The sequence below is a fragment of the Camellia sinensis genome, chromosome 4 (assembly GCF_055761805.1).
Source record: "Camellia sinensis isolate YWXY chromosome 4, ASM5576180v1, whole genome shotgun sequence".
NCBI classification, from domain to species: Eukaryota; Viridiplantae; Streptophyta; class Magnoliopsida; order Ericales; family Theaceae; genus Camellia; species Camellia sinensis.
The window spans coordinates 24,095,278-24,167,366 of record NC_138964.1 but is presented as its reverse complement, the minus strand read 5'-3'; the positions used below and the strand labels follow the sequence as shown (position 1 = coordinate 24,167,366).

The following is a 72,089-nucleotide window of genomic DNA, read 5'->3' as shown; positions in this document are numbered from 1 at the left end:
ATGATGGAAAGAATTTGAGGTACAAGGCATGTCTTGTTGTGAAAGGCTTTGGGCAAAAGAAAGGTATTGATTTCGATGAGATTTTCTCGCCAATCGTGAAGATGTCTTCTATTCGGGTTGTACTTGGCATGGCTACAAGTATAAACCTTGAAATTGAACAACTTGATGTGAAGACTGCATTTCTTCATGGTGATCTTGAAGAAGAAATTTACATGGAGCAACCGGAAGGTTTTGTGAAGAAAGGGAAAGAGAAATTTGTTTGCAAATTGAAGAAAAGTTTGTATGGTCTCAAGCAAGCCCTGCGACAATGGTACAACAAATTTGACTCTTTCATGATGAATAATGGTTTTTCTAAAACCACTTCGAAACATTGTGTGTTTGTGAAACAATTTTCGGATGACAAGTTTATTATTCTTTTGCTTTATGTTGATGACATGTTAATGGTGGGTTAAGATTATACTATGATTAACATGTTGAAATTGGAGTTAAGCAAGTCTTTTGCTATGAAAGATTTGGGACTGGCAAAATAAATACTTGTATGAAAATTGTTCGTGATCGCAAGAATGGGCTAATTTGGTTGTCTCAAGAAAGCTACATTGAAAAAGTTCTTGAGAGGTTCAATACGGACAAAGTAAAGTCAGTTGGTTGTCCACTTGAGCATCACTTCAAGCTTAGTTTGAATCAACGTTCTACAAGTGAGAAAGATAAGGAAGAGATGTAGAAAATTCCTTATGCTTTAGCAGTTAGTTCTTTGATATACGTCATGGTTTGTACAACGCTAAATATTGCTCACTCGGTTGGTGTGGTGAGTCGTTTTCTCTCTAATTCGGGTAAAGAACATTGGGCAGCGGTAAAATGGATTCTAAGTTATCTTCGAGGGACTTTGAAGGTGTGTTTGTGTTTTGGGGATGGTAAGCCGATGCTTGATGGGTTCACGAATTCTGACATGGCCGGTGATATTGATTCTAGGAAATCTATTTCGGGGTATGTGATGACATTTGCAGGGGGAGCTGTGGCATGGCAATCTAAATTACAAAAATGTGTTGCTCTCTCAACTACTGAAGCTGAATTTATTTCCATTACAGAAGCTTGCGAAGAAGAGTTATGTTGAAGAAATTTTTGCAAAAATTAGGTTTGAATCAAGAGAGGTATGTGCTTTATTGTGATAGTCAAAGTGCTATTCAGTTGAGTAAAAATTCTACTTTTCATTCAAGATCGAAACACATTGATGTGAGATACCATTGGATTTGTGATGTGTTAGATTCGAAATTGTTGCAACTCGAAAAGGTTCACACGAATGATAATATTTTGGATATGTTGACTAAGACTTTGTCGAGGGACAAGCATTTGAAGTGTCGAATTTTGGCGGGTATGGCTGATGTCTCCACCTAAGTCGATAGGGGAAGAATTGTTGGGCATATATCTCCTTATTGGAGTATGGGACCCAATTGATTTATTAAAATATTTAGTTTGATTTGGTGTTAGTTATAATATATTATTGAAAATATATTATACCTAACTTTTGGAGGCTCAATAAATATTTTATAATAAGTTTGGTAATAATTAGGGTTTGATAAAAAAAGCCCATAAGTTCACAATATATTTGATATTGGTTTGTTCTTTCCGTAATAAGAAGACAGTGGCTGTTACAACATTGAAAATCTCTTCGGTGACCGTGTGGGGTGATTTCATCTATTTGGTGCTACAGTCTATTTGGTGTTGGGTTGATTTCATGCTTTGTGCTTTGATTCTGGTTGAAGCTTGGAAGTTTATTTTGGATTTAGCGGCAGTGTGTAGATTGATTTGGGTCTATTATTTTGGGTCTTTTATAATCTTGGTTTGACGACTTTGTGTTCATCTATTTGGTGAGGTCTTTCCTCTTGATTATTTGTGATTATTTGGAATTCACCTAAGGGTGATTTTGTGAGACCATTCGTGTCTCGTTTGTAATTGTTTGGAAACTCTTTGGTTGATAGTGGAATCGGATTTGGATCCTGTGGACGTACCTCACATTGAGGAAACCACGCAAGAATTCTTGTGTCGTTGTTGGTATAATTTTTCCGCATTAATTTTCATTCCCATTGATTGATTTACTCATGGGAAATCATCTATTTTCCCCAACAAATAGGTGGTGCTGCAATGATAGCGGTGGGTTGGGAGTGACAGCGATGCTGAGATGATGGCGGTGGTTGGACGGTCGACATTGGGTATGAAGCGGAATGTGATGAAATTAGGGTTAGAGGGTTAGAGATGATGGTATAAATGGAATTTTAGTTTTGGACAAAATTGGAATTAAAAAATGAAAGGGAGGGTGGTCCAAAGAAATAAGGTAAGTGTTAATAGCAACCTTCTTTTGAAAAGAACTAATATTTTGGTGCAATAAAAAATGGAATAAAGGACTAATATTTTGGGATAGAGGAAGTAACTATTATAGTTGACTTTTTAACTTTTCATGAAAAGACATACAAAAAAGTAGGAAGACGAGTTAACTTTTTTTTTTAAAAAAAAATTCTCTATACTTTTCTATTACTCTCTTCAAAAGATAGATCGCTTCTATTATTGACCTACCAGGTATAAAACGAAATTGATTCTTTGACATCTCTGTTATATCTTGAAATTAACGTTCCGTCACTCTCTCCCACACTTTCATTATATGATACATTAGCTTGATCCATCTATACTTATTGCAGTTTTGGACATCTCCTTTATTCTTATAGATTGACACTAAAATACTCTTCCTCCACTATGGTATTTTTCTAGTCAACAAAATATTGCTAAACAACCTAGTCAACCAAGCAACCCCCTTCTTACCCAAATATTTTCAAGCTTCAATAGGAATATCATCGGGTCTTAACGCCTTATTCAATTTCATTTTGTTAAGTGCAATCTCCACTTCAAAGTTCCTAATCCTACGAAAGAACCTGTAGTCCTAATTTTTCTTATTACTACATACTTTGTAACGCCCTCAAAATAAACCCATAAATCATACAATCTTGAAATGCTTAGACATAAGAGAATAAAGCATAATTTCATTCATCAGAGCATTCATTACAAAAGTATTACATGTTGACATCAAAAGTAAATGCCCTACGGGCTTACAACTTTCCAAGTCGACACTTGGTTACAAAAAAGAGAGTACTAACTCAAAACACAAAATAAGCTCTTGGCTTGATTTACATGTAATATACAAAAATAAATAAGAGCCTTCAACTCCCACAACCATCCAAGCTAAGACCTCGGAGGCAGCATAATACCTGAACCTGAAAAGTGATGTCCCATATAGGGTGAGCCAACGCCCAGTAGAGATATGCTAAACATAATATGAGCAATAACTAAAACATTAGCATTCGATAAATGTTTAACTCATATATACCAACTTATAACACATTTCAATTTTATGACAAATATGTCCATGTTTCATTCCATTTTCCATTACTTATCCAGTTCTCAATTTATGAATAAGGCTCAGAACCTAACCAATAATTTAATGAGACTATAACTCATATCAAAACACTTCTATAATTCACAATAGATACACATACTTGCTGTATCAATATTACATCAAAAAACTTCCATACTTCATAAATGATACGCAGATTCGCTGTATCAATAACACATTAAAACACTTTCACACTTCATAAATGATACACAGATTTGCTGTATCAATGGAGTTCATCCTCTATCTCCTCCCAAAAAATCTGGTTCAGAAGTCCATCCCCTATCTTCCCCTAAACCGTGGAGTGCATCCCCTATCTCCTCCCACACAACATAATGTATATAAACACATATCATATACACAAGCAGTCAATACATAAATTTGATGTATTATTCCAACCGTCATATTCGATGACATAATCAATTGATTAGTTTTAATTCGCCTAATCATCATGCATTGTCTACAACAATCAAGACTATCCTCCACCGATAGCCCAAAGCAATTTATTTCTAAACAGATAATAAATGCATCAACAGATAATTTGACAACAATTTCATAAGTGAGCGATTAATAAATCCAACTCCACCATTTCCTCTTATAATGAGCCAATTTCATTATTTCCAACTCAATTCCATATTTCCATAACATTCCCAAATTAATTATATAAATTAATTCATACAACAATTTAGGGCTTTCTCACACTTTTTCTCTACAATGACCCAAAGGTCCCATATATCATCAACAACATCAATACCATCATTTTAAGGCCCAAGATGCACATTTATGAGTTAAAATAACCAAACCCCTCTTTATTCATTTTGAAACCCTAACACCCAAAATTACCCAACTTCAACATTACATCAAAATGACCAATAGTTTATGTCAAAGACCATAAAAATAAGTAGTTATCCCTACCTCAAATTCGGAGCTCAAAGGAGAAGATGAAGAAATTTGAAAGTGCTCCAAAGCCCAATATTTTCGGATCAAAATGTAGCCCTCAACAAGCTCCACACTTTTTACAAAGGCCCAAAGATAGAAGATCACTCATACTAGATCAAATCCTAGAGAGAAGTTGGAGTTTTAGAGTGAGGTGCTCTCCAATGAAGGTTTTGAAAAAGTAGGAGAGAGAAAGAAAGTCAAAAAATGATCCAAAATGTCACTTTTCGGACTGATATAAAAGTCGCTCCGCTCGAGCGTGGAACTCCCTACTCGAGCGTCAGACACAGACTCACGCTCGAGCGTGAAAAGCGCCGCTCGAGCGTCAATTGCACACTACTAGAAGTTTTGTAAACCATGGTCCCTGCTCGAGCGTCAGACTCCCCGCTTGAGCGGAAGAACAAAATCGAAAGGGCCTGCTCGAGCGTCAAAACTCCCGCTCGAGTGTACAATGACCTGTAGAGAAAATACTGGGAGAAGAATATTCATGCTCGAGCGTAAAAATGCCTGCTCGAGCGTCAAAAGCCCCGCTCGAGCGTGAACGCCAAAATCTGGGCATCAACTTTTGGTTTCTAAACGCAACCAACCTGTTCCAAACCTACCCAACACAACCCAAGACTCAAATGCAAAGAGTAAAGGATGAAAATGAGAATAAGACAACAACATAACCACGAAACCAAGTCCGGAATACAATAAACAAAGGAAGGGAAAACCGATATCGCTATAACCTCCCCCCATAAGGAATTTCCCCGAAATTAGATACAAGTTTTCAAAAACAAGTTTTCCTAATTCTCAATAACATTACCAACCAACATTCCATAACCTGACCTATCACTGGTCATCTCATCTCTATCCCAGAGGCAAATTACAACATAATCTCCAACATGCATTATCAACATGCATCTCAAAACATATTCAATGCCAATATTATATTTGTATTTCTAAAACAGAATTAACAGATGCAATGTTAAAATAAACTTCTATAAACCGAAACATTTACAATGTTTTACAACTTAAGACATATTCAATGCTCTTAAAGTTCATCGACATTACCAAATTACCGATACATGATTACACATTAACAAACAAGTCCGGATATTTCTCACGGACCTCCAACTCACGTTCCCAAGTGGCTTCTTCCACTCCGTGATGCTTCCAAAAAACTTTCACCAAGGGAATGGTCTTGCTTCGATTCATAGAATCGTTCCAATTCAAACAACCAAGCCTTCATCCATAGGCATTCATGCAGTTTAGCATTTAAGCACATAGCCTCATGGCAAGCATGAGAAACATGGCAATCACACTCATGCAAGTATGCTAAAGCATAAAACTCAGAGAGTACTCCAAGCGAAAACAAAAACTAGTTAGAAAGGTGCATGATCCTAACTATGTTAAGTGTCTAATGCAACACATGCAAGAATGCAATTAATAGGCTCGGCTACCTAATATGGCATATGATCGATTTGAACAACATGCACTTAAACACGTATTCAAAGAAGTATTGAAAAGACAATACAGTTTGAATGATGCGCCGAGCCTTAGTGCATGCAAGACAAATGAATGGATGCAAACATGTGAGCATATGGTATGCTAATTGACAAATGCCCCTAATCTAACCATCGAAAGAGATTAAATAAAAAAGAGAAAGATGTGGGGTTGGCAGACATACACATACGCACACACACTTATTACAACATTGTGCCCTCGCGAAGGAGGGTCCGAATGAATAAGTGCTAACCAACTAGCTACGTTAATTAAGCTAAGCTATTACAAACCAAAACTAATTAACTACTCTAGTTAACTAATTATTACAAACCGAATTAAACAAATTAATTACAATACAACTTAATTAATTAAATAATTACAACACTTGCGTGAATGAATTAGCTACAACTAACTAATAAAGCAATTAAACGGCATCGAGGGATGAGGGATGCATGCATGCTCGAATTCTTCTCCTAAAAATGCCACCGCCTTACCTTTGCAGCCTCTGTTTGCACTCTTGAACACCAACAGTGCTGCTAACTTCCAGAACACCTCTGCTCTAACTCAGGAACACACTTGTGCAAAATTTCATTTCTGGCCAATCGGTTACCAATGGTGGTTGTCGGCTACCATTGGTGGCCGGTCGGCTGATACAGGTGGCCGGTCGGCCACCCCTTTCCTGAACTTCTTTTTTTGCTGCAACAAAGAGCAAATAGAGACAAAGCAGTGTATTCTCAAGGAGTGTGTGTACTGTTGCTCTCCTTATCATCACACAAGTTCAAAGGAGAGTAACTCTTGGCCCTCAAACCATCAACCAAGCTTTTTCATGCATGATGGCCAAAGAACCAAGTTTGTACAAGCTTAATGAGTGCAAAACAAGACTCAACAAAACCATAACCCTATCATGTATGATCAAGGGTGATGGTGACCAAGAAAAGTGGCGTGTTTCATCACTTTGAGTATGAAATGCCCCATTTTCCTCATGTTCGAATTAACGTCCGATTCGAACACATGCAATACAATACAAAAGATGCTTTATCTCGCCTATTTTACTAGTTCATTTTTATTTACTTATTTTAGCTTACCAATCCATTATTTAATTGATTAGTCCAAAATGTGAATGTCCTCTAATTGAAAGTAGGCTTAAACCACAAGTGTCTTGAGCATGAAAGAGACCTCATGCCATTGGTAATGAACTCTCGAAGGAATTAAACCATTAAGCATGAATGTCTCCATTTCACACTCAAGCCAACAAGGGATTCAAAGCCACTTTCAAAATAAATGAAACAGTGAAGAATAGAGGGAGATTGCAAAGATTTCAGTGCTAAAATGGAGTGCAAAATGACACTAAAACGTGCAAACAACTCATGTAATTCATGCTAAAAAGCCTAAACATTAAGTTAGTGAAATTTCTTTACACTATAACCACACAATACAAGCCTCAAAGGACCAGTCAAAATAGTAGCAAAAACATGCTGAGATTAAGGTACACAATGCTAGAAAAACATGTTCACATGTTAAGCTATCTAGGTATGCAAACAAGACGCAAGGAGGAGAGGTTACCCCCTCCAATTTTGGACTTCAAAATAAGAATTTTGCCATTGAAATAACTCTAAATTTTAGTGGTTTAAAGGCCCAAAAAGTTTGATTTGAATATGCTAAAAGATGGTGCAAAAGTCTACGCAATTAAGCAACAAGAAGGGTGGATCACCCCTCAGCACTAAATAGTCTCAAACCATCATGTTAAGCTTCAAAAAATAGAGTTTTTTGTAGTTGAAAAATAGCTCAAAAACAATACAAAAGGATGGAAAAATAAGTAGTCAAAGCAAGTGAACTACCTCTTGAAGCTCAAGCACAAAACTGTCCCAAATTCCAACTCAAACCCCCTTCAAGAGCTTAAACTAGACTCCAAAGAACCTCAACTCAAAGGTGAGAGTGTTTGGTTAAGGCTTGATATGCAAAGGTGTAGAGAAACAAGACTTTAAGGCACAAAACAAGAAGAGAGAGAGAGAGAGAGAGAGAGAGAGAGAGAGAGAATTCTAGAGAGAGTGAGAGAGCGAGAGAGAGAGAGAGAGAAATTTGATCCAAATTTTTTAACCCCTCCAAATGGGGGAGAGCACCCCCTATATATAGAAAACCAAGGTTGAAGCTTGAAATCATCCTATCATACACGTGTATGGAGATGAACTTCAGTGAACAACAGCTGGCAAACAAATATCTGAAAAATGAGAGAAATGGCCGTCGGCCACCACTGGTGGCCGACCGACCACCAACATAGTCGACTGGCCACCACTGATGGTCGACAGGCACAAGTCATGGCCGATAGGCTATGGGGCTAGCAGATAGGCCACCCTCTTCTCCAGACTTGAAACAACAAGCTCTTGGTCCACAACCAAGCACAAAGTAGATAAGGTTCGAAGGCTCAAAGACAAGGCGCCCGACCAAGATCTTCGGGCACTCAAAACGAAAATGAGCATACAAAATCATTGAGTGATCAAACAACGACGTTCAAATCTTGAGGACGGTAAAAAATGGGGTGTCTACATAGAGGCAAGAACAAAATGTGCGAGCATACATAAACAGGAGGCATGTTGCCAAAAACCTCGCCAGAGAAGGTCGCACGATGTCGAAAAATCGATGAATCAAGCCGAGTATACCTAGCTCCCCGTCGTGAGCCAAAGATTGAGCTTCGTGCAAAGTGAGCCACACATTCGTCCCAAAGCCTGGGCATGGCCAAAACGGGGCTGAGGGATGATCTCCTCGTCGCGTCGGGATTTCAACAATGCTTGAAACTCTTCAAGAGTCGGACACATTTCCTGTGCTCCAAAGCAAAATACATGTGTAATTGGGTCCCAACATCGGGCCGCAGCATTGAGGAACGGAAAACAAAGTGGAATATAGCTTAATGAAAAGAGTGTATTTATGTCGAAACCTCAGAAATTCTTCTTTTCCGTGCAGTCTAAAGTGGTTATCTAATCTGTGAGTTTCTCGGCAAGGAATATCTCCATTTTCAAAGAAAACAGCAGCAAAAATAAGGTTCTAGTGAAGAAATTGTAAAGGAAGACCTTTTGTAGAAGATAGGGCTGTGAATGGAAGCTAGCTGTCAATCAGCTGGTGGATCACCACAGTGGCTAGCTGTCCACTTTTATTGGTCGGCCGTACACCTTTTGTGGCCAGTAGTCCACTTTGTGGCCTAGCTGTTTGGTATTTTGGTTTTGTTCTGGTCTTTGTGTTTTGGGGTTTTGTTTTGAATCTTTTGTTTATAGCAAGTGTGCCTAGCTGTGTTTAAGTAGTTTTTATTTTGTTTCCCATTTATCGAGTTATATTTTGTATTTTGGTCGTTGGTCGGCTCATTATCCGATTAAGAACATCGTTCCAATACAAGCATTCCCGGTTTCAAATCCAACTCCATTTTCATTCTACGCTAATGTGGTGCTCATGATGCAAAAACAATAACTCTTTTTTATAAAACTGTGATGTTTTTACCCTGATCATGGTTTTTACAAAAGAGAGTACAAGTTTTCAAAAGCAAAAGTAAAAGCCTATCTGAAGCTATACATGTGCTAAGCTACCAAAATAAAAGAAACTTAGCAAAAAGTACAAAAATCTACGCCAGTCGTATCAGGCTTGAGAGGATCTCTTCGTCTTCTTCCTCGGAGGAGACTTAGGGATGTTGTCCCCATCAGGACCGCTATCAGAATCGGACTTGAACCAAGGCCAGTATCATCATCTCCGCTCTCTAACTCAGAAACAGCCTTGACGTCGCCTCCGCTTCCTAACCCAGAGTCAGCATCATGGTTCCCGCTCTTAAACTCAGAGCGTCGGCTCATTGCCTCCTTGGAATCGCTGGTCTCAGTATCATCCCCACTCAAAATTGGCTCTGAGTTGCTTCAACTTCGCGCACCTCAGCTTCAGCCTCAGCCTCAGCCTCAACCTCAGCCTCGACGTTCCTCTTGGCCCCGTGCTGGGGCCTATCTACCTCTTCTCCCTACCGCTGAAGGAGGTGCCGCCAGTGCTGCCGCTGTTGCTGGTGCCCTTGGTACAGGGGGAACCTAAAAAACAAATATTAGAATATCAGACACAGGACATATGTTGTAGGATGCAGTATGCAGTATGAGTATGGTACAGAAAACAAGTGCAGTGTGTCAGTACAGTGTGTCAATGCATTGTGAAGCAGTATCAGAATGTATGTTAGTGTGCAGTGCATCACTGTGAGTATCGCACAAAATGAGTATCATGTATTAGTGGGAATATGGCATATCAGTACAGTGTGGGAAGCAATGCAATGCATGAAAGGAAGGGAAATATACCTGGATGCCGTGCAGAGTGAGCAACATCTCCCTCCACTGCACCATGTGAACTAGGGAAGCAACCAGCTGAAGAAGGCCCTCTGTATACTCTGTGGGCGCCTACAAATGAAGTTGCATAATCAGTATCTGAAAATGGCGAATGCAGGATGCAAGTTGTCAAGTAATGGTCCATACTTAAGGTGCTACCAGGGCTCTGACATACCCGTGCCTTGCCTTCAGTGGCTCGATCGGGAGCTAATAGGCTGTCCCGCGTGGCCGCCCGCAAGGAATTGTAGTAGGAATTGCTAGCCAACCGGTAGCCTGCGCAGCATGAGGGGCCTCTCCAATACCAGCATCGATCTCCTAAACAGCCTCTCCAACCAAGGGAGCATCTGTTGCGTCACCAGTGCAAACTCCAGTTAGGGGTGGCATAAGATGAGTTCAAATGAAGGTCGTGTAGTCTCTGTTCCCTCGGAAGTAGTTGGCATCCAGCCCCACTATATACTGAATAATGGCCTCAGTTGAGAGGCTATCAGTTGTCCGCACGGATGCTGGGGGAGGCATAGGAACAATTGGGGCGGGCAAGCCTATTATCTGGTGTACAAACCACTCTCCCAAGAATCAGGCTCGGCAGAATGGGCCCTCCAGCAAAATTCGATATCGGGATGTGGCCCAGGCTTTGGCATACTGGTCCATAACTCCGGCTGGCATTGTCGCCCATGGTTGCCACGTGATTTGTAAATAGGAAATTTACAAGTTATTAGTTACTGTCAATTATCGGAATGTAGATCAGAACAGTAGCAATGGGAATAAAGTAGAAATGACTGTGAGTTTCACGGGCAACCACTGTGTCAAAGTAGTGACGATAGAAGGCAAAGGTCATGTCCTCGTGGCTCCAGCGGCGGCATCTGCCATCATACCGCCACAAGTAGGGCACGACTAAATCAATCTCATCCATCAGCTCTAGAGAAAGGGTCACGAAATAGGCGTAAACCCACAGCTACAAAAAAAGATCAGCGGTGTGCATCAATAGTGTGTGAACAGATATTAAACAGAAAATGCAAAGCAGAAGGTAAAATGTGTGAACAGGTATCAAACAGAAAGTGCAAGGTAGAAAGTACGATACATGAACAAATATAAGGCAGAAAGTGCAAAGCAGAAAGCATAATAAGTAAACAGAATCGAAAATGTAGTGCATACCTCCCAGGCTCTCCAATAGCCTCCGACCCTATCTCCCTTCATGTAAGAACTGGAGCTCATGTAGCTGTAGGGTGTGGCAAGGTTAGCTTCACCCTAGTCGTAAAACTGGACTCGGGACAGGGTCACAAGGGCGCTCAACAAGTACAAACCCACGGTGTTCTAACTGTTCACGAACAAGGTGGTACCGAGAAGGTACATCAAGAAGCCCCAGGTCTACTGCTCTATCTCCTCCTGTGTCTTAGGCTGACTTCTGCGGAAGCACTCGAGGAACCAATTATATTGCACCATAGCTGGCCTGTATAGAGGCAAGCTCGCTCCGAGCAGGTAGATCCAGGCTGCCTCCCACTGGCCCATGTCCATGTCAAAACGGATCGGATCACCCCCTACTCCTAAGCTTGTGATCATCGAAAAGTCATAGGGGGTCATTGTCATCTCCCTAGTGAAAGATAAGTGGAAGGAGTTGGTTGTATCCCACTACCTCTCCACTAATGCTCTGGGTAGGGCTCGGCTAGCCATGTGGCGCATGAGCCCGGCGCAGAGTAAGCCAAAGCATGCTTCATCGACAAGGTTCTGAACCCGAGAGGGAGGTCGTGATACCAGTCCCTGGCCGTCACTATCCCGTAAACCCTACTGGAGCGAAAGTCTTCCTGTGACAAAGAAAGAGTGAGTCAGATAAAAGGCAGCGAATAAAAGAAGAGTCAGATGAAAGGTAGTAAAGCATGAAAATAAAGTTTGTACGTTAGTACCACTGTGGGAAAGGTGGGAGTCCGGCTCCCTCAGCAAAATATCCTCCGGCACGTCATCAACAAAATCATCAAAGCGCATCATGCCTCCAAGCGCCATCGTATGCATGCAAGGGTGGTAAGTGGCCTAATCAAAGGGTCTCACCCTCAATGGTAGTAACCCAGGCTCGGGCCTTGGAGTGAAGACCTCTGCCTCTGCCTCGAGGTCAGCGGTAATGTCCTTCGCTGCCTTGCCAGCCTTATCAATTATAGGGTCCTCAACCTCGACAGCAGGTAGAAGAATAGGTACCTCAGAAGGAGCACCGTCAGGAGGAATGTCATCCGCCATTTGGAAAGTGGGGTGAAAACTGGTGAAAAAATGAAACAAATGAAGAAAAAGAGGGAAAACTTGGAAAAAGTCAACCTTAGGAGAGAGAAAATGGAAGAAAAAGTCAAAACCCAGGAAAGTTCACAAAACCCAAGAAAAACTTGAGGGGAACAAGCCCAAAGTGTTAAAAACCCAAAAAAAATCAACAAAAACAAAATTTGATCAGTTCAAAGTGAAGACGGCCAAAGAGGGTTTACGAATAAAGTTTGCGTGGGACGTTGAAAAACGTGTATAAAGTGCAAATCTAGAGAGAGGAAACACCTAGAGAGGGAGGGGGAGAGTTTTAGTACTTGGGTGTGTAAGGAAATGAAGTTTGGTGATGTGTTTAAATAGGCCCGAGCCAAAATCCCATTTTTGTCCCCGAGTTTGCATTAGTGGTCGGCTGTACACTATTTGTGGCCAGTCATACACTATTAGTGGTCGACCAATCCCTTTTGTGGCCCAGTGCTGGTTTTGTTCCACTTTTTCCTTAACAGTGTATGGGAGGTCCAATGTTGGGTCTGGAAACAAGGATTGAGGTATTTGAAGTGGATTTGATTTTTGAGGAGCTCGAAATTGTGTTTCGATTGTGCCGTTCCAATGCCCGCTATACTCCAGGGCGCAAACGTGCCCTAATTGGAAAGATGAAGAAGTTGTATCCTTTTGAGCATTTTGCAAAGCCTCCGAGGGCTAAGTCGAAGGTTGTTGTCGAACGCTGTTTTTGTCCGTTTTGTCGATTTACATATCTGAAATCTTCTTTTGCATAGAACGTGCACTCTTGGACACCTCTTATGTTGCACGTGCACATTGCACCATTCGTAACTCATATGCTTATCCCGTTTGCATGGAGCATAGAACATGCTTTTGATTTTTGCATAGAACATGCTTTCGATTCTTTCGCATAGAACATGCTTTCAATTAGCTTGCGTGGAGCGCGGATTACCTCTTATGTCGGTTGTCTATTATGTTGCATGGAACATGTGTTGCTATCATACTGGTTTCAATTACGTCGCCTTGTGTTGTATTCAAATGCGGCACTGCTTTGTTTGTTCTTTGTTCTTTGTGCATCTATCGCACTCACTCACTTTGTGCATCTATCGTACTTGTTCAATTTGTGCGTCTATCGAACTCGTTTACTTTGTGTATCTATCGCACTCGTTCACTTGGTGCATCTATCGCACTCGCTCACTTTGTGCATCTATCGCACCCTTTCGTCACTTCATGCATCTATCGCACAATCAATCTACTTCGTACATATATCGCACAATCAATCTGCAGTGTGCATCTATCACATACTCTTACTGCGTTGTGCATCTATCGCACAATCTCATGCTTTTTGCATCTATAGTATCATCTCGGGGTGTGCGGAGGCACGACCCTGAGCAATTTTTCTCTTCTTCTCACGATTTCAGCGTGGTTAGAGTGTGTTTTTATTTCTTTCCACGTGAAACGTGGTTGGACATCGTTGCGATTATCTTGTTATTGCTTATTGCATCATCTTCCATGATCATGGAGTTTCAAAAAATCGGCTTTACGAAGCGTGTGAGTCCAGCTTTCAAAGTATATTCTTTGTGCATATCATTTGCATCTTGCCCGTAAACTACGCTGGTTTGATTCCTTGCAAAGGGATACGTAGGCAGCTTTCAAGCTCAACCACTTTAATTTATGTCTTGATTGTTTGACCAAGTCTTATGGCCTTGTCAAAATGGGTCGTCTCTGGGCTTTGACATTCACTCACGTCATTTCATGACTTCAAGCTCTGTCAAAGAGAGGTAACTGTAGACACCATATTTTTGACCCCCCTTAAGACTTGGTCACCACTGATTTGATCACCCAAGGATGAATTTACATGCTTGTCCAAATGCTCAATTTCCTCAACAGGAAACCTTAATTTTGAGCCTCAGAAACCTTGTGCCTTATTTTTTGACCAAAATAGTAGTTTTCAAGCCTGACCATCCAGGGACCTATAGATCCACAAGTGGCCTGCCGGCCACAAATGGTGTATGACCGCCCCCTTTTAGTGGTTTGTCGGCCACTTGCGTCAAAACTAGATCTTTTTGCCAGTTGTGCTAGCTGTCTCCACAGATACATGCACTGCACTAGCTGTGTCTGTATGGATATTTCCGAGATAGTCTCATATATTTCTATATATAGATGACTCCCTCTCATAATTTAGGGTTAGAAAATTTGTTGAGTAAAGTTTTGCAAAATATTTGTCTCTCTACATTTCCCTCTCTCTCTTGTAACTTATATACCTTCTACCTAGACTCTCTAAACCAAACTTTGAGGGTCCTTTGCTGAGGTTATTGAACTTGCATTTTAGCTCTTGAGGGTATGGAATTGGTGGTTTATAATTCAAAAAGGTCACTACTCTTTAAGAGGTATAATTCCTATCTTCTTTCCTCTATTTGTTCACTATCTTTTCTTACTATTTTGAGGCCATTTTTCACAGCGTTTATGGGCTAAAACTTGTGGTTTAAGGCCATTAAGGGTAAAGGGGTTGACCACCCTTCTTTGAACCTTGCTTCCTAGGCCTTTACCCTTGTGTTTCCCATCTTTTCATAAACTCTTTTTGAGTTTTTTATCATTTAATTTTAGAGGTTTTCAGAGGCTAAAAATCTGGTTTTAAAGTCCAAAAAATGGAGGGCTAGCCTCTCCTCCTTGTGCTTGTTTACTAGCTTGAATTCCTCAATATTATAGCTAACTCTCTCAAGCTTTTCCATGTGAATTTCAATCCTGTTGTTTACTGTTTTAGGTTGTTTATTTCATTTGTGCTTTGTATAGCATGCTTGTAGTGTAATGGCCCTCATAGGTTCGGTGTTTTAGTCCTTAGACACCAACCCATTTGAGTTGATAGAATTTATTTCATGCTTTCCTTACTTGTGTTCACCTTTAATCACCCTTGCACTCTCCCTCTTTTCTCGGCCTTTTCACTTTGTTTTGAGAGTTGCTTCAAAGTGAGTGTTGTTTAAGCTTGAGATAGAGATCATTGTGCTTAATGGTTTAATCTCTTTGGAGGTTCATTACCAACAGCATGATCTTACGCTCATGCCTAAACCAACCCTTGGTTTAACACTTCCCTTCTTTAGTGGACTTAATGCTCATTTTGGACTCAATCGGTTAATGAATGGAAAGGCAATGAAATAGAGTAATAAAATTGGGGTCAAAATGAAGCAAGAGAATAAAAGCAACTTGGGTTCAATTGGACGTTAATTGAACCCGTTCAGTCTTGAAGCATTTCATACTAACTAGTGATGGAAATGATTTGAGATTCAAAGTCAACCACTTTCGTTGATCAATTCCATGATAGGGAGAGGATCTTGTTTGTCTTTAGTTTCATTTATTGAGATTGTATCCCTTGATTCTTAGGCCATCATGCAATGAATTTGCATCGATTGATGGTTTGCGAATCAAGCCTACCCCTCATTTGACCTGTTTGATGAGAAAGAGAGGCAGGGTGGATAAACATCCCCTGAGAATGCTCTGTTTGTGCTCTGTTTCATGTCTGTTGCAGTAGAGCAGTACTAAACATTAGTGGCCGGCAAGCCACCTTTAGTGTATGATCGTCTATCACTTCTGGCTTGCCGGCCACCTTTTTTAGCTAGGCAGTACCACTTTCTTCACAGAGTAGAGCAGAGGCTGAGGTGCAAAATAGTGCAGAGGCATTCTCGGAGGAGGAAATCACGTACATGCATAAGCCATTCCCTCATTTCTTGGGGCCCGTTAATTTGTGGACTTGTAATTAATTAGTTAGAATAGCTAGTTAACTTGGTGTTGTAATTAATCAGTTAGATTGCTTAATTAATTTTGTGTTATAATAATTTAATTAGCTAGAATAGTTAGTTAAATAGAGGTAGTTAGCTAGCTTAGCTAATTCATTCATTCGGACCCTCTTGTGCGAGGGCAAGATTGTAATAATGTGTATGTCTTCCAACCCCACATCTTTCTCCCTTTTATTTAATTGCTTATGATGGATAGAATAGTCCATCATGTTTTGTTTAGCATTTTCCATGCTTTGCATCCATGTGTCTTACATGCATAAAGGCTCGGTTCATCATTCTAACACGCATCGTCGTTTATTACTTCTTATTTGAATACGTGCTTAAACTGCATGTTATCAAGTTGATTCATATGTCATAATTAGTAGCCGAGCTGATTTAAATTGCATGTCGCATGTGTTGCATTAGTCATTTACATAGTTAGAGCATGTATTTTTCTAAAACTTTTCTTTTGGCTTGCCTTGGAGTACTAGGTGAGCGTTTTATTGCTTTAGCATATTGCATGCGTGTGATTGTTGCCATATCGAGCATAATATCATGAGGCTAAGTGCTTAGTTGATATACCTGTTTTGATTGCCTGTGGATGAAAGCTAATTGCTTAAATTGGGATAATTTGAGTAATGTACACGCGACCCCACTTTTTCAAGTGGCACATGTTCAAAATAATTTTCAAAACAAACATGAAATCGAAGTGTTCCAATTTTTACAAATTAGTCTATACTTGTGTGCGTCACATAGGAATGTTAGCCTAATAATTAGAACAAGAGTATATAATGTAAATAAGAATTACATCATGATTAGTAAAGACCGATCTTTGATCGGGCGAGTGGGGTGCTCAATTTATGACCTTCCCCTCTCGTACCTAAGTTCCCGAGCTGAGACACTTTGGTGATGACGAACACGTAGCCGTTGGCACGAGTCATGAGTTTCTTAAATTTTTCAAAAATATTTAGGTGGCAATTCTGTAATCTGGCAAAACAGTCCATTTTTAACATTTTAAAATCGATTTTCCAAAAGATTTGTCGGATTTAGACACATTTGTGTTTATCTATTTCACATTGCACTTGTGAAATCAAATTCAGAACCACGTGAGTTCGAGCTGTAGGGCTATCGTATCTGAAAGGAGCACGAAAAGCCAACTACACACAAGATCTTCATCATCAATCATAGAAGAAGCAAGATGATGCTGATTTGAGATGTCTTTGATCTGATTAAGATACTTACTCACAGTCAAGCCTTTTTTCGTAACTGATTGCAGTTTGTTCTTCAATTGATGAATGTAAGAGCGAGATAATGAAGTAAATCGCTTCTCTAAAGCAATCCAAACTTCGAAACAATGATATTGCAGAACTGAAGCAAACACAAGAGATGACAGTGTTATAATAATGTAATTAAGTAGATGCGCATCCATTGTTTTCCATTTCATAAAATCTGGATTTGATACAGCTTTTCCAAATGAATCAAGGACTTCAGAGACTGGACATGGCACAAGTCCAAGAACAAAATCAAGAAGTTCTAAGAACATTTTGGAGTTGATTCTTCCAGATCAAATAGTTTGTAGAATCTAATTTCACAGTAACTAAAGAGTTCAAATTCAAGAGAATAAGACTGAGATTCGATGGACTGATTGAGAAACCGAGGAAACAGATGGATCTGCCATTGTTGAAGCTTTTGTGCTCGTGAGAGCTTATGGCTCTGATACCATAACAAGAAAATGAATTTTATTTTCCTTGAATATTACAACACAATTACTAGTCTTTATACAAGCTGTTAGAGTTTGTTATAACAAACTCTAACTAAGTCTAACTAACCAATCCCTACATCTCTCTCACTCTCTTCTAACTGATTACATATGCCACATACTTGTTTACACTTATATTGAGTTGGTTGCAGCTCTGGCTGCAGCTGTAGCTGTTGTAGCTGTGTCCCATAAGCAAACTTCTTCAGCCGAGACTTAAGTTGCTGTGATGCTTCAAACTTCAATTCATCACTTGAGTTAATACTCTTATCAAGGACACATACACTAATACAACCTAGACGTACCTTGCCCAATGCCCACCAACAACACGGCGATCCTCACGTACCCGCTTTCAACAATGCAACTCTCACGTGCGTAGCGTGACGGGTTCCAACTAGTAGATGGAAAATCCTCTAGTGCTTTTATTTATATAAATATATAGCATTTTACCTTAATCTTTTTAAAAAATCATTCTAAGTTATCGAATAGTGTTTACCGTTCACATTAAAATAAAATAAAAAAGTCAAAAGTCAGACATCAAAACAAAAATGTCTCATTTCTTCATCATTTTCATCTAAACCCCTAACTAAAGCTATAATTATACACATAATATTAATAATAAAGTTAAATACTCACATTATTATGCATATAATTAATACCCATTTAGTAATTCATATATTTTAGTTAAGTATACATATTATACATATTATTATAAAAATTAAATTACTATAATTAATTTAGTATTTGACTTATATTTAAGTTTAATTGAGCTAATATTTAATCACATTTGAAATTAGGTGAAAATTTAACAAAGAAGAAGTATTAATAAATGAGAGAGAGAGTAGATATGAGTAAAAAGAAACAAAATAATAGTTTAACCTTATTGTGGAGAAGTGGTTTGGAAATACTCTTCTGATCTTGGGGGACGCTCGTGATCCGCTGATAGTCACCTAAAAAGGAATAAACACCCCGGTCGGGGGAGCCGGAATTAGCACTTCGACGGACAAGTCAGTCTCAACACTCAAGATTACTTATATTCTAAATTAAGCACAACAATTCTCACCTGCCACTCTCTGATGGATGATCCCATATTTATAGCATTTTCTTTGGGCCTTTGGGCTGGGCCCTTCCTTGTTCTGTCATATGTACCTCTACTCAGCGTCAGTTTTATTGGCTGGGATACTGGTTATTTTATTCACTTCCTTAACTGGCTGGGGTATATGCCGAATACATGTTACGTTTCGAACCGAACACGCTCATCCGTCCCTATGGATCTAATAAAATCTGGCTCCCACAATTGCCCCCCAAACACCCTGCTATCATCAGTTAGTCGGCGTGTTTGGCTTTTAGCCTAAGAAGTCAAAAATTCGGTGGTTAACCCTCTTCCCAATGCGTGTTAGAATGAGCATACGCTTCTTAGTCATCGTAACGTTGTCCCGCCCCTTCGTACACTGCTTCCATTTAATATGATTTGAAATTGCCTCTTCGAGTGTATGTCCTGAATGTTCAAAAGATATCTTGCTCACCCTCCAGTGCAACTCTATCTCTTCGCGGCTTCTACAACTCGTTTCTCGATTTATCTCCTGTAAGTCTTCTTCTCCTTCATTTTTTATCCCGCTTCCTTATTGGCTTTTAATTTTCCGTAATCCTTGGGTTTGGCTTAAAAAGAATGGCAAAACATCTGAAAAAGCTTCTTTCGGCGGATCGAATCTCTGACTTTCGACACCATTTCTCCATCCCTGATGGCGTCCATCTGTCACTTTTAGCAAATAACATCACTGATATGCAGAGGGAAAATGAGAGCACAATCGTCTTTCCTCTCTTATCAATTGCTGAGGGCGGAGTCCGCTTTCCTCTTCACCCACTTTTGAGGGCCGTTCTTAGATACTGGGGTCTGATCCCCTCCCAGCCCAACGTCAATTTCTTTCGTATCATAATGGGGATCGTAGAACTAAATCATCGTCTTAGGACCAATTTAGGTATTCCTGCCATTCGGCACTGTTACGCCATTGCCAAATCTACTGGCCGGCTAGGGCGCTACTTTCTTAGAGCTAAGGATACTGATCATCAATTAGTGACTATGCTCGCCAGCTCTGGAAAGCGTGTCGACGACGTGATGGTCGTTGTCTGCGGCAACTGGGAGTTCGACGAAGGCGAAGATCGTCAAGACCCAGTGCCGAGGAAAAAAGGTGAACCAGCTGGCCGATTAGATCACTTTGGTCTTCATATTTGCATGTATATGTATTCGGCACTATGTTCATCTTATCGTTTTGTTTGTGTAGGTAACGATTTGAAGAAAGTGTTGGTTTTTGACGACGACGTCGTGCTTGCAGAAATCAAAACCGCACTACAGTTCGTCGGTAGTCCAAACCTTCGAAAACAAGAGAGGGAAGCCCACATTCTCCTGCGGTACGAGCCGACTTACACAACGTTCTCGGCGGCAGACAACATTCCGATCGCGCAAGGCGACAATCAACTTGCTGCCCTCATCTTCCCCAGCTTCAAAAATTTGAGGTAGATCGGTTTAGAGTCATCTGATTCTGAACACGTGGAAGAACAAGTGGCAGAACTAATTGCCGAGGATTCAGACAGGTCAGCCGCGGAAGTTGACGAAGCGATTAATTCGGCCTTTGAAGAAGTCGAATTGAACTATTCTGACCCTCCGTCTATATCAAACCGAGGGGACGCCTACGAAGATATTTTTTCGAACTTGGGAGACCTTCCCGGCGATTACTCTGAAGATATGGCTGGGGAAAATCTTACGCAGATGGCACGGAAGAGGAACGCCGAACGCATGGCTGCCCGAAAAAAGGCCGAGGCCATCCGTTCTGGATTTGTCCCGACTAAATCTGTTTAACCTACTGTTGTAGAGGAATCGGCCCAGGTTGTCGTCGTCGAGACAGAAAAGGATGTCGAGCGCCCGATTACAGAAAAGCTGCTGATTTTGAAGGATCGAGGCGGAAAAAAAAGCGTCGAGGATAAGAGCGGCTCTGAAGACGGCCCTGTTGATAAGCGACCACGCTTAGAGGAGTCGACTTTGGTTGCTCCTTTCATCATTGAACCAAAGATAAAAAACATGTCGATCTCCTCCGAAGCATCGACTTTGAAAGATCCAGCTGTGGCATTAAGCTTGGCTGTCGCGGTCTCCTTACCGGCTGACATGATGACCTTTTATGCTGAGCCGGACTTGGCAACAGTAGCATTAGCTGCTCAGTCGACCTTTTTGGTAAGTGTTTATCCTTGGAATGTGATGATCTTTTGGTTTGCATTTGATGTTTCTTGGAATGTGACGATCCTTTGTTTTGCAGAAAATTGGAATGATCGTCGAATTAGGCCGACGCCAGCGTGACGCTGTTGAAAGGATTGGCCGTTTGCAATCAGAAGTTGATGGCCAAAGGAGCAGGGCGGGGTTTGAGGCAATCAGGGCCGCAATCGAAATTGCACGAGCGAAGGCTGAGAAGGAAAGGGCCAAGACTGCTGATCAACTCAGGTTTGACGCCGAGGAGAGGGAAAACGCAAGCGAGGAATCGCCTGTGAAACTGGAGGACGAGTTGGAAGGGTTGAAGCAAGCCAAGGAAAAAGCTGAATCTGAGGCTTTCGCGGCGTTCGAGGCTGGGAAGGCCATGCCAATTCCATACAAGCAAGTGGACGTTGAGCCGCTTGAGTCTAATCCTAAGACTTGATTTGGGTGACATTCTAGTTTTGTTAGGCTTTACTTAATTGCAATGTATGCTTTTTGTTAGTTGACTTCCGTCTTTTTTGGATTTTCATATGTAAAATGTCCGCTGCTAGCGCCCAATTTATGAATGAAAATTTTATATACTCTCAAATTATTTCTCGTATTGTTTGCTGTATGAGTATATAGTTAGGATAATCAGCAGTTAGGACAAAATTTCAATCTTACGTAAGACGGTAGACTTAATCAGCCGATTAAAATTAGGGATCTGATTTAATCATAAACAAAATGGATTTATGACTACTGTTCAGATAAATTGATTCGTGGAACGGCTGGGGCACTCAAGCCGTCTAGATTAATGAATATGCCCTTGCCCTAGCTGGTTCATGATCGTAGAATGCCGATTAACACGTTACTGATGAATCTTGTACTGGAGAATCGATTCGTGGAACGGCTGGGGCACTAAAGCCGTCTAGATTAATGAATCTGCCCTTGTCCTAGCTGGTTCATGATCGTAGAACACCGATTAACACGTTACGTATGAATCTTGTAGAGAATCGATTCGTGGAACGGTTGGGGCACTCAAGCCGTCTAGATTGATGAATCTGCCCTTGCCCTAGCTGGTTCATGATCGTAGAACGCCGATTAACACGTTACGTATGAATCTTGTAGAGAATCGATTCGTGGAACGACTGGGGCACTCAAGCCGTCTAGATTGATGAATCTGCCCTTGCCCCAGCTGGTTCATGATCGTAGAACGCCAATTAACACGTTATTTATGGATCTTGTAGAGAATCGATTCGTGGAACGGCTAGGGCACTCAAGCCATCTAGATTGGTGAATCCGCCCTTGCCCCAGCTGGTTCATGATTGTAGAATGCCGATTATCAGTGGTAGATGGGGCGATTGGGGCATATGACTCAGTCAGCGCCGGGTTGTTGACGCTTTAATATTAATGAGATTACCTCGGAGGTGCTGCCCTCGTAGGGAATAAATGGGCGTGTACTTCGTGAATGAGGGTCCCATTTATGTGCTTAGTCAGTAACTCAGTCCAGCTCTTAGAAGAAGATTAAACAAATGCAAATGTCAAATAAGCTTTTCTTCAATAGCAGAGGTGAAGCGAAGACGCTAGCTGAGTTGAGAGGTGCCATGAGTCGAAGTGATGAACCTTCGCGCGCGGGCAGTAGGACTTCGATAGATTGGGAGGGACACCAATCTCCTCGTTGTCGAAGTAGGTCGCCCATGAGGGATAAACAGCCACAGCGTACGTCTCCTCAACCTCGTCCTGGAAGGGAATCCGACGCGACTCCTCGCCCATTGAGTTTTGCGGTCTTCATGGGTAATAGACTAATGACAGAGGCGGATTCGATCATTTGAGATCCAAATGTGGCAGTCGAGTTTGCTCGACAGATTTTTCCACCCGAAGTTCAGCAGTCGATGGTAGGGCGGCCGGACTTCGAAGTGTTTCGTGAAGGCGTTCACGGGGCGGTGAAGGGATTGTACACGGCTTATGAGATCGGCATGCGTCTCCGTGCCGCTCACCACGACATAGATTAGAGAGATGAACGCATTCGGAAGTTAGAAGCTCGCGCCGAGAAGGCCAAGTGTGAGCTAGGGAAAATCAAGTCTGCCGGGCCCCAAGCAACCAGCCACCCCAACTTGGTTGCCGAAGAGACGGTTACTCAAAGGCTGATTAGTGATACGATCGCCGATCGTAATACGGCTAGCATGTTCGCGATTGAGACTGCGAGGGCTACGGCTTATGAAAAAGGCTTCCACGACGACTGAAAGGTCGGGATTCAGAAGACCAAGGAGAAACTTGCCGAAGAAGTCTGCCGATGTGAAAATCGTGAATTTAAGCACGGTTGAATCAAGGCACTTCGGCAAGTTGAGAATCTCTAGGCGGCAGGGTTGGATTCAGCGTTTCCGTCGTACCAACAGAACGATTTACCCTTCTCAGTTTTCGAAATTGAGAAGAGTGATGATGAAGAAGCCGCCGAACCAAAGAAAACCTTGTAATGATTATGTAGATTGAAAGTGAAATTATGTATTTATTAGCTAATTTTAATAAAATGCTTAGTTGTTAATTTGTAAGGCACTTATTACGCATTTTATATTAGTACACATTTTATTCCGAATGTGCGCACGCATTACGTTTATACGGCTTGAACAATCTAATTTGAATAGTACATTGTTTATTTCAATTTTGCCTATTTCAACTTTGTTTCGTTGTAATTTTTATTCGGCACACGTGTATTTCGACTTCAGAGACGTCACGCACCGAGGGCGCTCCGAATCCGGAGGCTTGTTTTGCCCAAAGATGTCGTGTACCGATGGGGCTCCGAATCCGGAGATTGTCGGCCCACCTTTAGTTGCCGTTTAGATAATTGGGCCATTTTAACTGCGAAAAGCCGAAAATTAGTACATGGAATGGCTGTGGCCAATATCGATCGGCGTCCGTCTTTTGGAGTTCAATGTTTAATGAAACCGCCTCGAGGTCACTGCAAGGATTAGAAATAAATTGCCGCGAACTCTTTGCGCCAGTAACTTCACTTATTGTGTTTAGACTTGATTTAAAACAATTGCGCTGCGTGGGGTTAGATAAGTGTGAATGTCAAATGGAGTTTTCTTCAATCAACAAAGGAGAAGCTCGAACTTTGGCTAAGCTTGATACTGCAATGAATCGTAGCAGAGAATACACCCGTGCAAGAGGTAGGGCGTTCAAAGAACGGGAAAAATGTTAGCCCCCAAGTCGTCGAAGCAGATCACCCCGAAGGGAAAAACAGCAACGGGGAAGTTCTCCGTAACCGCGACCGAGAAATGAGGCCGATGTAGCGCCGCGATCGTTGAGTTTTACTGTTTTCGTGGGAAATTCCTTTCTTGTCCTGGATCTTGGCTTTGACGTTGTCTATGGTGTCAAAGCTTTCCACCTCGAGGGTGATTATCTCGCCGGTGTGAACATCGTGGATTCAAGCGCGGTCAGATCAAAGCATTTCAAGCTGCGGATGCTCTCCGAGCAGCGGGCGCTGATTCGGTGCTGCTGCTGTACCAACTCGACCACTTCCCCTTTTTCGCCTTCAAAGTTTGAGAAAGGTGACGATGAAGGCGACGCCGTATGAAGATAGATATTGTAATTCTCGAACGCGGATTGCGTTTTTGTAATTACTGTTTAATCGAATAAAATGTGTTATTTTAAAAGTTTATATATCTCGTTCTTAATTAAGCATCTTATTTCAATTAAGCATCTTATCTCGTTGTAATGCTCGAATGTTGGCACGTTTCGTTTTGTTCATGTGGTTATGCCGGCTCAACTTGCATATCCCTGCTTTAATTAAGCATTTTTTCATACGGCCCTTGAGCGTCGCCCGGTGGGACACTATTTGGTTAGCCGCATTTGGAGGCTTTATCGGCAAAAGATGTCATGTGCCGATAGGGCTCCGAATCCTGAGGCTTTTTCGGTCCAAAGACGTCATGAGCCGATGGGGCTCCGAATCCGGAGGCTTTAATCGGCCAATCGTGATATCCACGAAGGGCACTCCGAATCTGGAGACTTTTAGGCCAATCGTGATATCCACGAAGGGCGCTCCGAATCCGGAGGCTTTTTCGGCCCAAAGACGTCATGTGCCAATGGGGCTCCATCCGGAGGCTTTAATCGGCCAATCGTGATATCCACGAAGGGTGCTTCGAATTTGGAGACTTTTAGGCCAATCGTGATATCCACGAAGGGCACTCCGAATTTGGAGGCTTTTTCGGCCCAAAGACATCATGCGCCGATGGGGCTCCAAATCCGAAGGTTTTAATCGGCCAATCGTGATATCCACGAACGACACTCCAAATCCGGAGACTTTTAGGCCAATCATGATATCCACGAAGGGCGCTCCAAATCCAGAGGCTTTAATCGGCCAATCGTGATATCCACGAAGGGCGCTCCGAATCCGGAGACTTTTAGACCAATCGTGATATCCACGAAGGGCGCTCCGAATCCGGAGGCTTTTTTGGCCCAAAGACGTCATGCGCCGATGGGGCTCCGAATCCGGAGGCTTTAATCGGCCAATCGTGATATCCACAAAGGGCGCTCCGAATCCGGAGGCTTTTTCGGCCCAAAGGCGTCATGCGCCGATGGGGCTCCGAATCTGGAGACTTTTTTTCCATCGCAGCACTTTTCAATTATATTTCGCAGTGGGTGGGATTACAACTTTTCAACAAGAATCCTTGCATTTCAAAAGTGGAATGTGTACATAGCGAATCATTTAGAACTAGGATCATTCCCCACAAGTCGGGTTTAATGACAGAATTTTCGCAAGTGCGTCGGGTTCTAGGGCCGTGGCAGACTCCTTCCTGATATATTTCTGAGCCGATATGGAATCTATCCGATAATGGTCGTTTCAGTTAGGACCCAATTTTTCATCAATTGGTTTCTTGTCATCCGGAAGTGCCTTCAGGATCAACTCTCCCGGTGTAGTGACGCAGCTGAACGCGTTGATTATGCGACTTGGCAAGCTGCTGCTGGTATCGCCTAGGGCTTCCGTGGCTTCAGTGGAGTTGACCTGCGACTCGGCACTTCAGTGGAGTTGACTTGCGACTCCGTTGGTGTCTTTCCAGAATGGAGATAACATGCTTGTGCGGATTGTTGGGAACCATGGATTTGCTCAATGTCGTGTTCAGTCGGGAAGCGTAGCAGCCGATGATAGGTGCTTGGGATGGCCTGAATAGTATGTAACCAAGTTCGCCCCATGATGAGATTATATGGCGAAGGGATCTTGATGACCACGAATTTCACATTCACTATTTGGGAGCCCGCTCGAACGGGAAGTGTGATTTTTCCCAACCGGTACTTCGGATTTGCGTTGAAGCCGAATGATGGATAAGGAGCCGGAGACAGGTCTGATTCGTTGAAGCTGAGTTTGATGAAGGTCTTGTAATACATAACCTCCAAAGTGCTCCCCTGGTCTATGAGGACGCGTTCAACGGTAAATCGATTTACGTGTAGTTCAATGACCAATGGATCAATATGGGGGAGTGTGATGTCGATAAGATCGGAATTGTCAAAGATAATACTCGGAGCTTCGTGGGGTTGTTTCGTCGGTGTGCGTTGTTTCTGGGGGGCTGACTGAATTGCGTGTATGATAAAAGGCGTTGGAAGGCTGTATATCATATGAATGACGTCGAGTGGAGGTGAATCCTGCCGAAGGGCAACTGTTTTGATTGCGCTCTTTCGGACATGTTGCTGGAGCCGACCATCTTGCACCAACTCCTCAAGGTGGTCTTTCAAAGCATAGCAACTGTCCGTATCATTGCCGTGATCTTTGTGATAGTCACACCGCCTATCTCGCCTTCTCGTGTCGGGAGGGCCCACCATTTTGGACGGCCATTTGAAGAACGGAAGATGTTGGATTTTGGACATAACCGAGCTGAATGGATCTGACAGCTCCGTATGTTTCTTGTCGGCGCGCTTTGTGCGCCTTCTATCAACTTGCAGTTGCTCTTTTGCTCGGTGTGAGCATTGATCGCTTGATCAGCGAGAATCCCGTTTCTTGTCTCGTTTAGCCCATTGTCGTGGTTCGGGGCTCTGAGGTGGTATGGAACTTATTAGCTAAGCAGTTTCAGGAGGGGCCGTTTTGTTGGCCATGTGTCCGACTTTAACCCGCAAGGTGTCATCTTCTACTTTGCAGTATTCTTCTACTTTCTTTATCAACCCCCAGACCGTTTTGGGAGGTCTTCTAGTCAAGGAGCTGCGGAGGGCACTATCTGGATGTAATCCCATTTTGAAGACGGTGATGGCCATGGAGTCGTTGCAAGCGTAATCAACAAGATTAAAGCATTCCCAATATCGCAGCGAATATGCTCTTAGTGTTTCTCTTGGCAGGATTTGCATTGCCCAGAAAGAGTCGGCTTGTTTCGGCTGGATCTCGTTAGTGATGAATCTAGCCTTGAAGGATTTCTGTAATTGGTGGAAGGTTTTGATCGAAGCTGGCTCCAGTTTATAATACCACCTGATAGCCAATGGTCCCAAACTGCTGGGAAATATTCAGTACATGAGGGCCTCGTCGTCTGCATGCAATGTCATGGCGTGCTTGTAGTGGTGGATGTGGTCGGTGGGGTCTGATTTGCGGTCGTACAAGGTGAATGACAGTGCTTTGAATTTCTTGGGTAGTACTGCCTTTGCGATCCGTCGTACAAATGGGTCGTGTTGATCTTCGTCCGAACTGTTCCTTCTTCACTTGTGCCTTATACGGGGACGTTCTTCAGAAGAACTGGTAGTTTCAGGTCGCCCCTTCTTCCTGGGCTCCGAGGATAACGAGTTGGAGTCGCTATCAGTGTCGTCCTATCGGGCTCGAGGTCGTCGACCACCTGCCTTCGGAGATCGTTCTGGATTTAGGCGTACAGCTTGTTTGGACTTCGCCACTTCTAAGGCCAAATCTTCACGAAGACGTTCATTTTCTGCGATCATGTTCTCCAACCTTTGTTCGTTTTGCTTTGCCTGTTCCATGATCGCTTGCATTGCTTCATGCTCTGGAGTCGAGGGTGAGGCGAAGTTCAGAGCACGTCTTATGGGGATAGTGTCCGGTCCAAGCCTGTTTGGTGGAGTGAGGTCGTCTCTTTGCGTGGTTTCATCAGTGACTATTGGAGGGTCCTCCATCACGCCCGCCATGGATATGCTTGAGTATTTCCACAGATGGCCCCAATTGCGGAGAAGTGGCTTGGAAATATTCTTCTGATCCTAGGGGACGCTCGTGATTCGCTGATAGTCACCTGCAAAGGAATAAACACTCCGGTCGAGGGTGCCAGAATTAGCACTCTGACGGACAAGTCAGTCTCAACACTCAAGATTACTTATATTCTAAATTAAGCACAACAATTCTCACCTGCCACTCTCTGATGGATGATCCTATATTTATAGCATTTTCTTTGGGCCTTTGGGCTGGGCCCATCCTTATTCCGTCACATGTACCTCTACTCGGCGTCAGTTCTATTGGCTGGGATACTGGTTATTTTATTCGGCTCCTTAACTGGCTGGGGTATATGCCGAATATAGGTTACGTTTCGGACCGGACACGCTCATCCGTCCCTATGGATCTAATAAAATCCGGCTCCTACACTTATAAAGTCATTAACGGTGTTAATTTGTATTTTAGTCCAAAATCATATAAAAACTCCAACTTATTATTGAAACAGAAGAGCTTTAGATTGAAGGGTACTGTTGGCCCAAGGGGAAGTCTAAACTAGTCGTGGATGGGAAGAAGAGGAGCTGAGACCGTAAGGGTGGGGGAGGTGAGGGGTTGCAATGGCCAAGGTGGGGAAGCTGAGGTGCTGCGACCAAAGAGATGGGAAAGGAGAGTGCTGTGGTTAATCTGTGGATGCAAAGGGTGATGCAAATGGAAATTCAATCAGAAGAACAGAGAAAGGCAAAACTGGTGATGGTTATTTCAAAGAACTAGACATGTAAACTCCATTAATTGTCCAAACTCCATGGGTTGGGTTTGTTACTAATTTTGTTACTAATTTAAATCATAAAACAAATGCAAGTAGTGATGGTGTTTGTTGGTAATGGGTGGTGATGGTGCGATGAAGAATATATATATATATATATATATATAAAGAAAAAGTGCGTTTGAAATATTTTTAGTGAGAGGAGTGGTGGTGGTGGTGATGGTATTGGTGGTGAAAGTGAGTTTGAACTATATTTACAGAGAAGACTGGTGCTGATTTTGGTTGGTGGTGCTAGTGGTGATTTTGAGTTTTGCATGGAAGGCGATGGTGGTAAGAAGAAGAAAGGGAAATAAAAATGAAGATGACGAAAAATAAAAGAGTTACTTTATGTCTTTTTATGTATTTTGTTATTACCATCCACTTTTGCATTTTGGTAATAATTTTAGGTGGGTTTTATGTTACAGATCAAACTTCAGGAAAGCACTATGATTTTTGACAGGTAAAGTGCAATTTACTCTTAAATCAACCTGATTTTTTTCTATGAATAATTTATATATAAAATTTAATAAAATAAACTGTTTAATTTATTGAAACAAGTGAGGTGATATACCGGACGAGATCCAACTCGACTCGAGACCAACTAGACCGTTGAATTACAGACCGTGAAGCACAAAAGACCCAACGCAAAAGCTTTGAAGTGAATTTTGCGTTCAACATCGTAGTATGCACCCTACTCTCAATACGATTGGGCGATAAAATATATGATTAAAAAAATGTGTCTCTAATCGAATTTTTCAAATAAGCTGTATAGATACAAAGAGGTTCCATTTCTGTGACATTATTTTTAAAAATATTAAAATAAATAAACTTATAACGGGAGAGAGAATTGAAGTATTAGCATCTAGTAGTAATTTTAAGGACAAATTACAAACAGGGGTGAGTAAATGAAACGAAAAATTCACAATTCGAATCGGTTCAGTTTAATCAAATAGTTTGGTTTTATAATTAGATACCAACTTGTGATTTTTTGATTATGAAGATTTGTTGTATGATTTGTTACAAGACTTTATGGCATTGTTGTTTTAACCTTCTGTGGTTTTAGTTGCGAACTATTAACTAGTTAATAATTATGTCATAGCTTAGTAGTTACTCTGTAACACCACTTTGTAGTGTAAGATTGTGAATTCAACTCATATGAAGAATATTTTGATATTTATTTTGTTATTTACATGAAGACCTCCTAAACTATTGATAAATATTACTTTGACCTCTTAAATTATGAAAGCGTACGAATAGACCTCTTAAACTATTAAAAAATATCACTTTGCCCATAAACTATAAAAGCTTACAAATGGAACCCATAAATTATAAAAGCATACAATTGGAGCTTCTAAAGAAAATGGCTAAAGTGAAACACACCCATACAGTAGGAGGTCTATTTGTATGTTTTTATAGTTCAACAATGATTCATCCCCCCTTTTCCTCCCACCCCCTTTGACCCCCTCTCTCTCTCTCATTGGTTACATTTTCTTTTTCTTTTTCTTTTTTTTCCTGCTCCTCCAATCACCACCCGTCACGTGGCAAAGGGGGGTGAGGGGGTGACCCCCAAAAGGGGGTCCCAAGCATTATTCTTTATAGTTTAAGGGATAAAACAATACTTCTCAACAATTTAAGAGATTTATTTATACGCTTTTATAGTTTAGGAGGTCAAAGTGATACTTTTTAGTAGTTTAGGGAGTTTCCATATAAATAACTAATATTTTATTTCTCTTCCATTATGGGTTGTATGTAATTGATGGTATTTGTTGGGTTTGGACTTGGGCCTCGTTTGTTTTGTGGTGTAATGGATGAAAGGGGGATTGGGATGGATGAAGTGGAGGTGGTATTAGAAAAATGTGAGGGGATTAGAAATTTTTTTATTTTTTTTTATTTTTTATATATTGAGAATTTTTTTAAAATATTAATATTTAATTTTTTATATATTTTTTATTTGTTTTATTATTTTATATAAAAATACTTTAACAATTCCTACGCTAATAACTATCATCAAAACAAATACTATTTTACTTAATCCTCCCACTATGAATCCCCTCAATTCTATCTCTGAAAACAAACAAGGCCTTGGTGATTGGTCGTTGGACTAGTTTTTATTGGGATAATAGTTTGTTTGATGTAATATTTTTTATATTTGTAATTACTCTTCTACACATTGACAAACCCACAAAAAAAAAAAAAAAAAAAAGAAAATAAAAAAATCTACTCAAACATTAAGCAATATATAATCATTTTACGCATAAGAATGGTTTAGATGATTGTTTAACAGAGAAATCTGCAACATGCCAAAAAAAAAAAAAAAAAAAAAAAAAAAAAAAATACATATTATAAGAAAGTTAGTTTGTGATGAAATTTATTAATATTTTGTGGTATGATTTTGACAGTTTATGAAATTTTGTTAAAAGGTAATGAAGTGTAAACCAGAAGCATTGGAGGTATACATGATAGCATCTCCCAAGGTACACACATTTTTTAGATGGGTGGCGTTCTCTCCTGTCTATATTTAGACTGGAGAGGCATTGTTTAGACCTGTGATGCCTACCATGGTCCGTTTTGTTGATCTGAACCATTTATTTTTTTAAATTTTTTGTATATATTATTCATATAAAAAATTAAGTCCATCCAATAATTGTGCATATTTATGTTTTCACATTTGTGTTAAAAAAAATGAAATGTCTATTTTTAAAAACACATTTACTGTTCATTTTTTAAAAAACAAACACAATAAAATGAAAATGTTATAATTATTGGATTAATCTAATGTTTTGTGTGAATAATATACATGAAGAGTCCTAAAAATAAACGGTTTGAATTATTAAAATGGGTCTGTAGTGACCCCTCACGCCCATATGATATCTCTCTAATTCAGATCTAGATTGGAGAGAACCTCTCCTTTTTTAGATATACATACCCTTTTTCGTAGGTATGTACAATACAAATTTTCATAAATAATTACAATGATTAGCAATTAACACCATAAGGTATGGTAACAAACAATTCAAAGCCTCATAACAAATCACACCGCAAAGATTGCTAACCAAAAAATCACAATTTCATAACTAATCATAAAATCTCATAATTGCACTGTCTTTTTTAGTACACACCTTCGTAATTAACACAAAAAGATTCATTATTGAAACAACAGTCTCATATATAATGTATATAGTAGCATTTCATTTTTTAATAAATGTCCCGCCAGTAACAACTATTAACAAGAGTCCCACTAATGACACTACAAGAAAAAGCGTTTTTGGCGACTAAAAATTCATTTTTCGTCGTTGAAAGTTGTATAATTGGCAACTAAAATGGATTTAGTCGCCAAAATTGAACCCTTTTGCCGACTAAAATAGTTTAGTCGCCGAATACCAGGCTTTTAGCGACTAAAAGGCTGTTTAGTCGCAGAATGTAGGGGTTTTAGCGACTAAAGGTTTTTTGGTAGCCAAAAGTGACAGTTTTTGCAACTAAAATAATTTAGTAGCCAAAAGTGACGGTTTTGGCGACTAAAAAACATTTTAGTGGCCGATTATAGGTGTTTTTCCGACTAAAAAAAGATTAGTCGCTGAAAATGAAGGTTTTTGGCTACAAAAAAAATTAGTAGCTAAAAACAGTGAATTGGCGACTAAAATTCAGTTTAGTAGCCGAAAGGACACGTTTTTGGCGACTAAAAACAGATTTAGTCGCCAAAACTACTATTTTTAATTTCAACTTGTTTTTTTACCGACAAAAAAATAATTAGTAGCCCAAAAATCATAGAATTGGCGACTAAATAATGGATTTAGTCGCCAAAAGTGGCCTAAAATTTTTTTTAATAAATAATTTATTTTTTACATAAATTATATTGAATTAAAATAATTATATTTATATATATTGTTTTGTATTAATACTGTCAATATATTATATAAATAATATATATTGTAAATATATTCATGTGATGCTGTAGTGGCATAGTGGAGGGAGTGTGTTGCAAAAAAGGTTGCAATGTGCAATGGTTGGGCACAGTTCGAAACTCAGAAAAACCAAAAAAAAGTGGTTTTTTTTTTTTCCGATGGAACACCTTTGGCGACTAATGTTTTAGTCGCCAAAAGTCTTGATTTTGGCGACTAAGCCGTTTAGTCGGCGATTGATTGAGTATTGGCGACTAAATTATTAGTCGGTAAATGTATGATTTTCAAAAGGCTAAAACACTATTGGCGACTAGCATTTTAGTCGCGAAAGACCTGTCTTTTGGCGACTAAAAAAATATTAGTCGCCAATGCCTACGCCGACAACGTATACGCGACAAATGTGGCGACTAAAGAATTTTGTCGGGGAAAGTCAAATTTCGACTTTCGGCGACTAAAAACAGACTTTTGGCGACTAAAAATTTAGTCGCCAAAAGTGACTTTTCTTGTAGTGTGATAATTTTAAGAGTTGTCAATAAAAAGCATAAAATCAAAATTTTTATAATTTCAATACATTTTTCATATATTTCAAATCACCTTCACACATTTAAATATAGTTTTTACACAATTTTTCAATAGCAACAAGGATTTCTTTTAACATTTTCCTTTTAACAAATCCGCAGATAGTTTTCCACTGTGGCAGCCTCATGCCTATGATTATCCCCATGATTGATAATATTATTACAAAACCCCACTTATACAGTAACAATAGTTTCTTCCCAGAGTAAAATAATAACAATGCCCCAATAACAAAAGGTTATTGGTGGCCAAAGAAAATGCCTCATATATATATATATATATATGTGGTGTTTCAAAATAGTCCTTCCATGCATTTTCCAAGATTGAGACTTGTTACCATCTCTAACAAAGTATTGAAATTTTGAGATGAGCTCCCCTTTGGTCCAACAGCCATGAGAGCCAGCTCTTTGAAACATCCAATTTGCTCCTTTAGTTTCCTCCCTCTTTCGTGCGACAAAACTATTTCAAGGGCATCCATTGTCCCACTTTTTGTGAAGACTCCACCCTCAACTCTCACACCAATTTTCCATACATTTTCCAGCATCCATGTGTTGATATGGTGATCCCCAAAGAATGGCCTACCGATTATCGGCACACCAGCTGCAATGCTCTCCAACACCGAGTTCCACCCACAATGAGTTATGAAAACTCCGGTTGAGATATGTGCCAAAATTTGTACCTGAGGTGCCCATGCCACGATTTTTCCTTGCTCACTTGTTCGTGTCAAGAATCCTTCTGGTAAATGCTCTTTCAATTTGTCTTCCATCGACCAAAGAAATGGAGTAGTGCTAGCTTCTAGTGCTTCGGCTAGTGCCACCAACTCATCAGGTGTCGGTTTTGCCACTGTTCCAAAGCCAATGTACGCCGCAGAGGTGGGTTTTCGCTTGTCCAGCCATGATATGCAGCCATAGTCGTCTGAATTGGATAATCGTGGCGGTGATGTGAGGTTGAAGGGGCCAACATTGAGGAATTTGAGAAACTTGGAGTTGAGATCTTTGTTGATTTCTGGGTCTAATTCCTCAAATGAGTTTATTAGAACAGCTGTTGCTTTAGGCAATGCTTGTCCCATTTTATGTTGCATGATTGAAAAGGCTGATTCTAAGTTCCCAAATAGGATTCCACTAGGCAAGTCACCAAGTCGTAGCTCTGGAAATCCTGGGACGAATTTCAGGATTTCGTTTCCGCGTCCTGCAATGCCTGCATTTGCATCCATATGAAGTTTGCAATCAGATGGATACTAAACCGTGGTCTTTACCTACTGTGTGGCACCATTTTGTAATATGAAATTGCGGGTAAATGAATTTGAATTCTTTGACTTTTATTTCTTTCCTAGTATGGTGCTTGTTGGGCTTAGTAGTTATTGACTTTCTTGACCAGTAGTTTAGTTGTAATATTTATCATATTTGTAATTACTTTGTTAGCTATTGACATAAATTAAAAAATAAAAAATAAAAAAATCATATAGATATTGAGAAAAAAAAATGTATTTGATAAAGTTTTTCTGCTTATTGACACAAAAAAAATAAAAAAGTAAAAAAATAAAAAATAAAAAAATTGCTAGAGGCCTTAAATGATATATATATATATATATCTAATTTTATTTATATTTCGGGACTTTTTTTTAAAATAAGTACTTATTGTATTATGTTTAATTCAATTATTGGGAAGAAAGAAAAAAAAAAAGCAAATACGACAAAAGTGTTGCAATTCCAATCTATTGTGTATATTGAAATTTAGTTAGCCAAATCAAAAGTAAATGAATATGATTTACAAATGTCAATTTTTGACAGTATTTTAAGATGTAAAAAAATATATATTATTTATTATTATTATTATTAAGGATTTGTTTGAAAATATATTTAAGGATGTACATCACAATTTCTGACAATCTCCTCTAGCCACTATCTCTTATTGATGACAATCATTTTTGGCCACCACCTTTTATCAAAAATCACCTTTGATGGTCAGCCACTATATCTAACTATCGATAACTAATTTCCACGACTACTTGCTTGTCGCAACCTACCACCATTTTCTATTGGCATCAACCACATTATGTGGCCAACAACATCTTTGGATCAATGTCTTTGGTAGTTAGTAACGTGCTCTACTTTTGATACCATATCTGGACTATTGATTATCACTTTCGGTCACCGCTTCTCCCAACTACCCTTTTACTTGTTTTTTAAATAAGTTTTTAAACATCTCTACTACATAGGTTTTGAGTTTTATCAAAGTACACGTAAACTATTGAATGTTTTCTGTGAAAAATAATAATAATAAACTTGCTATTTTTCAAAATAGAGACCACTTGATTGGGTGTTTTGTTAGGGGAAAGAGCTTGTCTCCAATTGTTAAAATCGGAAACAATCCTTCAGTGCAGACATGTGTTACTTCAAGATTACCGAATAATTTTCCATCATGCAGTTAAAGGCCTGGCTTGGTATATATAAAAAAAGTCAAAAAATTAAAAAGTTATTCAAAAAATTAAAAAGTTATTACTATTCACTAAAAAATATATATAAAAAAATTATTTTTACACTTAATTATTACAACCAGTGCTTGCTTCCCACAGACATGTCTTTTTGGAAAAAATTGCACAAGCGGGTGCACAAATAACACTGTGTTGTTCGACCCGTGGGAGCCAATCACGGGTCTCGTTTTGATAATTTGAACCGTCAATGTATAGAATTCGTCGAGTACTATACGTTTGTATAAAATCACGTTGATCGAATATCGCTAACTACATGATCAAATTAGTTTTATATAAAAAAAGGATGGTGTTATAGTTAACAGTTGACAAAAAAGCTAACACGATCAGATAGCTATCGATATCCGATTACCGTGATTTTTTATAAGCATACAGTACTTGACGAATTCTACACATTGATGGTTTCAATTAGCAAAACGGGACCCATGGTGGGGTTCCAAGAGCCGAACAACGCCGTCCAATTCAAGCACAAAAAGGAGGCAATTATTTCCTATCTCCTAATCCAATCCGCCCCTGCTCTGCCAGAATGTATGGGCTACATCGCTAACTTCTCGTATACACTTATTTATATAATTTTTTAATACATATTTTTTCGTAAAAAATCAAAAAGTTGACTTAAACATCTATATTTTTTTTTCAACTTTTTAATTCAAATAGACGAAAAATACACTTATTTAAGACACTCCAAACAACCCCTTTGGATCCCTCATTGAGCCTAAGGGATTTGATTGGATGATTCGTGATGAATCACTAAAAGAATTTGAGTCATTTAAAATACGAAGTCTTCTAAAAATTTTAAAGTGGTGGTATGTTTTACATGGTTCAAAAAAATAGCAACAGTAATAATAAAATAAAAAAATGACAAAATATGATTGGTTGGGCATAGAGCCATGTCGTGTGAAATTATGAAATGAAATTAAAAGTGATAATTTTGTAATATTTATTCTAAAAAAATAAAATAAAATATATATTTAAAAAGGGAGACTTATGTATAAGTGTTAATAGGTAGACTGTTCAATAAGTCCTGTGAGAATTAATGGCGTTTTTCATCAAGCACTATTATCAAACGTAACTAATTAATTTTCAACAACAGGTTGAAAATTGTCACAAAAAAGTCACTAATTATAAATTTTAGACACAGTTTAAAAAAATCGTCAAAAAAAAAAGTTATTAATTTTCAACTTTCAGCGACCATTTGAAAAATTCGTCACAGAAAAAAAAAGTCGCTAATTGTAAGTTTTTGAGACAATTTATAAAATCATGACAAAAAAAGTCACTAGTTGTCAATTTTTAGCGACATACAAAAAAATCATCATAGCAATTATTTTTAGTGATAATTTTATTAAAATTTTTTTTAATAACATTTGATGGGAATTAAGTTTAACTATTATGACCTATTGATAATTTACTCATTTAAAAATACATTTTCCATTTATTTGAAAACCAATACAATGAAATAGTATCCTTACAATTATCGAATTAATTTTATTTTATTTATTTGTGAATAATCTATACACACATGAATGAATCAAACTATCCAAAATGGCCTAAGATAGTGGTTCCAAATATGCAAAAACATTATTAGCAAGGACTAGGCTTTTCTCTGTTGTCTAAACTCGAGGAGTTCATTGTATATCTTGTTTCGATGATTTGAATTTAATTATTTTTTTGTATATTATTCACAAAAAAATAAAATTACAATTAAAATTAAAATTAATTAATGTAATAATTGTGATTCAATTTATTGTTTTATCTATTTTTAAAAATACATTTGCCGTCATTTTTTTGACACAAGTGTAAATTGAATAGACTATGACCGTCAGATGGATCTAATTTTTTATTTATTTTTATTTTTTTTGTGTAGATTCCATGATACACACACAAAAAAAACAAAAACTTCTAAAATGAATAAATCAATTATCGAAACAGACCTGTATTATGTTCCACAGGCCTAAACAGCATCCAACTCCTATTTACCAAAACAAGAGAGAATTGAAGAAGTGATAAATTATAATAAATGTGATAAATTTTACTATTTTAAATCATTAAAAATTTAATCGTAACACCACGTCACCTTGTCCTACCACCATGCATTCTAATGTGGTTGTGCTACGTTTCCAAGTCAGAATCACTGCCACTAGGGTTACTATTTCAAATACAACCTTAGAAAAATCTTATTGTCTTTGTTGACCGGACAAAACATTGTCCATTCAGTGAGATAGAAGTGTGAGTCTGAACTTTTCATGTCTAATATATCACGTCATCTATTGGTTGGTTGGGAATTTATAGGTTAGATTGGTAGTCTGATCAGATTGTTAATTCTTATTAGGTAATAAAAATATAATTTTGCCATCCAAGTATTTAGGTCATATTTGGTTTGGCTTTTAAAAAATTGTTTCGGAAGTTTTTTCTAAGAAAGAAAAAATTAGTTTCGTGAAGAAAATAAAAACTAATTTTAAATATTTAAACATTTTGCTGTTTATTTTTATCACGGTAGTTTTTTTTTTTTTTTTTTTTTTCGAATTTTGAAAATATTTCCTTGTGATATAGGTCTACTTGAATTTGTATTGTTGCCAGATAACTAATTCTAATTTGCATTAGGACATTTGATAAATCCATTATGTTGGGAAGTTTTGATTTTCTATTTCATATTTAATTCAAATTTTAACACTTGTAATTTTTATTGATGTTCTTTTTAATATTATGTATTGCACTTAGGAATATAAAATTAAATTTAAAAGTTTCAACCAAAAAATAAAATAAATTTATTTAATTTTTATTGATGTTTTATTTATTAAATTTTTTAGAAGTTATAGTTAAAAAATAAAATAAAATTTAAGACAAAATTCATTTTACCTCTTGCAGTGTGTGGCCAGAGCACTTTACCCTTCATTGTTCAAATATAGTTAGAAAGCTCTTATGTAGTTTTGGATTAAAGTGCAACCGTTAACATCGTTAACTGTAAATATGAAATGACTATAATACCCTCAAACCTATACCTTTTTTATTTTTTGGTTTCTCATTTCATACACATAATTTATAATATCTAACATTAATTCAATTAAGTCACATTTAATTATAAATTTTTAATTATTTATTGTAATTCTTAACTTTTAATTCTAATTTTATTTAATTATATGTCACGACCCAAACCCGGCCCTATGGGTTTAGCACCGTAACCGGCCTGTAATCCGAGATTACCGAAGGCCTGCTTAATAGTAGTACAATAAAACAGAGTACAGGGCCTGACGGAAGCCAATACAGTAATTAAACAATGCCCAATGAGCTGTGACAGTTTGTATGCAATAAGGTTTTCCATACATATATACATAATCAGTACAGAGCAGTATGCACAATATATACAATCATTCAGACTAGGGACTCCATCCCTTACATGACAGTACAGTAAACATTTAGTCTATACGATCCATTCGGTTATTACAGAACAGTAAGACAGTACAGAAGGGGGAATCCTAAAACACCCCTAAGCCTGAGCATGATAGGCTCGGAATCTCGCAGTGAGGCACAGTAGTTGGCTTGACAAAACTGGAGTAACCCTGACGCTTCTAGCCGCGGTCCGGTGCCTGAACACCTATATATATATATGAGCAGTGAGCTAAAACCCAGTGAATAACATAATGCGTAAAGAGGTTAAGAATGAATGTCCTTGCAGTATGAAAACAGTTCAGTTAAACAGTATTTCAGTTGTTCAGTCAGTACAGTCATATGTGGTACACCCATTAGCATAACAGTACAGTAAACGGTAGGTCTTAAAAGACCGAGCAATAAATGATGGCCATCAGTCAGTAACAGTAGTGGTTCCAACAAGGGAACCGACAGAGATCTCTGTAATAGTAACAGTAAACAGTAGGTACTAAGGATGCCACAATACAGTTCAGAATATAGGACATACATTCATTCAGTTAACAGTAATCAGTTCAGAAAACAGTACAGTTCAGTTGTTCAGAAGATAATCATTTGTGAACATATCTTTACACAATCGTTACTCACGGAGTTTGGGCTACAGTATGCTAGAGCGTGCCTCACTAGTCGCCAACCCTACACAGTCAACAGATTGAACACACTAAGCTGCACAGCTGGGAAAAATAATAACTTAATCCCTAATTTGCCTCGGTGTGTTCTGCATCTATGCCCTTAATAAGATGTCTTAAATTAGGCCTAAGAATGCCTAGAATGGGATGAGGATGCAAAGATATACTCAAAAAGCAATTTCAGAATTTTCAGAAAACAGAGTCCTGCTCGAGCGCAGGTTTACCCGCTCGAGCGGACATGCGACAAAGTTACATGCTCGAGCGTACTGTAAAAGTACTAGATGGGTGAAATCTCCGCTCGACGGGCGCTCGACGCCCGCTCGAGCTTGTGACACATGCCTCCGCTCGAGCGTCCAATCCTCCGCTCGAGCGGACTGTAAAACAATGCAAGATGCTGGATGCTCGGATTCCACGCTCGAGCGGCACTTCCTCCGCTCGAGCGGAAGTGCAAAATCTGGAAATTTCAAATTGCACCTCCAAGACAAAAACCAAATTGTTAACAACTCAAAACCGATCCTCTTGGGCTAATTTCTGGAAAAACACTTGTAAACACATGGAATAACATGATTCAAAACTCAATTTGAGAAATCAAAGCCCAAGGGTGTTTAATTCAAATCCAATCTCAAACCAATTTCATGAACATGGAGAACATGCAAACATGCATGAATTCAAATCAATTCAAAGCTTCAATTTGATGCTCTAAGGAGCCAATTGTTTCCAAAACATGATGAAATCATGGACTTAAACATAATTGTGAACATGCATGTAACATTTTGCCATGAGAACAACTCAATATCTACAATACAACCATGCATGCAAGGATTGAGCTTCAATTCAACAACAATGAACCAAAACATGACTTAGTTCTACAATGAAGCATGAATCATGCATGAATTAACTTAAAGACACAATCAAGAGGATGGAATTCATACCTAGGTTCCTTAATTACTAGTCTTGAGGTTCAATCTAGCAAGGACTCCTTTCAATTCCTCCAATTCCAAGCAATTCTAAAGATGAATCAAGTCTCTCACTTCCTCTCTCTCTAAATTCAGCTGAGCTCAAACAAGGCTGAGGAAAATGTTTTGATTCAAGTGTGGTGTAGCTCAATATGCTTAGGTAGTGGCCCACTAGATGGCTTTTTGGTAAATAAGTCAAGCTTGGGCATTTGATCAATATTTAATCTAATTTAATCATGCCTAATCAGTTTTCAGATAAATACACCATAAAATCACATTAATTATGAGGGTCAAGAAACATCAATCAATTCCCGGTTCGGCCGCCGATAAGGCCTTCAATTAGCAGTTTAAACATAAAACATGAACAGATCAAGTAAACAATCAAACAGATAGAATACAGATTAACATACATACTCAGTCAATTCAGTTCCAGTTTTCAGTCAGTCGGTTCAATACTTTAATCAGTTCACTTATCGGTCATAATCAGTTCAGTTTAACGGTAATCAATGTTTATCGGTAAGTAGTGGTGAGGGTTATTACAGTCTCCCCTCCTTATAAAGAGTTTAGTCCTCTAAACTCGAGTTACCTTCATTCTGGAAGAAAACAGGATTCAGTGGAAATAGTTCAGGGTATCTTTTAGCCATGTCATCTTCCCTTTCCCAAGTGGCATACACGCCACCATGGTTTTGCCAGTCGACTTTCACTAGCGGGATTTCCTTGTTTCTCAGTTTCTTGATCCGTCTGTTTACAATCTGTATAGGCCGTTCCTCGTAAGTGTAGTCATCGCTCAGCACTACACGGGTAGGCTCTATTACATGGAAAGGATCCCGGAGGTAGTGTCTCAACATAGAAATGTGGAAGACGTTATGCATATGCTCCATTTCAGGAGGAAGCGCAACTTGATACGCCACCGGATTGATTTTCTCAATAATCTCATATGGTCCGACGTACCTCGGTGCCAACTTGCCTTTGACTCCAAAACAAGTCTGGCCTTTCATCAGTGTCACTTTCACAAATACGTGATCACCCACTTCATACTCTCTGTCTCGTCTTCTGACATCTGCATAACTCTTCTATCTGCTCTGTGCAGTTTTTAATCTCTGTTGTATCAGTTTCACTTTCTCGGTTGTTTCATATACAATCTCGGGCCCAAGCAAAGGCCCATCTCCAACTTCTGCCCAGCAAATTGGAGATCTAGATTTTCTGCCATACAATGCCTCGAAAGGCGCCATGCCAATACTCGAGTGATAGTTGTTGTTGTAAGCAAATTCAGCTAAGGGCAAATGACTTTCCCAGTTTTCCTGAAAATCAAGGACACACATTCTCAGTAAATCCTCCAGAGTCTGGATGGTCCTTTCTGACTGGCCATCTGTCTGAGGATGATAGGCACTACTCAGTCTCAGTTCAGTACCCAATGCAGTCTGTAGGCTTTGCCAAAATCTCGATGTAAACTTCGAATCCCTGTCAGAAACAATGGACACAGGTACTCCATGCAGTCTAACAATTTCATCAATATAGAGTATAGCCAGTTTGTCCGCATTATAAATTGTCTTAACAGGTAAAAAGTGAGCAGATTTAATCAGTCTATCAACAATAACCCAAATCGAGTCCATACCTTTACTGGAGCGAGGCAATCCCACTATAAAATCCATGGTGATATGCTCCCATTTCCACTCGGGTATCGGTAAAGGCTGCAATAAGCCTGCGGGTCGTTGATGTTCGGCTTTAACTTGTTGGCAATGAAGACATTTCGATACAAAATCAACAATCTCTTTCTTCATTCCCGGCCACCAGAAGTTCAGTTTCAGGTCTTGGTACATTTTCGTATTCCCCGGATGGATAGAAAATCTTGAGTTGTGGCTCTCTTGCAGAACTCTTCTTTTCAGTTCAGTATCATTTGGTACGCACAGTCTTTCTTGAAATTTCAGTACATTATTCTCAAATTTGAATCCCGGTCTCGGTTTAGATTCTCTTTCCTCGATGATCTTTTCCAAGAAGTCATCCAGTTGCTGTTTCTCTTTAATCTCTTCAATCAGTGCCGGTTGAGCAGAAATAGCAGCTAAGGTTCCACCTTGTTCTCGCAAAACAATTTCAATTTCAGATTTTTCGAGGTCACAAAGCAACTCTCTCTGCCCAGTAAGCAAACAGGCTAAATTTCCAATCGATTTCCGGCTCAGTGCATCGGCAACGGTGTTGGCTTTTCCCGGATGGTACAATATCTGTAAGTCATAGTCTTTAATCAGTTCTAGCCATCTCCGCTGTCTCATGTTCAGTTCTTTCTGTGTGAAGAAATATTTCAAACTCTTGTGGTCGGTGTATACTTCACATGTCACCCCGTACAGATAGTGACGCCAAATTTTCAATGCAAATATTACTGCAGCAAGTTCTAAGTCATGGGTCGGGTAGTTCTTTTCATGCGGTCTCAGTTGTCGGGAAGCATAGGCAATTACTCTCCCATTCTACATCAAAACACATCCCAAACCCTTATGAGAAGCATCACTAAACACAGTATAACCATCCGTACCTGAAGGTAAGGTAAGAACCGATGCAGTCACAAGTTGAGTTTTCAACTCCTGGAAGGCAGATTTCCTTTGGTCAGTCCAGTCAAATGATATCCCCTTCTGAGTCAGTTGAGTCAATGGTAAAGCAATTCTGGAGAAATCTTTGACAAATCTTTTGTAATATCCAGCCAAACCCAAAAAGCTTCGGACTTCAGTCACGTTGGTTGGTCTAGGCCAGTTCACTAGAGCTTCGATTTTCTGCGGATCAACAGAAATTCCATCTTTGCTAACAACATGCCCCAAAAACATAACATGGTCAAGCCAAAATTCACATTTAGACAGTTTAGCATACAGTTTCTGTTCTCTTAGGGTTTGTAGGGCAAGTCTCAGATGATGTTCATGTTCTTCTATACTCTTGGAGTAAATCAATATGTCATCAATAAATACAACAATAAAATTGTCAAGGTATGGTTTAAAAATTCTATTCATAAGGTCCATAAATGCAGCTGGTGCGTTCGTGACTCCGAAAGGCATAACTAAAAATTCGTAATGTCCATACCTCGTTCTAAAAGTAGTTTTATCAATGTCATCTGATTTAACTTTCAACTGATGGTATCCGGATCTGAGATCAATCTTCGAAAATACTTTAGCACCCTGTAACTGATCAAATAGGTCATCAATACGCGGTAATGGGTATTTGTTCTTTACAGTTACCTTATTCAGTTCACGATAGTCAATGCACAGTCTCAGTGAGCCGTCTTTCTTCTTTACAAACAAAACAGGTGTGCCCCATGGTGAGGTACTAGGTCTGATGAACCTTTTGTCTAATAGTTCTTGCAATTGCACCTTCAGTTCTTTCAGTTCAGTTGGAGCCATTCGGTAAGGAGCTTTAGATACTGGCTGTGTTCCGGGAACCACATCAATAGTAAATTCAATCTCCCTGTCAGTCAAATCTCCTGGAAGATTATTTGGAAAAACATCTGGGAATTCTCTGACTATAGGAATACAGTTCACATTAGCATTATCATCAGTAGACACAGTCAATACAGAACACAGATATCCCTTACATCATTTTCTAATCAATTTTACAACTTTCACAGATGAAATCAAATACGGGGGAGGTACTACTCCAACCCCATTAAACACAAATTCAGGTAGACCAGGTGGATGGAAAACTACTTGTTTCGTTACACAGTCAATGGTGGCATGATATTTCGTTAACCAGTCCATCCCCAATATAACATCAAAATGGTCAATGTTCAATGGCAGTAAATCGATAAACAGATGTGCATCTCCAACAATGATTTCACAAGCAGGGTACATGTATGCACAGGTCATAGATCCCCCAACGGGTGATGATACAGCTAACAGATAATTCATAGGTTCTAAGGGTCTATTCAATTTACGCGAAAAAGCATGCGACACATAAGAATGCGTAGACCCCGAATCAATCAGTCCATAGCATTCTGAGTACAAATAGAGAGAATACCTGACACAACGGTCTCGGTATTCTAGACGTCTCCCGGTACTAGGGTGAACACTCGGCCCTGCCTCATAGGCTCTTTCCCGATAGCTTTGGGGTTCGATTTCGGTGTAACAGTTGATGCCGCTACGTTTGGTGTAGCTTTACCACTAGCTTGTGGAGCAGAGGGACAGTCTTTCACCATGTGGCCCACCTTGCCACACCTATAACAGGCTCCTGATATCTTGTAACAGACTCCCTTGTGATTTTTACCACACTCAGAACAGGGCGGTATTGTACGGTTTCCTTGACTAGACGTAGTCGTTGACCCCGTATTCTGTTTCCTATTCAATGGACTATGCTTGCCTTTCTTAAACTTAAAATTCTGCCTTTTTCCCCGCCATTCAGGCAATGGCGTTTCAGTTTTCAGTGCTTCAATGTTTGATTCAGCCATCAAGGCTCTGTCAAGAACATTTACATAATTCGGTAGTTTCAGAACGTTTATTCGGTCAAGAATTGCAACATTCAGGCCGCCTTCAAATTTTCTGGCCTTCTTATACTCAGTATCCACCATATGTGGTGTATATCTAGCAAGCTCAGTGAATTTTGTCTCATATTCAGCCACAGACATTGCTCCTTGTCTCAGCTGTTCAAACTCAGTTACTTTTCTGTCCCTAACACACTGAGGGAAGTACTTTTCAAAGAAGGCTCATTTGAATTGAGCCCAAGTCAGAACGGTATTTTCATCACGGACGACCATCCACCACCTTCTAGCTTCTTCTTGCAATGTAAAGGTGGCTAACAGTACCTTGTGTGCTTCAGAGCACGGGAAAACTTCAAACAATTTTTCAGTCTCCAGAACCCATGCTTCGGCTTTCAGCGGTTCTAGGCCTCCCTGAAGGACGGCGGTTTCATTTTGCTAAACTTATGGGTTAGTGCAATTATGTCCCCATCATTAGCATTCATATTTTGTACATTCACATTCACATTTTGTTCCAGTATAGCCGGAGGAGAATGAGGTAGGGGCTGTTGGTTTAGCTGTCGGTTCAGTCTTGCAGTTATCAGTTCCATCATTTGTTCTAGTCTGGCCATTCTGGCCTCAGAGGATGAGGATTCAGTTTCATTTGCAGTGTTTGCGTTATCCATTTCACTATAAGCAGTTATAACAGTTTTAAACATAAGTAGTCATTTGTTTAACAGTTTAACACGTTAGCATATATTCAGTCATAACATAACCACACACTTATCATGCTCATGAGATGCCCTAATTACCTTCCTAGGACACCCTATAGCTCATTTGGACATGTGTGTGCGGTATAACTCGTGGTAAGTATCGCTCTGATACCATTCTGTTGCGACCCAAACCCGGCCCTATGGGTTTAGCACCGTAACTGGCTAGTAATCTGAGATTACCGAAGGCCTGCTTAATAGTAGTACAGTAAAACAGAGTACAGGGCCTGGCGGAAGCCAATACAGTAATTAAACAATGCCCAATGAGCTGTGACAGTCTGTATGCAAAAAGGTTTTCCATACATATATACATAATCAGTACAGAGCAGTATGCACAATATATACAATCATTCAGACTAGGGACTCCATCCCTTGCATGACAGTACAGTAAACATTTAGTCTATACGACCCATTCGGTTATTACAGAACAGTAAGACAGTACAGAAGGGGGAATCCTAAAACACTCCTAAGCCTTAGCATGATAGGCTCGGAACCTCGCAGTGAGGCACAGTAGTTGGCTTGACAAAACTGGAGTAACCCTGACGCTCCTAGCCGCGGTCTGGTGCCTGAACACCTACATATATGTATGAGCAGTGAGCTAAAGCCCAGTGAATAACATAATGCGTAAAGAGGTTAAGAATGAATGTCCTTGCAGTATGAAAACAGTTCAGTTAAACAGTATTTCAGTTGTTCAGTCAATATAGTCATATGTGGTACACCCATTAGCATAACAGTACAGTAAACGGTAGGTCTTAAAAGACCAATAGTGGTTCCAACAAGGGAGCCGACAGAGATCTCTGTAACAGTAACAGTAAACAGTAGGTGCTAAGGATGCCATAATACAGTTCAGAATATAGGACATACATTCATTCAGTTAACAGTAATCAGTTTAGAAAACAGTACAGTTCATTTGTTCAGAAGATAATCATTTGTGAACATATCTTTACACAATCGTTACTCACAGAGTTTGGGCTACAGTATGCTAGAACGTGCCTCCCCAGTCGCCAACCCTACACAGTCAACAGATTGAACACACTAAGCTACACAGCTGGGAAAAATAATAACTTAATCCCTAATTTGCCTCGGTGTGTTCTACATCTATGCCCTCAATAAGATGTCTTAAACTAGGCCTAAGAATGCCTAGAATGGGATGAGGATGCAAAGATGTACTCAAAAAGCAATTTCAGAATTTTCAGAAAACAGAGTCCCGCTCGAGCGGACATGCGACAAAGTTACACGCTCGAGCGTACAATACCCCGCTCGAGCGTACTGTAAAAGTATTGGATGGGTGAAATCTCTGCTCGACGGGCGCTCGACGCCCGCTCGAGCTTGAGACACATGCCTCCGCTCGAGTGCCCAATCCTCCGCTCGAGCGGACTGTAAAACAGTGCAAGATGCTGGATGCTCGGATTCCACGCTTGAGCGGCACTTCCTCCGCTCGAGCGGAAGTGCAAAATCTGGAAATTCCAGATTGCACCTCCAAGCCAAAAACCAAATTGTTAACAACTCAAAACCGATCCTCTTGGGCTAATTTCTGGAAAAACACTTGTAAACACATGGAATAACATGATTCAAAACTCAATTTGAGAAATCAAAGCCCAAGGGTGTTTAATTCAAATCCAATCTCAAACCAATTTCATGAACATGGAGAACATGCAAACATGCATGAATTCAAATCAATTCAAAGCTTCAATTTGATGCTCTAAGGAGCCAATTGTTTCCAAAACATGATGAAATCATGGACTTAAACATAATTGTGAACATGCATGTAACATTTTGTCATGAGAACAACTCAACATCTACAATACAACCATGCATGCAAGGATTGAGCTTCAATTCAACAAGAATGAACCAAAACATGACTTAGTTCTACAATGGAGCATGAATCATGCATGAATCAACTTAAAGACACAATCAAGAGGATGGAATTCATACCTAGGTTCCTTAATTACTAGTCTTGAGGTTCAATCTAGCAAGGACTCCTTTCAATTCCTCCAATTCCAAGCAATTCTAAAGATGAATCAAGTCTCTCACTTCCTCTCTCTCTAAATTCGGCTGAGCTTAAACAAGGCTGAGGAAAATGTTTTGATTCAAGTGTGGTGTAGCTCAATATGCCTAGGTAGTGGCCCACTAGATGGCTTTTTGGTAAATAAGTCAAGCTTGGGCATTTGATCAATATTTAATCTAATTTAATCATACCTAATCAGTTTTCAGATAAATACACCATAAAATCACATTAATTATGAGGGTCAAGAAACATCAATCAATTCTCGGTTCGGCCGCCGATAAGGCCTTCAATTAGCAGTTTAAACATAAAACATGAACAGATCAAGTAAACAATCAAACAGATAGAATACAGATTAACATACATACTCAGTCAATTCAGTTCCAGTTTTCAGTCAGTCGGTTCAGTACTTTAATCAGTTCAGTTTAACGGTAATCAATGTTTATCGGTAAGCAGTGGTGAGAGTTATTACATTATATTTTAGATCACTCCTAAATATTTAATTATTTATTGTAATTCCTAACTTGTAAATCTAATTTTAATTTAATTTAATTTTAGATCAATTTTTAATTATTATTCATCTTATATTTTTATTTAATTATATTTTAAATCAATTTATTTTATATTTTAGATTAATCCTTAATTATATTTTAATTTATTTTATTTTAATTAACATATTAATCTAATTTTATTTGGGGAAATGGGGGTAAAATTATCTTTTTGTTGTATTAATTTCACTTTATTTTTTTAGAAAACAAAACTCACTCTCAAAAATTGTGTTTGTGATACATATTTCGTTAGTTTGGGCAGAAAAACTAACGGCGATACTTTAATCCAAAATCACATGAGAGGTTTCTAGCTATATTTGAACCATAAGGGGGTAAAGTATTCCAACCCCAAAATATGAAGGAGTAAAATGAATTTAACCATAAAATGTATAAGTTAGATTTAATATTTCTATTACTTAGTAAACAATGCAAAAGAGAAAATAATCTTTTGAATATTTATCATTTTTCATAATATCTCAACGAAACATATTTCAATAAGATAGTCATTTTCTGACATCTAATCTCATGATTAAACAAACATGGGATACACATCATTTATAATCAAATAGTCCATGGACTATGTACATTATAGGATTAATAGTCCAATGGATTATAGTCCCTTCTTTTTCAGTTTGTCCAAACAAACATGTCTTACGTTCTCTAAGTTTTATCTCAAAAATAAAATAAATGGTATACATTTAAAATGAAAAATGTTATAGTACACAACCCTCAAAAGATGTGTACCATATACACTCATGTTGCACATTTTTGTAGTGTGTTACACATTTTTATAGTAAATATTACGTAGTTTTCTTAGTAGAGTGTCATCAATTTTTAGATCAAAAACGAGATTACACATTTTTGTCATAATGTTCCATATTTTTTTTGTTAGAAAATATTTGGATAAAAAAATTTATAATATTATCACAAAAACAATAATTTTCTAAATAAATATATACTAGTGTAGAAGGCCCACACAAGGTCCGGGCTACTATGGCCTTTGATTCCAATATTTTATTGAGTTTACTAAATGAAACAAAATAATATGAATTTTTTTTAAAAAATATTTTATGTTTGATTCACTCGAAAAATAATAAAAATACATTGAAAAAGAAATAATAATTATTCCATAAAAAGATAAAAGAATAATCATTTCATTCTATTACACCTCCTTTCATTCCACTACTTGAACTTTTTCCCCAAAAATAAGATTATTTTCATATGAAATTGAATAGAATAAATGATTAAATATACTATAGAAATTTTAATTTCTATTAAAAGGTACAATTATAGAATCAAAAAATGAGATAAATTTTTAGTTCAAATAAGTGAATTTTTTTTATTAAGTTTGATTATGATGGAATAATCGAATGGTATTAGTATGCGCCAATGATAGTGTGGTATCATCATTAAATTTTGATTTGATTTAATTTAAAAAAAATTATTTTTAGACCCGTGCATGGCACGAATTATTATTATGAAAAATTTAATTTTTAAAATGCAAATCTTCTAAGACATTATTCTATTTGATTTGATTTTTTAAAAATTATTTTTTAAATGACTTTTCCTTTGTTTTAATAAATTTTTATATATTTTATTCAATTTTTTTTAGCATTTTAATTGCAGATACATCTTAATTGACTAATCTATTGAAAAAGGGTAAATTACAAACACACCCTTAAGGTTTGCTTAAAATATATATTGCCCCATCCAATTTAAAAATTACAAATACTCCTGTAAAAAAAAACTTATTTAACAGAATTAATTAATAAAATAAAATTTTTAATTGCTCTACTCAATAATAATAAAATTAACTGAATTATTAATTGAATAAATTTTTGACATCATTAAAAATTGTTAATTGACTTGATGATTTATTAATAAAAGGGATTATTTGCTATGGAATTAGAAATTTCAAGGGTGTGATGTAATTTTCAAAATCACATGGAATAATTTGTATTTTACGCAAAACTCAGGTGGTATATTTGTAATTTACCTTAAAAAAATCACTAAAAACAAATGAAAATCTAAACAAAGTTAAAATTTTTTAACTCAGGTGGTATAAATTATTAAGACAATTAATAATTTTTAATAACATGAGAAATATTTTTCAATGAACAATTTTGATAATTTTATTGTTGTAGAGGAGAGTAGTTAGAAATTTTACTTTCTTTGTTTGTTCTGTTAAATTTAAAATTCTATCAAGGGGTAGTTGTAATTTCTAAAATTATAGAGGCAATTTATATTTTAAACAAATCTTAAGGGTATATTTACAATTTATCCAAAAATAAACTTTTTATGTTTTATAACTGATCAAAATTCTTTACATAATTATAAGAAATCCTTCATTCAAATTAGGCTAGGTTTGGTATCCTCTAAAAAATTTAAAAAGTTAAAAAGTTAATATCTTATTAAAGTCACATCATTTTATTTAAGTCACATTATCTCCCTATCACATCACTTCAAACCCAACTTATATTTCATAAAAAAATTAAAAAGTGCACTTATTTAAAATATCCCAAACAACTTTTTAGCCCCATCAATATTGATAAATAATATAATAAAAAAAGTAAATTTGAAAAGTTAAGGTATAACCCGGCATTGGTAAATAATACCGAACCAAAGTAAAAAGTAGTAAAATAAAAAGTAAGCCCAATCCGCCTCTTATTAGTATAGATATTTATTAACTTCTAAAAAAGAAAAAAAACACAAATACAGGGCAATTACGGTAAATTAGGGTATTATTTGACGTTCTTTATATTAGCATATATTTTTTATTATTTTATTTTTTTTAAATCATATTACTCATTTATTTTTTTATATATTTTTTATAAAAAATAAAAAATATATTTATTTAAATTAGTCCAAATAACGTAAACATAAGGACAAAAACGAGCCACGTGATTCCATTAAAACAAAGGGTACTTCCAACAGAAATGGGGGGAACAACACAATCCACATTAACCCAATGCAATTCTTATACTATAAGATATATATATATATATATACATACATATAATATAGTTGCACATGCTTCAGCTACCACCACGCCACTTCCCAACCCAACCACCATTCTCACTTTCGTTAGTCAACCAAAACCCATGGTCTTGTTTGGTTTATTAAAATGAATTAAAATAAAATGTAATAATATTTTAATTAATTTTTTTATGATAGGATTATTTTTTATAATAGTGAATAATAATTATATTTGTAATATATTGTTCATTATTTTTTTAATAAATCAAACATGAAAATAGAGATTTGGGGGAAATATTCATACTATTACGTTTCATTCTAATAAATCAAATATTATCTTAGGCCAAGTTTGGCAATCCAAAAATAATCCATCTTTTTATCTTTTTTCCATCACATCACCTCTCTATTTTTTTGTACATTTTTTCGTAAAAAGACAAAAGTACACTTATTTAGGTCATCCCAAACAATCCCTTAGTGTACTACCGTTACATTATTGGAGGTGGATTTCTTTCAATCCATAATCTTTGTACGGCGTTGTTTAGTGAATTTATATATACATATATATTAAGGTATATATATATAAATTGAAAACACTTGTTAATATATATTAGGGTATACATTTGGATCTCTCTCTCTCTATATATATATATTTGTGTATGATAAAAAATACTTTGTAATGTTTAAATTTAAATATTATTAGCTCCATAACTGTAACATTTATATAATATTCATTAGACAAATAAAAGATTAAAATTTAATCGATTATAAAATCTGAATAGATATTTGTATAGAGTTGGGAAAACACATGCAAAATTTGTTCTTCTATTGATCAGATGATGATGATGAGATAGAAAATTTGCACAGATAAAATTTGGATAGATAGAAAATTTGCACAAAATTTTTTTGAATAGACAGAAAATTTACATAGAAAAAATTGAACAAATAGATAAAAAAAAATGAACAGATATATAAAAAAATTGAATAGATAGAATATAATTTGAATAGATAGTCAACGAAAATCAAACAGATAAAAAAAAAAGCCCATGGGTAAAATTAAAAAAAACCAAATGTCTTTTAGGATTTCTTACCAAATTATTTCACAAAGTGTGAATATCTCACCAATAAAAAAAAATTTTAAAAAAAATCACTAAACCTAATGTCTTAAACAATTGTTAGAGTAGATTTTTCACCAATTTTCTCTGTTATATATATATATATATGATAAAAATTACGTATATATGTAGAAATCACTCTGTATTTAAAAAAATTATGAGACATACTATATTACATGTGAAACCACATGAGAAGTAAAAATTTAGTAAAATAAATCGATGATATATAACAGCCTTGTTTTATTTTTTAAAAAACTCCAAATGCAATTTTTTTTTTTTTTTGCCATACAATTAGATTTGGAAGTATAAAAATAAATACAATTTTAGATAAAAATAAATATAAAAAAATATAAACATTTATTATAATTAATATAAAAAGGCCTTATTTTAAAATTTTGCCGTAGACCACCATTTGAGCCGCCACTAAGCATTACGTTATATATATATTTCACTATCATGCATATATGTATTGTGTTTATAGAAAAAAATAAAAATAAAAATAAAATAACATCACTATTTTTTGGTTATATAACATGGTCAAACCTAACTCAACAAAATTGAAAAACCCAAATCCAAAGTTAAAACCTTGTTTCTCAATCTCAATTGCAACTTCAAACCTAACATCAAAAGCCCCAAATTTTGAACGAACTTGCACTCTGTTTCCATTTTAGGTGTTCTATTTTTAGTTGCCTTCTAGCCAACTTGTAACATCTTTGCTTTCCTTGGATTTGTGTCTCTATCATGAACAATTTAAAAAAAAAAAAAAGTCACTTTTTTTTTTTTTAACAATAAAATAAATAAAATAAAGGAAATGATATTCACATTCCAGTTTTAGTATGTTACACACCATGTGTTTGACACCTAAATTTCATTGAACCGTGGCAATATTATTTATGTATATTTTTTCTTCTTCTTATGCTTTTGTTTTATTTATGCAATAACAGGTATAGTGGAAAATATAGACGAAACTCTCAAGTTCATCCCAGGATTGTCGGCAGTCCCCGTGGACGACTTACTAGAATCGTCCTTGGAAACCTAGAATCAACGATTACCCGAATGCTTCATAACATGGGACCAAAGTTGCCAAAGGCTACAGCAGTGGTGCTGAACGCCTTCGAAGAGCTAGAGCCCGCCATCGCAAATGATCTGAAGTCGAAGTTGCAAAAAGTGCTCCACGTGGGCCCCTTAACCCTATCATCCCCAGCCCCATCAGACTCCGATGAGATTGGCTACCTCTCGTGATTAAACAGCCAAACCCACTTCTGTTATGTATGTTAGCTATGGCACCATAACAACCCCACCGCCAAATGAGGTTCTAGCATTGGCAGAAACATCAGTTTCTAGTAAAGTTCTGTTCCTTTGGTCGCTCAGAGACCACTGGAGACACCTATTGCCAGAAGGGTTTGTTGAAAACATGGTGGCATTTGTGAAAGTGGTTTCGTGGGCTCCACCATTGCAAGTTTTGTCCCATCCATCGGTTGGTGTGTTTATAACGCTTTACGAGTGAAACTCTATTTAACTACTTCAACCCTGTCACTTGTTCTGCATTTGAAAACCCACACGTGTCATCAATCTTGTAATCCTTGCTCATACCACATATTAGATGATCTCTTCATGTTTGGACATGTTTATCGATAAACAGAAATAGTTTTTGGTGGCAACACCTTCCTCTTGGGACAAAACAAGTTCCGAAGTGCTCGTCATTCCAATTTTCGTAAACACTCCACCCTCAACCCTAACCCCAATTCGCCACGCATCCTGTACCATATGACTATTCAACGTTTGATCTCCAATGAACGGCTTACAAATCATTGGCAAGCCCCCGATGATGCAGTTTCATATACAGTCAAAGCAGAGGCAGTTTCTTCTATTGATATGCCTGAAAATGTGATGGAACATAGCCAAGTGTGGCTCAAGAGTAGAGCCATGAGTTTAGGGGTATGTTGATGCAGGGCACGTGGTTTATTCGCACAGATTGAAGAGAAGGACAAGGCTACAACAGAGGGAGTAGTTATAGGCAGTTGTGGAGATTATAGGCAATTATTCAAAGAAGTGGAAGTAACTTGCTTCATGATGGAACACGTGGCAACGTATGGACAGCATGACCAGTGGCATAAAGGCTGGGAATTCGAAGGAGGACAAGACAGAAAAATCAACTCATAACCTGAGAAATCTAGGAATAATCTAATGTATCTAGGAGTAGTAGTTCTTGTAGTTAGGAGTAGCAGCAGCAGTAGTAGTTAGAATTTATAGTTTGTGTAAAGTTCTGTCGATTGTAGTTAAAAGACTTGTAATTTGATCCTTGTGGTTAAAAAGACAAGTTTGATTACTATCAGTAAATTTCTAGTTGTATTTACTTCGTTTTTTCAAGAAATAAACCTCCAAAGAAGTCCTTGAACCTATCAAGGCATTAAGACACTCAATCACATTGCTTGATCCTGTTGTTTGTGAAAACTAGTTTGTTTGTTGTCTATTGATATAACAGTCCAAACCAGATTTTTGCTAATATATTTTGGCGCACCCAGTGGGACATTGTCTAATTTGGAGTGATGGCTAAGAAGAAGCAAACTGACTAGTCCCTAGGGATGCATGAGGACCCTGGGAAAAAACCCTTCGATGGCATTGACCCAGGGGTAGGATATGGTGAAGAAATCAGTGACAATGCAAAGGACAGCCATTCAGTGGCTGGTCAAGATGAAGGCCAAAGTTATGGCCACAATGCACCCCTGGAAGGCCAGACAAGTGGCTCTCTAGTAGATGTTAGAAAAGCGCTGGTTTTGCATGTGAGTAAAGTACTTTTAAGTCTGCCTCCACATGAAAAATCAGGCTTCGATTGATAAAGTCCTTGCTAAATTTGAAAAGTATAACATCAAACAAAGTCAGTCAAGGCAACACAGAAATAAAGTCTATGGGAGTCAGGTAAACCTTGGTCCTTCTTTAACTCCACAAACCTGCAACTAAACATGTGTCATTTCATAGACCTCCTACACTCCAAGAGGAGTATGAGGAGAGAATTAATTCAAACCTTGTCTTTGAGTTTAATGGGATGTAAGGATACCCACCAAATTTAGTTTTTCATTTTAATAACAATGACATGGGGCCAAGACCTAGACCTGGGGGGCAACAAAGGCCTCCAATGCATGCACATCATACATACGAAGGCCTTAGAGATGGTAACCATAACATAATGGACCAAAGGGTAAGGCAACCAGCGATGATAGGGCCCCAACATGTTTAGGAACCTAAGTACCAACAACCTTATCATGAGTTAAGGGGATGTAGGCTTTCTCCATTCCAACAAGACCTGCGACAGCCACCCTATCACCAACCACCACACCCAGAACCGCCATATCAACTATATCAACAACCACAATATCAACCACCACTCCCATACCAACCACCATATCAAGCACAACATCAATAACCTAATGTTGTTGAACCAAGGCCTAGAGGGCCTGGACCTCCTCCTTTATAACAAGATTTTTATAGAGGGGGGCAACAACAAGTGCAGATGGGTCATGACCCTATGCCAAATAGACAGCATATCATTAATAGCATATAAGAATTGTATGGCTTAGGCCTGAGAAGGCCAGATAAGCCAATGTTCAGGAGTCCTTACCCTCTATGGATAGAAACAAACCCCATTCCAAGGAACTATAGAATTCTTGAGTTTACCTTGTTTATAGGGAAAGAGGCAGTCAACCATAGAACATGTAGGTAGGTTCATACTTCAATGTGGCGAACCTGGTTATGACGATAATTTAAAACTGAAATTTTTTCCTTATTCTCAATCTAAGGTGGCATTTATATTGTTCATTAACTTGCCAGAAAATTATGTCCATACTTGGCAAGAGATGGAAAGTCAGTTTCATGCTCAATTCTTTAGAACTGAACCTGAGGTGACAATGGTGGACCTACCAAAATTTAAACAAAAATAAAAAGAAAGTGTAGAACATTATATCGACTGGTTTAAGAAAGCTAAAAACAAATGTCATGTGTACATGCTTGAAATAGTAGTCATAAGACTAGCCCAGAATGGTTTGGACTTTGAGCTTAGGAAAAAATTTGAAGGCATGATGTTTAGAGACTTATTTGAATTTTCCTCAAGAACAACTAGTTATGAGGCCATTCTCAAATAAGAACAATGTAGCCTCACTAGGGACTTATTACCAAGAGGTTGAGTTTGACATAAAAGTTGACATAGATGTTGCGTAAATAATAGGGAAAAAACCAGTGATTTGTGAAACATTACAGAAGGCTGACAAGCCTGTGAGTATGCCAACAACACAGCTAGCCAACAAGAATGTGGTTGTGTCGAACAGACAGTATTCTTTTGATCTATCAAAAACAGATGCACTGTTTGACGAGTTATTAGCAAACAAGTTTTTAACTTTGACTTCTGACCACAATATTCCTAGAGAAAGGGATAGGGTTGGCAAGGAATACTGTAAGTGGCATAACTTTTTTAGACATTCTACTAATAACTGTGTCACATTTCAAAATTGTATACAGGACTTAATCCAGAAAGGAATGCTGAAATATGCTGAAACAGATAAGGGGGTCATGGTAATTGATAGTGACCCATATCAAACATGGTAGCAACTAGCCTCCAGTCGACTAACCAAAAGAAGAAGGGGAAGAACCCTAGAGTTCTCCTGGTAGAACTAGAAAAACTCCACAAAGAAATAGTTGAGAAGGTTGCCGAGGAGGCAAAAGGAAAGAAAGTTCAAAAAGAGCCTAGTGAGAGGTTTATTTGTTTTAGATATAGCACTGAAAAAGAAAAAGCCAAGGCCATTGTGATAGACGGAATTCAAAAAATTGGAAAGGATGTTGGCCTCAGGTTCAATACTATGGAAAGTGGTGACTTACAGATATTTGATGATGATTATATGTTTTATGATGGGTCAAATCCAGGGTTATTTGGCCCTACAGAGAATTGTGGTAAGGATGATGCTCCATTTTTGTTCCAAGGAGCTCCTGTTCATCCATGCTTTGGTGGATCAAGTAATATAAGGGCCATACTAAAACAACAAAAGGGTTCTACGCTGTATGGAAACCCAAAGGTACTGATAAGGCCATACATTGGCCAGTATCAGCAATTTGAGACACCACATAGTGGCCATCAATAGACTGGAAGGCTATATGGAGGGCAACAACAGTTTGTGAGACCATTTGGGGGACTTCAACAACAGTATCGTGGCCCAAGAATAATGCTAGATATGCAACCAGTTCAACCAAGGATGGTAAAGCCTCTAATACCACCCCATCTAGGATGGCAAGGAGTAACTCATCCAAAGTTTCCTATGGGTAGTTGGAGACCAATGTGAGAGACAAAAACTCAAAAAAGGAGGAAACAAAGGAAGTTCCAGCCATGATGTCTAAAGTTGCAGAAGATAAGCCAACTAGGAGGCAGGACTTAATATGGACTAGAGATAGATTGGTTTTTGTTTCTTTAGTTAAGGAGATGAAGGGGTCAACTTCTAGGGCCCATTCAGTGCAACCAGTTCACAAAAAAAACAATTGACAAGCCTGCTGAGAAGCTCTCTAAAAAAGCTTTGTTGAGGCAGAAGCTGAAAGAGTTAGAACTAGACTTGATGTCTGATGAAGATGACAAAGATGGAAAGATGTGGCAATGAACGAAGTTCAAGGCCAGGAATTGGCTGCTGTTAACATGGTGAATTCTAGTGAGGAAATTAAGGAGGAAGAAGCCAAATCAAATAGTTCTGGTGGTGATTTTGGTGAGAAGTTGGTTGCCATTCAATTTGATTCTTTGCCTTCTTCTAAAGAATGTAACATGATTATGGCCATTCCTCAGAGGTTCCAGGCCAAGCCAGGCTAGCCAGATGAGTTGGTAGGTGATGTGGAAGATCTAATTGAGCTAATGCTTCAGATAGCAATGATTGAGGCACAGTCCAAGCCACTGAGGTCGATTGTGGTGGTTAGGTCTATTGATGGGGAAAAGGTTATGCTGCAAAAGCCAAAAGACAAACTCATTAAGCATCCAAGGCCTTTATATGTTAAGGCCCACCTTGATGGAATACCAGTGGAAAGAGAGTTGGTGGACAACGGAGTTATTGTCAACATTCTTCCTTTAAGAACACTGGAAGCTATTAGGAAGTCTGTCAATAACCTGTTTCCCACTGATGTTAATATAAGTGATTTTATCGGTGGGTCATCTAAGGCCAGAGGAGCAGTGGCCTTACAGCTTCAGGTTGGTTCCAGGTCTATGGGAACAACTTTCTTGGTGATAGACTCCACCTCTAACTGCAATGTGTTGCTGGGTAGAGATTGGATAACACCTCAATGGGTGTGTATCGTCTTCTTTGCACTAGGCTCTGATCTTTCTAACCAGTGGTAGTCACAGCAACCAAGGAAGAATGGAAATGTACTGGGCAGATGCAAATCCTTTTATTGCTGATGTTAACAATATAGAGGATGTGCTGTATGATGAGGATTTGAGTCCAGTTGTGATTGATGAAGAAGAGGTCAAGTCCGAAGGGAAAGGCTTGACTAATGATGAATTCAAGGCCTTCATTGAGGAAGGTTTCAAACAGATAGGCCAGGAATTGGCCAGGCCAAGCCAAGCCTTATGCAGAAGCAAAAGAGGCCTGTGATAGAGCAAGTTGCTGAAGATCAAGAGTGATGTGGATCTAAGTGACCGAAGAAAACAAGTTGGATGAGACAGCTATTGTAATTAGATCTACTTTTTCTAGGCTTTTTAATTTCTTTTTAGAAAGTAAGTTTAGTCCTAAGTGGCTTCCCAATTGTTTCGGGGTAGAATGTGTTATCGACAGTAGCCCATTGAGTTATAAAGAGGTGTAACTGGAACATCTAAAGGCTGCTCTGCCAAGCTTGATGACCTCAAGGCAGATGTACAGGACCCTTTAGAAGAATTTAACTTAGGGAGTAAGGCCTATAAAAGGCACATCTATGTAAATGCTAAACTATCTAATGAATGTAAAAGAAATGGTTTTCTTTCTAAGTATGTTGATTACTTAGCATGGAATTATGAAGAAATTCATGGATTAGATAGAACATTGGTGGAGCACAGACTTCCAATCAAGGGGAATTTCCTTCCTTATAAGCAACCCCCAAGAAAGATAACTAATGAAGTCATCTTGTTAGTCAATAAAGAGATTGAGAGATTACTCAAAGCAGGTTTTATTATAATAGTCAGATATGTTGAGTAGCTGTTTAATATTGTACCTATTGTAAAGAAGAATGGCAAGTTGAGAGTGTGCATAAATTTTAGGAATTTGAATCTAGCAACTCCCAAGGATAAATATCCGATGCTAGTGGCTGACCTGTTAGTGGACTCAGCAGCCAAGAGCAAGATTTTGTTCTTTATGGATGGATATGCTGGGTATAATCAGATTTTTATTAATCTAGAGGATACCCATAAAATAGCCTTCACATGTCCTGTTGCTTTGGAAACATTTAAGTGGGTGGTCATGCCTTTTGGATTGAAGAATGCAAGGGCAACATACTAAAGGGCAATGAATTTTTATTTTTCATGACTTGATTGGGAAATACTTACAAGTCTAAATTGATGATGTAGCCATCAAATTTGACAATTTTGATGAGCATCTGGACCATTTGCGACAGACATTTCAAAGAATAAGAGTTTACAAACTCAAGATGAACCCTTTGAAATATGCATTTGAGGTAATTGCTGAGAATTTCCTAGGTTTTTTAGTGCACCATAAAGGGATAGAAGTGGATACTAATAAGGCTAAAGCAATTCTGGAAGCAAAGCCTCCAACCAACAAAAAAAAAATTGCAAAATTTTCTTAGAAAAATCAATTTTTTGAGAAGATTCATAGCTAATTTGGCTAAGAAAACTTAAGCATTTTCTCGTTTGACAAAAATCAAGTCAGAACATGATTTTAAGTGGGAAACATGCTATCAAGAAGCTTTTGATTTGCTCAAAAGATATTTAATAAACCCCCAGTGCTTATCTCCTTAGTGATAGGTAAGCCTTTGAAGTTGTACATTTTAGCTTTTGACTTGTCGATTGGTTGTTTATTGGCTCAAGAAAATGATATGAGTCATGAGCAAGCCATATATTACCTAAGTAAAAGGTTAAATGATGTTGAAACTAGGTACAGTTCTGTTCAGAAGTTGTGTTTGACACTTTATTTTGCAGCTATTAAACTTAGGCATTATATGCTGCCCATAGAAGTGTTTGTGATAGCACAAACAAATGTGATTAAGTACATGTTATCCAACCCAATCCTGAAAGGAAGGCAAGGCAAATGGATCTTAGCACTAACTGAATATTGTCTCAAGTATGAGCCAAAAAAAACAGTCAAAGGGCAAGCTTTGGCTAATTTTCTGGCAGAACACCCTTGTGTATCTGTTGATTTAGATTTATATAAAGTAAATATGGTGGAGAATGAACTTTGGAAGTTGATGTTTGATGGCACAAAGATAGATGAAGGGGTTGGAGGCAGGTGTTGTGCTAATTGCACCAAATATGCAAATGTATCAGTTTGTTTATCAACTGGAAGAGCAGCATATTCAGTTTTGTAATCAAGCTGAATATGAAGCCTTGATAATTGGCCTAGAGTTGGCCATCGAATTCAAAGTCAGAAGCCTTCAAGTCTTTGGTGATTCACTGTTGGTCATTAAACAGGTCTAAGGAGAGTTCAAATGTGTAAGTGGTGCTCTAGAGAAATATTTAATTGAGGTCAAATGGTTAACCAATTTCTTTGACCACATCACATTCACACATAGATATAGGCTTGAGAATAAAAATGCCAATGAGATGACTCAAGCAGCTTTTGGTTTGAAAATTCCTAAAGGAACCCCAAGAAAGGGTGATTAGAATTAGGAGAAGAAATTTTTCTACACTTAGGGACAAATGTAGAAATTTCTTGCCAGTTTTCACTTTAGATGTGACAGATGAAGATTGGAGGTTTCCTTTAATAAAGAACCTGTCGAATCCTAATGAGGGGAGTAACAGGCAAATAAGATATCAAGCCCTAAACTATGTCATTATGGGTGATGACTTATTTAGAAAAGCACATGATGGTTTGACTTTGTTTCGCATTGGGTAGCAAAACCAAATGAAAACTATGGCTAAGGCGCATGAAGGTATCTGTGGGGCCCATTAGGCTGGTGATAAGATTAGATGGCTAATCCATAAGTATGATTATTTTTGGCCATCTATAAGAAAATATTGCATAACATATGCAAGGGGATGCCAGAATTGTCAAAAGCATGACAATGTCTAAAGGGTGCCAGCCACAAGTCTTTATTCAGTTGTGAAGCCTTGGCCATTTAGAGATTGGGCTATAGATTTGATAGGGCAAACTTTTCCATCTTCTTTAAAAGCACATTCTTACTTATTAGTGGTGACTAATTACTTTACTAAGTGGGTAGACGTAATGCCATTAAAGGTGGTGACACAGGCTCATGTCATTGAGTTCTTAAAAAGAATGTGATTCATAGGTTTGGTTTGCCCCAATTCATTACTGTTGATCAAGGCATAATGTTCAATGGGGATGAGATTAAAAGATTTGCCATGGAATATGGTTTTTAGATATTGAATTCTTCACCCTATTATGCCCAGGCAAATGGGCAGGCTGAGGCAACAAACATGATTGTCAAAAACACTTGGAAAGGATGATTGAGGACAATCCTAGAGATTGGCATAATCTCCTATCAGAAGTACTTTGGGCTTACAGAAATTTAAAAAAGAATAGCATAGGTGCAACTCCATATGAGTTAGTATATGGGCATAATGCTGTGTTGCCCTTAGAAGTAACAGTGAGGTCTAGTCGATTGGCCAGACATTTGGATATCCCTATGGATGAATATGCTGAGGCCATGTTGATTAAGTTGTAAGATTTAGAGGAAAAAAGGATTGCTGCATTTAATCATTTGATAGCTTAGAAAAAGAAAGTTGAGAGGAACTATAACAAGAAGGTAAAGAGTAAAGTGTTTTCTGAAGGAGAGTTGGTTTGGAAAACTATTTTACCATTTTGTTCAAAAAGTCAGGAGTATGGTAAGTGGTTACCAAATTGGGAAGGGTCATTTAAAATATATAAAGTCCTTAGAGAAAGGGCTTATCATCTTGCTTCTTTAGAGGGTGAGCCACATGGAAAGGTCATTAATGGCATGTATTTAAAGAAATACTATCCAACCATGTGGGAGTGCATGAATAAACCTAGAGCTTGTTGTTCTAGCTGATTGGAGAATGAGATGGGTTGGTGTGTTGAGCAAACAAATTTCTTTGAGTAGGGTGCCTGTATATATTGGGCTTGTTTTATTAAGGTTTGGGCCTAATCGTGATGTTTGGGCTTCTTTTTGTTGATGTTTGGGCTTGTTTTATTATTTGGGCTTAATTTTAATTAGTAGGCCCTATTTAAATGATTAAGTGTAAATACATGATATTCATTCAAAACAAAATATCTTTTTTTTTTTTTTTTTTTTTTTTTTTTTTTTGAGGGGGGCATTGTTAGCACCAAAAACTATTTTTGTCTGTTGATAAACATGTCTAAACATGGAGAGATAATCCAGTATCTGGTAGGAGCAAAGACCATGACACGTGTGGGCTCTGAAATGCAGAACAAGTGACAGGGTTGAAGCAGTTAAAGGAGTAGTTTTATATGTAGTGATAGCAGAGGCAGTTTATTCTGTCGATATGCCTGAAAATGTGATAGAACATAGTCAAGTGTGGCTCAGGAGTAAAGCCATGAGTTTAGGGGTATGTTGATGCAGGACACGTGGTTTATTCACATAGATTGAATAGAAGGACAAGGCTACAACAGAGGGAGCAGTTATAGGCAGTTGTGGAGATTATTGGCAGTTATTCAAAGAAGTGGAAGTAACTTGCTTCATGATGGAACACGTGGTAGCGTATGGACAGCATGACCAGTGGCATAAAGGCTGGGAATTCGAAGGAGGACAGGACAGAAAAATCAACTCACAACCTGAGAAATCTAAGAGTAGTCCAATGTATTTAGGAGTAACAGTTCTTGTAGTCAGGAGTAGTAGCAGCAGTAGCAGTTACCATTTGTAGCTTGTGTAAAGTTCTGTCTATTGTAGTGTTAAAAGACTTGTAATTTGATCATTGTGGTTAAAAAAAACAAGTTTGATTACTATCAATAAATTTCTAGTTGTTTTTTACTTTGTTTCTTCAAGAAGTAAACCTCCAAAGAAGTCCTTCAACCTATCAAGGCATTAAGACACGCAACCACATTGCTTGATCATGTTTTTTGTGAAAATTGGTTTGTTTGTTGTCTATCTATATTGCCGTCCAAACTAGATTTTTGCTAACCGAAGAAAATGAAGAACATCGAAGTACTCAAACAAAATGCCATAGAGGCTGTTGGACCAAATGGAAGCTCAATTGGTAGAAAAATGCTAGGGATTCCAAATGTTTTACTAAATATTCTACCAAATATCTCACATGATTGTGAGACCCACACCATGTGGGTCTCATATGAGTCTCACGCCCATGTGAAATATTTAATAAAACATTTGATATTTCTAATATTACTCCAATTGAAATTTTTGAAGACTTGTTGGAGGTAATCAAAACTTGTATGCACCCTTAATTTTACTCTTTTTAAGAGACTTGTTCTTTATGTGTTTTTTGTGCCTATTCATCTTGGGATGTGAGAGTTTTTTTTTTTTTTTTTTGGCCTACCCTCTTGGGTTCCAGGGAGTTTTTTTTTGGTTGGCATGGCTGTGGCTCCCATACAAGAGGCGTTTTTCTTGAGCATCACGGTATATTTTTAATTTTTATTTTAGTTTTTGTTGTTGAGAGGGTAATTTTTGGGAAAATTGGGCCGAGCTTCGAGTTGGGTTTTGAGGCCCAAAACGCAGAGGACTAGGTAAAAAGGCCGTACTGAATACTCCGGCCTAGAGGGCAAGGTTACTCCGGCCTTGGGGAGACAAAGTTACTTCGGCCCAAGGAGGTGAGTTTATTCAGGCTCTAGAAGAGATAGTTGCTTCGGCCCAAGGAAGAGTAAGGCTACTCCGGTCCAGAGACAACTCGGAGTAGGGCCGGTCTTAGAGTTAGTCCGGTCGCAGTATGTTCTGGGAAAACCGGTTTCGGAATTAGTCCGGTCGTGACACACTCTGGTTAAGTCGGTCAGAACTTGTTACTTGGAAGTTTGATCTAAGCATACCAAGGTTGAACAGGGGCAGCCGAAGTAATGAGTTAAAGGAGAAGACCGAGCTAAGGATAGTTCGGCCTTCTCTGTGGCTCAGCATGGCCAGTGTTATTTCGGTCGTGTGGTAGTTCGGCTATGGAGAAAACCATCCCACTTGGTTTAAGCAGTGGGGGAGGGTGTAAAAGGATAAGCATTATCCTTTGGAGTATGAATCCTAGGAGGACTCTGCATGGAGAAATACAAGTCCTACCAGGATTGTGCCACGGGAAACTTATAAAAGCCTACAAGCATCACCTTGGAGGAGGTAATTGAACACAATCTTTCTGAGAAGTTAGAGCTTTGTCTATTTGCCAAGTTTTCTGATTTAGGCATCGGAGAGGTTTCCGGCACACACCCGCCGGCTAGCTCACGTTTGTGTTTTCAGGTGAAAAAGTGACGTCGTACGGAGGAGCGTGGACTTGGTCAACAGGATTATACGAGGAGAATTATTTCCTCCCCGTACAATTGGCGCCGTCTGTGGGAAGAACAGACAAGAACAAAAACCTCTTGACTAAGCTTCTCCTTTTCTCATTCAATGGCACACATCGAAGACTTGCCGCAGTCCGCCGTCGACGGACTAACTCCAGAGGGGGGCGCAAGGCGCGAAGGATTACCCTCTGTCCCTCCTATGGCAGATCTGGAGCCCCAACAACATAATTCCAGGAGGAGTGGCAGGGGAAGGCGGAATGGCAGCCCTCGTCACTCTCAAAGTCCCGACAGGCAAAGGAGGAGGATTGATCCTCAAGCCCTGGAAGATCGCGTAAAGGAACAGGATGAACTGATTCGGAGGATGGCGGCGGACATGGAGGCCTTGAAACGCCAGATGAAGACCAAAGATGTGGCGACAGGAGAGGGGCGCAAGCACAAGACGCCCCCTCGCCACTCAGAGAGTCGTAGTAGGAATACTACACCCTCCCAAGGAGAGAGCAGAAGCCTCAGGACAGGCGACACTCACTCCTTATCTTCAAGGACTCGTCACTCCAGGTCTGAGAGGACGAGATCCGAAAGATCATACACTGAAGGAAGCACGTATTGGCCTTCACATTCACACCAAACCAGATCCAGACAAACCGAGCTACCCAGGTCATCCGACTTACGAACCGTGCTAGAAGAAAAAGCACGATGCAAGGAAGATGCCAGGGCAAGGGATCCACATCGAGTTTCGGCCTTACAACGGGTGGCTCCTCGGACGCACGGAAGCGTCGAGGTTGGAATGCCAATACCGCGACCGGCCTACGAACCAACGGACAAGGCATTGGCAAGACTACAGACCTCGCCGTTTGTCCCAGCGATTGAAAACGCGCCCCTACCATCAGGCTTCCTTCAGCCGAAGTTCAATACATATGAAGGGAAGACGGACCCGTATTCACACCTGAGCCACTTTCGCCAAGTCATGGCCGTGTACAGGCGAAACGAGGCCTTAATGTGCATACTTTTCCCATCAAGTCTGGGCGACCTAGGCTTGACTTGGTTCGAAAAGCTCCCAGAAGGCAGCATAGCCTCCTGGGCCCAATTGGCAGAAGCGTTCGTAACAAGGTTTCGGAAAAATACTAAGACACCGGTGGAGATAGACCAGTTACTCTCCATCGACATGGGTGAAAAAGAGACCCTCAGATCTTACAACAGTCGCTACTGGGAGACATTCAACCAGATTGGAGACTGCCCCACCAATCTAGCCATTGCGCAATATAAAAGAGGCCTACCAGTAGGGAACCGATTAAGGGACTCGATCACCATGACGCCACCCCTCACCATGGAGGCCCTGATGGAAAGAGTGCATCAGCACATTAGGGTAGAAGAGGATGGCGCGCGTGCTAAAGCAAAATCAAGTACGACCGCAACACCAGAAAAGAAAACCCCTGCCAAGGTCAACACGGTTGACCGAAATAACAAGAACGGACGTGGCAGACGAGATAACGGAGAAGACCCAGATAAAAAATGGTTGAGAATCCGCACTGCCATAACAACGGTGTTCAAGAAACCAATATATCGGATCCTGAGCGAAATAAGAGATGAGCCTTTCGTCAAGTGGCCAGCCAAGCTAGGAGAAGCCCAGAAAGACTACGACGACAGATCACGGTACACCTTCCACCAAGAAAAGGGGCACCGAACTGAGAATTGCACGCCACTGAGACAGCACTTGGAGGAATTGGTGGCAGCAGGACACTTGGATAAGTACATTGAAGGAGGGACGCAGCCAGCCCCCCAGGACCATAATAACCACCCCAATGGAATGCCAATAGACGCCCCGCCTCAAGGCGTCATCAATGCCATACATGGAGTCTTTGAACCTGAGCGTGTATGCGAGCTCAGGGGATCGATCAAAAAGGCAGAACACTTTAGAGAAGTACTAAGTGCCCAACCAGCCATCAAGAAGGGGAAGACGGAGGCAACAAACGTCATGACTTTTTCCGACAAAGACTTGGAACGAATTTACTGCCCCCACAATGATGCCCTGGTCGTCACTCTCCGAGTCAAGGATTTTGACATCAAGCGGATTCTGATTGACCAGGGTAGTTCATGTGAAATCATGTACTACGAGACATTCAAGCAATTGAAGCTGCAAGACAAAGACTTGGCACCTGCCGTATCTCCCCTAATTGGGTTCAACTCCATGCCAGAATGGCCCGTCGGCAAAATCATTCTTCCAGTCAGAGCAGGAACCGTGACAAAACAAGTGGAGTTCTGGGTATTGAAGGTCCCCTCCACTTACAACATCATCTTGGGCAGAACATGGCTGCATGCCATGCGATCAGTGGCGTCATCCTACCACCAAGTAATGCGGTTCCCCAACAACACCGGCATAATTGAAGAAGTCTATGGAGATCAGATCATGTCAAAGCAATGCTTCGTCACGGCGAATGGCAGCCGCGCTGCCAAAGGATATGTTCATTCGGTGGAAGAACCGGAGAGTAATGAGCTATTCACAGATGTCGGCAAAGCGGCGGACCGGAAAGCAGTGGAGGACCAGGAGATGGCAAGTTAAGGCCAAACTGGGAAGGTCCTCACAAAGTGGTTTGGTTAACAGACAAAGGGGCATACCGCCAAGACAAGGACGGCAAAGCAATCCATAGGCCATGGAACACGGCCAACCTCAAGTTATTTTACTTGTAGTTTTTTTCTTTCTAGCACGTGTAATTTTTTCTTTCTTCAATAAAACAAGCGATTCTTTTCAGCATGAGTTGTTCTCTGTAAAAGTTAGCTTTAGTGAAGATTAGGTACATAGCAAGCATTTTACTCTAAGTTAGCTGGAAAAACTAACTTAGAGGTTGGCTGGAATAAACCAACACCCCTCCTAAGCCCAGGATAAAGGATCCAGGCTGCAGGACGTTTGGTCGGAATAACCAAACTTTATTCTAAGTTAGCTGGAAAAACTAACTTAGAGGTTGGCTGGAATAAACCAACACCCCTCCTAAGCCCAGGATAAGGATCCAGGCTGCAGGACGTTTGGTCGGAATAACCAAACTTTATTCTAAGTTAGCTGGAAAAACTAACTTAGAGGTTGGCTGGAATAAACCAACACCCCTCCTAAGCCCAGGATAAGGATCCAGGTTGCAGGACGTTTGGTCGGAATAACCAAACTTTATTCTAAGTTAGCTGGAAAAACTAACTTAGAGGTTGGCTGGATTAAACCAACACCCTTCCTAAGCCCAGGATAAGGATCCAGGCTGCAGGACATTTGGTCGGAATAACCAAATACTAGAAGTTAGCTGGAAAAACTAACTTCAATAGTTGGTTGGAATAAACCAACACTTGTTACTCTTCAGCCGAAGTAAGGGTATGGCTGAAGAGTGGTTGGCTGGAATAAACCAACTCTTGTTACTCTTCAGCCGAAGTAAGTGTATGGCTGAAGAGTGGTTGGCTGGAATAAACCAACTCTTGTTACTCTTCAGCCGAAGTAAGTGTATGGCTGAAGAGTGGTTGGCTGGAATAAACCAACTCTTGTTACTCTTCAGCCGAAGTAAGTGTATGGCTGAAGAGTGGTTGGCTGGAATAAACCAACTCTTGATACTCTTCAGCCGAAGTAAGTGCAAGGTTGAAGAATGGTTGGCTGGAATAAACCAACTCTTGTTACTCTTCAGCCGAAGTAAGTGCAAGGCTGAAGAGTGGTTGGCTGGAATAAACCAACTCTTGTTACTCTTCAGCCGAAGTAAGTGTATGGCTGAAGAATGGTTGGCTGGAATAAACCAACACTTTGTACTCCTTAGCCGAAGTAAGTGCATGACTAAGGAGCGGTTGGCTGGAATAAACCAACTCTTGTTACTCTTCAGCCGAAGTAAGTGTAAGGCTGAAGAGTGGTTGGCTGGATTAAACCAACACTTAGTACTCCTCAGCCGAAGTAATTATGTCGGCTAAGGAGTAGTTGGCTGGTAAGTATAGTTTAACCAACCAAAAACTGAAATAACACAATAACCGGAATAAGAGAAGTAAAATTTTCATTACAAGAGAAGTCATTACAAGGGGGCTTAGTTCGGTTACAAAGAAAACAAAGAATACAAAGTCAAGCAAAAAGATCTTCAATCTCGGCATCAAAGGCAGCATCAGTGTCAGCTGGTAGACCGGTCTCTGGCGGCAGGACTCCTTCAGTCACAATAGTGGTATCGACCGGAGCCACAGTTTCATTTGGCTGTTCAATAGTCAGATCTTCCACTCTGGACTCGGGCCGATCTATCTGATCCACGTTTTCAACCGGAGTATCCTCAGTGGCAGAGTCTTCATCTGAACCTGAGTCCTCAAGGAATTGCTGCTGCATCGTATTGGCGTATTCCAGCAGGGAGTTCGGTATAAAGTAGGCTGGAGGGTTGAAAACCTCGGTCTGAGGATCATGACCGAGCTTCTCAACGGCTCCCCTCCAGCCGCACTTAAAGAAAAGATCCTTGGCAGCATTGCATTGTAGGGCGTAAGCATCCTCTGCCCTCTTGAAGCCCTGCTTGTCAGCCTCTTTTACCTTCTCCTTTATTTCGACATCCTTCTTTCTTTCAAGTTTTAACAACTCGCGCAAGTACTTGTCCTTCAGAACTATGGCAGTCTTTTGTTTTTCAGCTTCGGCCGAACTAACCATTCCGGTCAGTCGGCCGACCTCACCTCGGAGTTCGGCCAGTTCCTTTCTGGCTTCTTCCAGTTCGGCCGATTTCGCCTCTGCCTCGGCCGCTGCTTGCCTAGTCACTTTCCTCAGCTCCAGTACTTTCCTGTGGGTGATTTGGTTTTTCTGAATAGCCTGACAAAGCAAACAACTTCCCTTTAACTGAAGAAAGAGTTAAAAAGAAAAAGAAACATAAACAGAAAAGCAACCGAAGTCACTAACCAGAATCATGGATTTAGTAGCAGACCGGATGGACTTCAGCTCGGTGGTTAACTGTTTTTGGTGATGTTCCATGTCTTTGGGCAGACACACGCTCTTGGCCAGGTTGATGGCCAACAGGTGGTCTTTCTCAGCAACGACCGAGTCTGTGTCTAGAATGTCTCGGTCGTTGAAGGTTAGTTTCGGTGCCCAGCAGCCGATGGTTCGGTCGGAAGACTCCGGTTGGGGGCTCGGTGGTAAGCTCGGCTGAATAGGAGGTTCTTCATCAATCAAAACTCGTTCGGGTTCGGCAGTTCGGGCACGTTTGGTTCGGCGGGAAGAGGATGGCTGTTGGGAACGGAGGGCGACAACAGCAGGCTGCGATTGACTGGGAGGCGTTACTTCGGGCCTAGTTGTTTCGGTGAGAAGGGCCCTAACTCTGCTCCTTTTCGCCATCTCTTCTTCTGCGGTTAGAGGGACAAGTCTTATCTCGGGCAAAGTTGGGTCCGGCTCCGGTGCTTCTTCAAGAAGGAAGTCAGTCACCCTTGCTTTCCGGCGACCGCTGTAGCGATAGGTCGGCTCAAAATTTAGAAGCTTGGCCCAACCTCTTTCTTTAATCCGAAATGCGGCTCGCAAAACTCCGAGGTTGGGATAGCTATACAAGGAATGGAGATGGGCGAAATCTGCAAAAAAGAGAAGTGTTAGTTCGGCTAATAGACTAAACAACCGAGATAACACACAAAGCAGAAGACCGAAGTAAAATTACCAGGCTCTCCCATTTTCCAATTTATAGGTCGACCAGGAATTTGAGCTTGAAAATCCTCAAAATTCCCAGAGACCCAGAAGAAGTCATCATCATTAAGGTCTTTGTCCGGTGTGTGCTTAATTATCTTCTCTCGGCGGCGGCGAATCCTAAGGTAATAGACCCACCCAGCATTCTTCGAGCCGATGGAATACTGATGGAATATTTCGGCTAGGCCAAGATTTAGTCCGGTTTGGTGGTTCAATGCGGCTATTCCCATTATAATACGATATGTATTGGTGGACAGTTGAGTGGGGCATAACCTAGTCTGTCTAAGAAATTCACAGATTAGCGGTTGGACAGGAAACCGTAGTCCGGTTTCTATTATGGATTGAAGGGTAAAAGGGACGAAGCCTTCATTGTCCCAGGGAGTAGCATCTTTTTCGGCCAACGTCAGATGGACATCGTCAGGAATTTGGTAATCTTCCCTAAATTCGGCCATGCCACCAGGGGTCTCAACTAGATATCTATACTTACCCATCTGGGGAATAAATTACTTATAATTTATGTCGGTACAAAAATTTGGCTCAGTAGCTCGGTTGAGCACACGCAGGCGTGCCTGGGCAACCTAAGTTTGCAAGGTAGAAAACAAAGGGGTTAAGCACAGATCGTTGGACCGCGCTACAAATTATAAGCAAGATATACAAATCCTACTTCGGCTTAGTGGGCTGGTTCTACCTCGGCCCATCAGAAGGTTTGTTAGCTCGGTTTTGAGCAGTCTAGACCGGTTTAAACGTCTAGGGGCATCTTTCTGAGTTCGGTCTAAAAAACTAAGAAAGCTGGTTTAGTCCCAAGGCCTAAATCGGTTGCGGTGTGAGAAAAGTTACTCCGGTTGAGCCCCTAGGGGCGGCTTTCTGAGTTCGGTTTCAGAACTAAGAAAGCCGGTTTGGCCCCAAAGTCTTAGCGCGGTTATAGACCGAAGTACCTAGTTCGGTAT

At 39.2% G+C, this 72,089-nt stretch overlaps 2 protein-coding genes across 2 annotated transcripts; both read right to left on the bottom strand.

Moving 5' to 3' along the window:
• Positions 1–33,701: 33,701 nt before the first annotated feature.
• Positions 33,702–35,049, bottom strand: LOC114285765 (anthocyanidin 3-O-galactosyltransferase F3GT1). Its single transcript, XM_028228858.2, has one exon. It carries the CDS (start codon positions 34,783–34,785, stop codon positions 33,865–33,867), a length of 921 nt encoding a protein of 306 aa, XP_028084659.2. The 5' UTR covers positions 34,786–35,049; the 3' UTR covers positions 33,702–33,864.
• A 34,521-nt stretch (positions 35,050–69,570) lies between these two features.
• LOC145823643 (uncharacterized) lies at positions 69,571–70,702 on the bottom strand. The gene is made up of 2 exons (XM_082923131.1): positions 70,375–70,702; positions 69,571–70,287 (listed from the first exon to the last, which is right to left on the bottom strand). Exons 1-2 carry the CDS (start codon positions 70,444–70,446, stop codon positions 69,571–69,573), a joined length of 789 nt encoding a protein of 262 aa, XP_082779257.1. The 5' UTR covers positions 70,447–70,702.
• Positions 70,703–72,089: the final 1,387 nt, after the last annotated feature.

Excerpts from the sequence above, each read along its gene's own strand:
- LOC114285765 (XM_028228858.2), bottom strand. The coding sequence starts at position 34,785 with ATGGATGCAAATGCAGGCATTGCAGGACGCGGAAACGAAATCCTGAAA.
- LOC145823643 (XM_082923131.1), bottom strand. The coding sequence starts at position 70,446 with ATGGAACATCACCAAAAACAGTTAACCACCGAGCTGAAGTCCATCCGG. Across the intron at positions 70,288-70,374 it reads CTACTAAATCCATGATTCTG|GCTATTCAGAAAAACCAAAT; the intron begins GTTAGTGACTTC and ends TTGCTTTGTCAG.